The sequence below is a fragment of the Lampris incognitus genome, chromosome 8 (assembly GCF_029633865.1).
Source record: "Lampris incognitus isolate fLamInc1 chromosome 8, fLamInc1.hap2, whole genome shotgun sequence".
Lineage (NCBI taxonomy): Eukaryota > Metazoa > Chordata > Actinopteri > Lampriformes > Lampridae > Lampris > Lampris incognitus.
The window spans coordinates 16,682,833-16,754,921 of NC_079218.1; the positions used below are offsets into that span (position 1 = coordinate 16,682,833).

General features: G+C 42.0%; 2 protein-coding genes across 2 annotated transcripts in view; both read left to right on the top strand.

Moving 5' to 3' along the window:
• The first annotated feature begins 639 nt into the window (after positions 1-639).
• On the top strand, positions 640-45,864 carry kif4 (kinesin family member 4). Its single transcript, XM_056284973.1, has 30 exons — positions 640-762; positions 1,576-1,690; positions 1,865-2,055; positions 2,579-2,668; positions 11,588-11,754; positions 14,192-14,286; positions 17,680-17,799; positions 25,121-25,296; positions 25,667-25,728; positions 26,085-26,217; positions 26,881-26,939; positions 27,197-27,386; positions 32,137-32,295; positions 32,635-32,738; positions 32,853-32,997; positions 34,334-34,444; positions 34,644-34,727; positions 35,048-35,161; positions 35,335-35,490; positions 35,630-35,727; positions 36,047-36,176; positions 36,314-36,484; positions 36,576-36,701; positions 36,832-36,909; positions 38,940-39,044; positions 39,401-39,574; positions 40,774-40,899; positions 42,589-42,708; positions 44,348-44,597; positions 45,268-45,864. The coding sequence occupies exons 1-29, from the start codon at positions 640-642 to the stop codon at positions 44,549-44,551; spliced, it is 3,726 nt and encodes a 1,241-aa protein (XP_056140948.1). The 3' UTR covers positions 44,552-44,597; positions 45,268-45,864.
• Positions 45,865-70,039: 24,175 nt separating this feature from the next.
• adssl (adenylosuccinate synthase, like) overlaps positions 70,040-72,089 on the top strand; it is a 17,043-nt gene continuing 14,993 nt past the window's right edge. Inside the window, exons 1-5 of the mRNA XM_056284611.1 lie at positions 70,040-70,385; positions 70,759-70,861; positions 70,963-71,031; positions 71,864-71,914; positions 71,998-72,064. Of these exons, the coding sequence (XP_056140586.1) occupies positions 70,044-70,385; positions 70,759-70,861; positions 70,963-71,031; positions 71,864-71,914; positions 71,998-72,064 (632 nt within the window). The 5' untranslated portion in view covers positions 70,040-70,043. The remainder of the gene's footprint in view (positions 70,386-70,758; positions 70,862-70,962; positions 71,032-71,863; positions 71,915-71,997; positions 72,065-72,089) is intronic.

Below are 72,089 nucleotides of genomic sequence, written 5' to 3' on the forward strand. Positions count from 1 at the left end.
ATTTCTTTTATATATCTTATTGCTACCTATTCCTTCTATTTGCTGCCTCTTGTTTGTTATTCATTTGATTGCATGGTTTTCTCGTGCAGTATTAGCACTTGTTTGAATTTGCCCACTTTTATCTATTCTCTTGTTTCTTCACATTATTGTAAAGCACTGAGCTACACCCCCTGTATGAAAGGTGCTATATAAAGTTTGTTGTTGTTGTTGCATGCTCAAATAATTCAGGTATGGAAATCTCAGAAAATTAAATCAGTTCACCTGGACACAAGGTTTAGTGGTAGAAATGTTTCATCACTCATCTAAGTGACATTGTGAGACTGACGAAGTTACTTAGATGAGTGATGAAATGTTTCTACCACTAAACCTTGTGTCCAGGTGAACTGATTCAACTTTCTGGTGTGTGTGTGTGTGTGTGTGTGTGTGTGTGTGTGTGTGTGTGTGCGTGCACGCGCGCGCCCACCCGTTGTTGCTTCTGTTGCTGATAATGTTAGTGTGCTCACGTTTTAGCATTTTCTTTAAATTATGGACAACTGAATTTGAGTCTGAGCCACTCAAAATGCATCATGGGACCATAGCGAACATATCTAAATCTTTGATGTCTACTTAATCCACAGGTAGTCTACAGCAATTTGCGTCATGTCAAACGAAGATGATAAGGCAATCCCAGTGCGGGTTGCCTTGCGATGTCGTCCGTTGGTGACCAAGGAAATCAGTGAGGGGTGCCAGTGCTGTCTCACATTTGTGCCTGGAGAACCTCAGGTACACATCTAATAGCAGTTCAAGAAACATATTTGTAATTTATTTTTTATCAGGTTCAAAATATTTGTGCAAAACTTTTGCATAGCGATTCATTCCTTGTGCCTCTATTGCTCCCTGCACACCAACTATGTAATGTTGAGGGAAAAAATTATGAACCGTCTGGTTTATTGCAGTTTTGCAGATGAGATTGAGTGTTTGACAAATGATATTTGTGACCATCAGTTTTGTCACACAATGTAAAGCTATAGAGAACCGGCAAAATGGGAGAGCCACTCATCAATGTTGATCTTAAGCATCTCATCCTTCGTGACAAAAAACTGAAGGACTATCTAGGCACCAAGCTATAGGTGGCTATCTGGCTAAGAATAGCTTAAGATCTCTGCTACATTAATGATGAGCTCAAATTGTCTCAAAGACATCCTGAAATTTTTCCTGAAGTGATCATGGGAGTGCTTCAGTTCTTTAAGACAGTGAAACTTCCCATGCTCTCCTCGCCCTGTGAAAATAGGGTCTACTCTACTCAATATTTACTTTTTATATTTTCTAAAAGCAAAACCAAAAGATCACCATCATCGCTAATGGAATTTGGCGAATCTGTTTCTTACTACTGGCTCATAGAGAGAATTGAATAAAATAGGAAAAAGTGAATCTTTTTATTTTGTATTTGGTGTGCTATGGCCTTAATTCTAAAAGGTAAAATTCCCTAAATTTATTCATGTTGGGGTTTGTTTTTTTGTGGACAAATACATCTCATAGTGGTTGATGTTAAGTGGTTGCACATCTTCAACATTTTGTAATGCCTTGCCTGCTTAGGTGATTGTTGGCACAGAGAAGGCGTTCACCTATGATTATGTGTTTGATCCCACGGCTGAGCAAGAGGAAGTCTTTGGCACGGCAGTCTCACCCTTGCTGTGTGGACTTTTCAAAGGTAAGTCATGTTTTTTTATTACTTTTTGCATGCATTGTTTTTGATGTTGCTCCATAATGTAATTGCCAACTGTTTCATATATCATAAGTTAGTTAATGGATATTGTTATCACAAGGCGTGTTTTGTATGTACACTTAAGTTATTGCCAGTTTACAATGTGCAATTTCTCTTCAGGTTACCATGCTACAGTACTTGCGTATGGACAAACGGGATCAGGGAAGACCTTTTCCATGGGAGGGACTTACACATCAGTTCAAGAGAATGAACCTTCTGTTGGTGTCATTCCAAGAGTAATCAAAAGGATCTTCCTGGAAAGGGAGAGGAAAGCAGATTGTAAATTCTCTTTGGCAGTATCTTACTTAGAGGTTAGTGGTCACTGTTCAGCCCAATTGTTAAGCTTGTTGTCTGTGTGTATGCCAATTTGCTGTGACGACTAACATCCAGCAAATTGCATCTTATTATCAATGTGCATCTCATCTCAGTGCACCTTCATAAAGGGACCAACGTGGGGATCTCCGGTTCGAATCCCCATGTTACCTCTGGCTTGGTTGGGCGTCCCTACAGACACAATTGGCCCTGTCTGCGGGATGGAAGCCGGTGGGTATGTGTCTTGGTCGCTGCACTAGCGCCTCCTCTGGTCAGTCGGGGCACCTGTTTGGGGGGGGTGAAAAGAATCGGCTGGCAACGCCGGATGTATCGGAGGAAGCCAGTGGTAGTCCGCAGCCCTCCCCAGATCGGCAGAGGGGGTGGAGCAGTGATTGGGACGGCTTGGAAGAGTGGGGCAATTGGCCAAGTATAATTGGGGGAGAAAAAAAAAAGGGAGGGGGGGGGGAGAATCCAACCAAAAAAAAAAAAGTGATTGGTTATACTTGCCTTCCTTTTCCATAGATATATAATGAAGAGATCCTGGACTTGCTTTCTGTATCTAAAGATAAACCTGCACTCAATGTCCGGGAAGATCCTAAAGAAGGTATCAAGGTGAGTGATTGACTGGATGGCCCAGGAAAAAAAAACTGTCTTGATGCATGCTCAGTAATCCAGTAAGGAAATCAAAGACGGTTAGATTAGTTCATCTGGATACAACATTTATTGACAGATGCGTTTCATCACTCAGCGAAGTGACCTCTTCAGTCTAAACTGACTGCAGTCCAAAGGAGTTGAATCAAGTGCAACTGGACTTGGTATATATCCGTGAAGACGTTTCGCCTCTCATCCAAGAGGTTATCCTTTGGATAACCATGACCTGGATGAATGAGAACATTCACAGACAAACTGACTGCAGGTTTCCCCACCCCTTATAAACAATACAGTTGCATAACGACCAAAACTAATGACCAGTTTCATATGCAAATATGTGTGTGACCATTCACTAGAGTTTCAATGGCCATATGTATTATTCACAGAGGATTTGGGAGTGTTTGCAATCACAGCATTGTCAGATGGTGACAGATGTACTCTTATCCCCCCCCCCCCCCCCCGGCGGTTCAGAGATGGTCGTACCCTCTTAACATATAGGTGGCCTCTTTGACTCTGTTCAAACCAGCATTCCTCCCTATCAAGGATGTGCACATCAGTGGAGGCTGTTGACCAAAATTTTTGGTGAAGCAACCACCCAACCCCCTCCCCCATTATATTTTTAAAACATTCCTCACTGTATGGGTAAAAACAACAAATCATTAAGCAGATAAATCCCAGCCAGTGTTTCCCACACATAGACTTTACTTGGGCGAGCTGCCCAGGTGTATATTAACGGACGCCAAGGTATTATTTGGCGACCCGTTTTCGCATTTTTTATTTTTATTTTTTATTCCTCTGAGAGAACGATGCTATCCGCGATCGAGTAACTAGCGAACTATCTCTCCTCGCTCTACCCCTCCCTTACCTGTTCGTACTGCTACCGTGAAAAGGGTCTACTGACAATCGCACACACTAGAAGAGGTGGACACAGATATTTTACAAGCACGGACAGGTAAAGCAACTCCTTTTCTCCTTATTGTGTAATTGTTCTCTGACGTTGGTAGTAGCTTCGAATTCTATGAAAGAAAGCAGCAACTATGCATTGTTGGTAGCTACAAGACTCAAGAGTGTATTCAGCACACATAACTTTACCATTGCGCAACCTGCAGCAAAGTTGTCCTGGCTAAGATTATACCAGTGGTCCGTGGTTTCAGTTACTTGAGGTCAACCGCGGTTCGAAAATATTAAATGGAAACTTCCAGAAATAAACAATTCATAAGTTTTAAATTGCACATCGTTCTGAGTAGTGTGATGAAATCTCGTGCTGTCCCGCCCGGGATGTGAATCATCCCTTTGTCCAGCGTATCCACGATGTATGCGCTACCCGCCCGTTAGTCACTTAGTACTGTTAGTACTGTATATATAGGATCCGGTACTATTCGCGGTTCCAGGCATCCGCTGGGGGTCTTGGAACATATCCCCCGCGGAAAGGGGGGAACTACTCTTTTCTCTTCGGGCTATGGCAGTTAGAAAGACACAAACTAACTTTAGCTAAGGTTAGACTACTAATTTTTCATGCATTTGCTCAGCAGATATGAGTGTTGAGATAAATCAAAATATTGTGTTAAAGGTCACACGCATTTGTTGTTTGTCACATGTAGTAGACCATTCTTGTACCGGCAGGTAATGCCAGCCCTTTCTGCCGGCTACCACCACAAGTATATTTCATACCTGTGGGAAGCACTTTCAGCATATTATGTCAATTACCTTTTATTCAAAAGACATGACTGTCATGACAATCTCTGTCCTTTGATGTAGGCATTTCCATTTGATGCAATAATTCAAATGAATTTGAAACAATAATACTTACCAATGGTAAGAGCTATTGGTTCTCTGCTAGGATAATGCTGAGAGCAATGGGAGGGGACTGAGCTGGTCTGGACTGTGCAGCTGGACTGGACTATACTGCAAACAGAAGTGTAGCCTGAAAAACATAAACCCAGCATATGTTCATGACTTTTTATTCAACACATGTGACTAATATAACAATCTCTGTCCAAATAGGCATTTCTATTTGATGCAATAATTAAAATCACAAACAAATACGGACATTTCAGGTTAATGGACAAGGACTTGGACTTCTGACAGCAGTGAATTATCTGACAGGGAGTAGGGCAGAGGAAAGGGTCTGCTGGTTTTCTGGTGATTCTGTGCTGGAAATGGAGACTTAAAACAGATACTAATCTGTTTTACATTTTCACTTGAACTATCAAGTGAACAAATATCCAAGTTTGAATATTTAAAGCATAAAATGAATTTGAAAAAAACAATACTTACCAATGGTCTTGCTTTCCTGGACTTGAGAGAGCCTGGTATGACAGAGGAGGGCAGAGCTGGCTAGACATGAGAAAGCTGGGCATGACAGAGGAGGGCTGTTCTGGTTGGATATGAGAGAGCTGGGCATGACACAGGAGGGCTATGCTGGCTGGACATGAGAGAGTTGGGTGTGACAGTGTAGAGCTGTACTGGCTGGACATGAGAGAGCTGGGCATGACAGAGGAGGGCTGTTCTGGCTGGATATGAGAGAGCTGGGCACGACACAGGAGGGCTATGCTGGCTGGACATGAGAGAGTTGGGCATGACAATGAAGAACTGTACTGGCTGGACATGAGAGAGCTGGGCATGACAGAGGAGGGCTGACCTGGACCTGAGAGAGCTTGATATGACAGGAGGGCTGACTTGGATCTTACTGTGCTGCAGAACAAATCCATATACACTTTCTTCTTTCTCCCTCTATTCACTTTCCAATCCTGATGCTGTCTGATCTCCTAATGGCATCCTTTCTCACTGATGTTTTTCCTCGTCATCCTGATGATCAGTCTTATTTACTACAAAATGCAAAGTACAGAAAAATCTCATTAATACTGTAATAAAGGAAAGCTAGTCTCAACTGACCTGGAACACACCTATAGGAAAATGTTTTGGTCCTTAAACTTGTTTCAGCACTCATCAAACTTCAGGTAATTGTAGTTATATGTAATAACTGCAATGAATTTTAAATAGTCATACTTATCAACAAATATAAAATCAGAATAACATACAAGCAATTATACTAAATCTCACTCTCACCTTGTAAATTAATTCTATCCTCCTGCCACACCAGCAGGGATATTTTTTCCAATGACTTGATTGTTCTCCTCTCAATTGCTAGCACTGCCAAATTTCGAAGTCATTCCTGTCCCATGGTGTTCCATGTGTATGTCTTTAGCCGCTTCAGACATGAAAAGCTCCTCTCCATACCAGCTGATGTTACTCCAATTGTTGCAGTTAAGCACATGAGCTGATAAGGTTGTGGCATTGCCCTGTCCAGCTCAGTAGTTTTTAAGAAAGCTATGAAGTCACACAGCTTGCCTTTGTTGGTATGAAGCCCCTTGTCTGAGTACAGAACTTGTAACTGCCTTCAACCTGTCTGAATGAAAGAAATGCCCATAGCCTTTCTTTAGACACTCAAATGCCTCAAAGAGGAAATCTCTCCCCATGTCGTCAAACTTCACTGGATCGAGCAGCTGAAGGAAGCATGTGTTATCCATGTTAACATAACGCTGGGTGATCTGGTCAATCAAGTTGTTCAAGACAGCCATATACTTATACTCATCCCTGTAATGCTGCTTGGGATCTTGAGCATTCCCTCTGCATCATCTTTTCCTGGAATGATGCTCTGGCTCCTCTGTCATGCCAGCAGCTTTTGCATCAATAGCTTGGAATTATGCCTCAGATGTCTTCTCCTTTGCAAAGGACAGAGGAGACTCAATCCTTGATTTGCAAAAGACGACATCTGCTGCACTCTGTTGCGCAATATAAAAAATCTGCTCATATGTCAACAGCATGAAAACAAAATCAAAATCCTCCAAGGTTCCGATGAACCCATGTGCAGCACTGATTGTTTCCTCATCTGTCACACTGTCCGATTCAAGCATGTTCTCAAAAAATTGTAAGTAGCGTCTCATGATTGTTTACTACTGTGCTGACAATGCGCGACGAGAAGCTCCAGCGTGTGGGGGCATTTTTTGGAAGCCTGGAGCAATCACTTTCCTCCAAAAAAGTCATTCTCTTTGTTCACTTGATGAAAAAATGTTGCAAACCCTGACAAAGTTGCAAAAAAAAAAAATCTTTGCCTCTGGTATGCATTTTGCTCCTTGACTCAGCATGAGATTGGGCTGATGAGCACAGCAATGAACAAACTCGGTGTAGGGTGCAACTTCTTTCACTTTGGCCTGAAGTCTGTTCAACGAAGATGCCATCACAGCCGCGCCATCATATGTTTGACTAACAAGTTTCTGTTTGTAATTGTAACTAGCCATCTCTCTCTGTCAATGAAATTAAAGACTGACTCAGCATCCCTGCCTCCTGACACATCAAAGAACCCAATGAAACGTTCCTGTATTATTCCCGCAGCATCGACATAGCGGACAGTTATGGACAACTGAGCTTTGCATGATATATCGGTCATCTCATCTGTCTGCCATGCAAAAAAAAAAGGCGTAGTGGCAATCTCCTCTTGAATAGTAGCAGCAATGGGTTCAATCAGATCATTTTGTATGGTCTTAGACATCCCAGCAAACACAGTGGACGACTTCAAATGAGCAGCCAGAACATCATCATAGCGGGTAAACACTTTTACTGTCTCTGTAGTTTCCTTTATGATTGGACTTTTCACTCTCATCATGCCCCCTAAATGCCTGCTCCTGGTGACCCAATAATGACACCGAATCAATCAACCTTTTCAGAATTTCACGGTTTTTCCCTTTGCCAACTGGAGACGCTTGCCTTCATCAATCAGAGTATCAATCCTCACATTTCCCTACAGACTGAATTGCACGGCTGCACTGACATGCTCCGTTGATTTTTCGTGACGCTTAACAGATCTGTCTAAATTTCGTAGATCCTCAAATCCATCTCTTGCAAACTTTGAAGAACACCCATCTCCTGCAGCAGCACACTTAAACATCACGCAAGGCCAGCAATACAAGCGGTTTGTTGGCACACTCCCCGTTAGCCACTCCACCTAGTCCTTCCCGAGAACACTTAAAACTCCGACTTACCGAGCCCACTCTTTGCACCAGCTTGATGGGGGGCTTTGGTCTCCTCTGTGCCTTCACTCCAAGTTTTTCCTCATAAAAGAAAGTGTGAAAAGATTTCTGTAGGATCCGGTCCACAATGTTTGTATCCATCATAATTCTTCTTTGCAAAAATTGCGAAAGACGGGACAGGAGCTAGCTAAGCTAGTCGCTAGCTAGCTAAGCTAGTTAGAACAACTAACATTAGCTTACAGTACAGGGCTACTACACGAGGTCAAGATCAAAAATTCAAATATAAAGATGAGCAATAAACATCTGAACAGATTAATTAATTATAATATTTATAATATAGATACAAGAACCACCAAAAACGACTATAGTAATCACTAATTTATCTTAGGCTAATCTCTTTTTCTTATCCTTCTTATCTTATCTTTCACCGCGCTTTGAATACCAAACGGTATGATGAAGATTGGAGAATAAGTCAAGCAAGGGATCGGAAAGGCTGAACTGGTGTTCTCTGATTGATTAAATGGGTGTCAGTCATTTTCAGGTTGAGGAAAGACTAGGTGAAGCACTGCTTCACTGGGTGGGCATTAAAACGCGTCATAAACCATAACTGTCCAATCAACAATGTGTAAGGTACTATTTCAACTTAAATTCACTTACATTGTGTGTCATCTGAAGAGGATGCTGTGTTGCACAATGCCCAGGACAATTTTGTTTTTAACTGTGACACTTTTTTTTTCCACAGAGGAAATAGTCATTCTAATTAAATGTTAGCATCTAAAAAAGATGTTTTATGTGATATGTGTGTTTTGTTTTTTGGTGAAACTGCTTCACCTGTTGTCTTATAGAAACCTCCTCTGGTGCACATCCTCCTCCTTGAAAGAGTGGCCACTGGCCTGTAGATGGGTGTAGACTGCAGCGTCCTGGCCTGACGTGTTAGCTCTCCTGTGTTGTGCCATTCTCTTGGCCAGCGTCTGTTTAGTTTCCCCAAAGTATAAGTCATGACAATCCTCCTGGCACTTAACCGCGTACACTGTATTGCTCTGTTTGTACCGGGGGACGCGATCCTTGGGGTGGACTAACTTCTGGCGCAGCATGTTTTGGGGTTTGAAAGCAACTGAGATGTGGTGTTTGGAAAATACGTGTTTCAGCTTTTACAATTGTAATTTCATTTAGCAAACGCTTTTATCCAAAGCGACATACGTACATCTGAAAGTTAATACAACACAAGCAAGGATCTAGTGAGGAGGCGACAATGCAAGTAAGTGTAAAAAAAAAAAAACTAGGTTCAAGTCTGATAAGACATATAGGTGTCAACAGGCAGTGCACAAAGGCAAAGGTGCATAGAAGTGATTGTATTTTTTTTTTTTTTTAAATAACATCACCTTTTCTGACACTCCCGCCACATACAGAATCACCACTAGTTTATGCTTAGGCAGCTGGTATCCTTCTCTCTTCTATCGGCTGGTGCACTGTCTGGGCGTCTTCTTGGCTTTGACAAATGCCCAGTTAGGATAACCACACTTGACCAGGGCCTGTTTAATGCGGGGTTTCTCCCCTTCCCCAGCTGCTGTGTCGGTGGGGTAGTTTGTGCTGCAGTGGATGATGAGAGTCAAACCTTAAGTACTGATCAGTATGTGTTGGTTTACAGTAGGAGTTGACTGATATGGTTTTTTCAAGGCCGATGCCAATATCGATTGTTGGTAAGTTATGATGGCCGATAACCGATATTTGGGGCCGATATCCAGTTGCAGTAAATGTAAAAAGAAAGAAAATTCTGCCAAAATTTACAGCAACAAAAACCCCAACACAAGGCTGCCCTTAAATGTTTGATTGAATTTTGTGTAAAACAGAAAATATGTGGAAAAAAAAGTACATGATGTTCAAGGCACTAGATAACAATCTGAGTGGAATTATTTTTTAATTAAAAATAAATAACTTCCAAAACATGAAAATGGAATGAATTAAACAGCATGGACAGCAGGAAGTAAACTTTGATCAAACTGAATAATTATAATATTAAAATAATTCCACGTAAATTGGTTAAAGTGCTCCCAGCAGGCTTTGACTGAACCGAATGGAAAAATGTACATTAGTGTCATTATGTTCCCTTTCTCTTATCTTTAAAGTGATCGTTCGGGTTTTTTGAAGTGGGGTTGCATGAGGTACTTATCAATAGTGTATTACCTACAGTAGATGGGAGTCTGTGTGCTCCCAGTTTGGAGATTCCGCAGGAGTAGCTGGCATGGAAGTTGAGGAATGAGACACAGACAAAACCCTGCCATGTTTATTTTTATTTTTTTATTTATTATTTCACGATTCAGTTATGTACGAATTTGAAACATTCATTGACAGCTCTACCAGTGTACCAAAGAGTTGGCCTTTGCTCGCTCCCTTTATGAAAGTTATGACAGTTTTTAAAAGCAACTGTCAGTAATGTATTTTGAAGGAATGATGTTGCCAATGCTGAGAAGGTTTAAAGACTTTTGCAAAATTTAGAAATGCCTTGAAAAATGTTCAGGTGAGTTCCAGCTGTATAAAGGTTGTAGCTTCATTTTGAAGTTTATTTTTATAACCTTGCTCCTGTGCAGCAAAATTTGATTGCTGCATTTATTGGAGTGTGTAATAGATTTTACTCCTGATAATGCTGTAGTTATGCTTTTGAATACACACCCTGACCATTCTTGCTTGCCGTTTTTCTACAAATTTCCCCTTTCTCCTCTTTTCACATCTCTCCTCTTCATGTGATTGTTTCAAAACCATTTTTCTGTATGTAAGGAAATAATAAATATTTTCAATATGTGATTTAAAAAAAAATATCGGCTTGACCGATAAAAATATGCCGATAACAATAATAAGAAAAATGACAAATATCTAAGCCGATAATTGGCCAGACCGATAATTGGTCGATCCCTAGTTTACAGTAAACATCAACAATCAAATGTCCCCCATCACCAATTGCAATTTCAGTCAATGAAGGCTAATCTGTCATTTTTGACATCCTCCCTGGGAGGATGTGAAAGTACATTTGTTGCCACCATACAATGCTATGATTGCAATCATTCCCAAATCCTCTGTGAATAGTATATGTGGCCAATGAAACTAGTTAATTGGTCACACCCATATTTGCATATGAAACTGGTTGTTGGTTTCGGTCGTTATTGCCCTTTTTCCACTACATGGTACCGACTTGACTCAACTCGCCCTTTTTTCGTTTTCCATTACTGGAAAGTACCGGCATTTTGGTAACTGTTAACATTTTTCTGGTACCACCTTGTTGAGGTTCCAAAAAACTGGAGCGGGTACCAAAATCAATGCAGACCTCTGATTGGTCAGAGAAATGCATCACTGCATCATTTTGCATCACTGCGTCATCAATGCGTGCATGGGATATCATCCGGCATTTTTAAATACTGAAGCGGACTTATCTTAAAAGTAAATTTTTAAATTGGACAAAAAAAACAGCTGAAAATCCATTACGGTAATGGAAAATGACACGGAAGGGAGTTGAGTCGAGTTGAGCCGGTACCATGTAGTGGAAAAGGGGCATATGCAACTGTATTGTTTATAAGGGGTGGGAATACCTGCAGTCAGTTTAGACTGAAGAGGTCACTTAGTTGAGTGATGAAACGTATGTCAATATATGTATCCAGATGAACTGATTCAGCCTTCTTTGAGAAAAAAATCAACTACTTGTGTATAATAAATGATTATGTAATCCCAAATAATTGTTCATCCCCAGTGAACTGCTTTCATCACTAGTTCTGTACCAAGGTAGCAAGCACCATTCTGTGTAGTTATGTACATCACTTTTGTCAACTTATGTTGCTGTATTGATAATATCCTCTCATAGATTGTGGGCTTGACTGAGAAGGAAGTGTTTTCTGCCAATGAGATGGTTGGCTGTCTGGAGCGTGGAAACTCAGCTCGCACTGTTGGTTCCACAGCAATGAATGCTGCTTCGTCACGTTCACATGCCATCTTCACCATCACCCTGGAGCAGCACAGGGGAAAAGACAAGTTAGTCAAATTATGTTCCCTACCTTTATCTCTGCGCTTATCAGTATTTTTTAATAGGATAATTGTTGCGATTGAGCTGCACATTCAAATGCACAAAATCAAGCAGAATACACAAACAGTCGTCCTTAACCTTTCCTGATTTTGTCCATTTTTGTCCTTAGAATATTGTGTTGATTGCTCTACTTCTGTAGTCAAAATCATAATGAAATATGTTGCTAGAAATTTACTTTTTTGTTTCCCAAATATTCCTTCCCCCCAGTAGTATTGAATGGGTGAAAAAGTACCTCTCCTCTCAAAAATGTGTCTTTCTTATGTTTATGGTCCTAAAATATCTGGCCTTGACTATCCTGACTTGTATCTGTGCAAAGTTTGTCACTGTAGCAATGTTTTCACATTCTTCTATTGGAGGAGGAGCTGTCTATGCATTTCCCTAAAATCTGAGATTCAAATGTACCCAGGGTAAACTAGATTTGGTACATCACAAATCCGAAAGCCAATTGCTGTCTAGTAGGCAAATGCAGGGCGGGCAAATAAACCTGAAACGTCCTGTGCATAGTGGACTTGTCAGTACAAAGACTGAGTTTATATTAGCATAGTGAAAGGTTTGACAGCAAACATGGTACAGTGTGCAGTTTTTGGATGTAAACCGGACCCTGGCGCCGGACCCTGGCGCTTCCTTCCACTATTTACAAAAAAAAAGAAAAAAATCCCATTATACTGCTGAAATGGTTGGACTTTAGACATCAGGCTCACATGCCGACAAACCTGGGGGGACTATGTATCTGCAGTGTTCATTTCAGTGAGGAGTGTTTCCATAACCCAATGCAGAAGTCACTGGGTTTTCACAAGAAATTAGTTTTGAAGTCTGATGCTGTGCAGGCTATTTATCCTGGGACCCTGACAGCGAGCGGGAGTCTATGTAAATTATATGTTTCGGTCACTCAATCAACAGTAAAATGAAAGCTTTCTGCATGTAACATTTACTTTCGTTGAACGTTTCAAAGTTCAGCCATATGAAATGATGAAGGCAGCCTGAGGTACGTTGTTTTTCAAGATTCAAGATTTAGTTTATTGTCATTTTCATTATGTACCTGCGCAAATAAATAAAAACAAAATGCCTTTTCTCCCAGCCCACAGCAGTGCAACAGAGAAGATAAAAAAAAAATACACATCCAAAAAATTCCCTAAAAATGATACCACTAAAAACAGAGAACGAAACAAAAAAGCCCAAACAATTAACAACACAGTCCATTAAAGTGCCATTACCGTTTAAATGTTGACAGGCACCGCCTGTCAACGAGTGACCAGCACTGATGGGGGGGGTTAGAGAGTAGGTGAATGGGCATTAACGTGGGGGGGGGCACAGTTTATTAATAATCCTGACTGCCTGTGGGTAGAAGCTATTTAGCACAGATGCTCCTGTACCTCTTCCCAGACGGCAGGAGGAAAAACAGGTTGTGAGAAGGATGGTGGAGATCCTTAATGATGCTGGAGGCTCTGTGAACACAGTGTTGATGGTAAATCTCCAACAGGAAGGGGAGAGGGGCACAAATGATCTTGCTAGATCATTTGTGCCCCTCTCCCCTTCCTGTTGTTCTTTCTGTCCTTCCCTTGTTTTTCACCTGAAAAACAGCGTTATGTGCAATGTAAACCTCTTTTCTAGTCTGGACTTCAATCCTAATAGGGCTCACGCGGGTCCCCCCTGCTCTGGCAGTGCCACTTAAGGCATCCATTGTCGTGCGTTTCGTGGGCTGACAGAGTGGCAGTAGCGGCATTGGGAGCCTTCAGTGGCAGGGGTTTCCCCCCTCCGGTGTGGGTCGCCTCACCCTAACGTGCCGGCGGTTTTGAATTTTAGACTACTGCTGCCAATGAGCCAGTTCTCGGGCAAACTTAGTTGGCTCTCAAGATAAACAGATTTTTTTTTTTAAAGTAGTTTGGAGTGTGGCTCATTTGTCAACGCTGATTGTTTTGTCATGTACTTGCATACATGAAATGAAATGACAAAGAGCTCCTGATTCTTGAATTGACAGGATTATTGACAGAAGTACTGTCCACTTCCATCTGTATTGAACAGTGAGGCCTGAAAGAATCCAAATTTAGAATTAAAGATTCATACATTTTAATTCAGATTTGGATTCATGGAGATTAGCAGCTCAACAGTTAGCGCTGTTGACTGAAAAACGGGGGATCCCCTCATGGTGGCTCTCAGGCAGAAATTAATTTTCTATTCAACAAGCTGGTAAAAATATTAACGGTTGATCTTAGCTCTTTGTGGAACTGTTCTTTTTAATTTAGTGATTCATACCCAGAGCGCATGAATTGAATGCTGTTACCTTCTAAACCAAACAAAACAGGAATGTTTTCTACTTATTTGATTTCTGTGTTGTCTTCAATGAAAATATACAAGTTGAATGTTGTATGTAATCTTAAATTGTAGAACTGACTCGGTTGTGTCAAAATTACACCTTGTGGATCTGGCTGGTTCTGAGAGGCAGAAGAAAACCAAAGCAGAGGGAGACCGTTTAAAAGAAGGTAAGCTGCCAACTGTGAACAACTATGATGTTTCATTTCTTTATTTTGTTTTGTTTTGTTTTTTGTTTTTGTTTATTTGATGTTGTTAATAGATTATTTTCTAATTAATTATTTTCTTTAAAATATTCTTTTTCTTTACAACCTGCGTCTTATTTTATTTTATTTTTTTCCATTGTGCATATTGATTTTGATATTTTACTCATCGGCTTCAATGTCGAGATTTTGGATTGCAAACTGCCTACTCAAAGCAACTTCCATAGAAAGACAATGGCGCACGAGCATCGGATGCTGTGGATGTGCATGTATCAACTGTCAACAGAAGGCAGCAGCCAATCAATTTGCTAGTCACAGTACAGTGCAAGCCCAGACCATCGGTCTGTGACCTGCTGTGTGGAAAAAGCCGATACAAAGTTGCCACAGTGGCACATGCCAGCCACAAAACTACAGAGAAGGCGTCAACTGAAAACCAAAAAATACCTACCACTCGGAAAGCCTGAGGTAAGAGATCAAATTGGAAGGAGGAAACAAGAAATGTTAGCTAGCTAGCGAACACTGTTAAAGGAGGATGTCAGGTATGGGGAGGTGGACCGCACACTGTAAGAACGTCTGGTCAGCAGGAACTACTGACAAACGTTAACAGCAGTGGAGTCTGCTAGAAAAGCAACAGAGCAAGTATGGCTGCCACCCATCTGGCAGGGCTCAGGAGAGCAAAAGGCTCAAGAGGAGAAGAGGGCAAAGCTGATGCATATGACAAAACAGCGAAAGTAGGCCCTTGAGACACTGGTCCAGCCTAAGAAGAAAAAATAAGGACAGACCCCTCTAGCCCTGCATCCCCCCACCAGTCCAGAAGCATAGGATGCATTTTCATATTCACATTTGTAATTTTTCTTCTCACACTTTACCATGGATTCTGGCACATAGCGGATATGGAGTAATAATTTTGAAAATAATTGTTATTAGTTGTGTACCTGGTGGGGCTGCACTTTGTTAATTTTCTTTCTTTATTTTTTTTGTAAATGTGAGCATATCATATGTAAAGGTACATTTGCACTTATATTTTGTACCATATTTTGCTCAATCTTGTAATTCTGTTAGCTTTTGACCAATACCAGAATAATCCTAAAAAACATCAGAAATTAGCAGATTATTTAAAAGAAAAATCTCTAGCGAAGCATACCCCCGGACTCCCCTAGCGTTTTTTTCTCTGCTCACACATCCTTCTATCCATTTTCCACCCCTAACCAGTTTGCATGGCTGTTTTTAACATTGCCTGGGTCTAGACCTTTGAATCCACCGACTCCACTGAGTTGACTGATTCTTCTGGACTGGCATCATGACTTGAAAAAGCGGTTTCATGGTGGAAAAAGTGATTATCCAGTGAGCGCCATGGGACGGGGGGTTATGATTAGCCAATCACCACCACGGGCGGGACTAACGCTGTTGTCAAGTGTTAGACAGCATTTCTTCTCAATATCACCCGACATCATAGTTTGTTTTTACTTAGCTCCGCTCCACTTTTAAAACCCCGGCAAAACAAGTATGTCGGCATGGCTACGCATCAGTGTTGACTTAAAAAGACATTAGATTCGGTTGGATACCTTTGTCTCTAGTGATTGATTAGCGAAATTTAATCCCCCCTCTCCCATGGAAATCGGTTAGAGTGGAAGCAGTGTTGTCAGACTGAAGATGGAAATGTAGTTTAACGGGCTGACAGTTCTGTCTGATATCAAACAATTTATAACATGGAACCAAACAAATGGAGTACATGTGAAAAGAGCACTTTAAAAGTAAACAGAAATCAAATGTTATAGCATTGAATATGAGTGGGCAAAGTCAGCACTCTACCATCTATTGTTTCTAAAATTAAAAGATCTCACTGTATATTCTTAGTTAAAACCACCTTCTTAAACCCAACATAGGTCATTGAACCATCAACTCTTAATAATCCGTTATAGCGTGGATGCAAAAGTTTGCAAAAGAGATGCAAACTCAGTGGAGAGATAAAATGAGGACGAGAACTTTATAAACCCTCAGACCAAGCTGGTTCAAACAGTCTGAACTAAACATTTGCATTGATATACTGATGTAGATTGTTTTAAGGGGGGCTTTGTGGTTAGCACTGTTGCCTCATAGCAAGATGGTCCTGGAGTCTTCCAGGTTTGCATGTGTTCTTTGCATGGGTTTCATCCGGTTTCCTCCCTCAGTCAAAAGACATGTATATTAAGCCGGGAATTCCTAACTGACTGGGAAAAGACTCGGTATCACACATTTACCAACTGACTTTCACAGATTACAGTCCTAGAGAAGAACACTGGTTACGACTGCGCACACTTCACAGTGAGCTCAGACTTGTCCAGATTCCAGTTGTGAAAATTAAACATGTTTGATATTATTGTGATGCTCCAAATGGTCAGAGGATCAATTGGTAGGCGAGTAATGTGAATTTTAAGACCCCACAGACTACAAGATAGTGTGCAAACTGTCTATGGTGACCTGCCTTATTTTACACAGATCAGTACAGACTCTCCACAATCTTAAGAATCAGTCTTAATGGCTGAATCAGGGTCATAATCAGCCTTAAAATCATCTAGTGTGATAATAGTTTTAGTTTAATTGGATGTGAGTAACTGTCTGGGCTTTGCCATGGACTGATGACCTGTTGAGGGCGTTTTTCTGCCTTCCCCCCACTGCACACTTGGATAGACTCATGCCCCTCACAATCCAGAGTGGATGAAACGGGTATTGATAGATGAATTATATTGGGTTTTTTTTGTTGTTGCTGTTTTTTTTTGTTTGTGATTAATCCTTTACTTTATGACTTTACTCTATGATTTATAACACTGAGCAGCACAACACATTAGCTGTCATTTCACTTACAAATACTCAATTCCAATATGGGAGAGAAGTGAATTTAAGAAAGAGATGGTTTAGAATAAAGAAGTTACAGCAGCAAAGAAAATGCCAGGTAGCATTTTTATCTAAATATTAATTAGCGAGCTGTCTAGAATGGCATTGTTAGTGAATTATTTGATGGCTCTATATTCTACTTTTCTCAGTGCCTCCTATTTATACTGGTGACATTTTATGTATGACAATGTTTATTTTCAGGCCCATGAAATAAAATTGGTGCTTGCATCTATTTCTCTACCTTTTTATTTTAGTATTCAGAGTATGCAACGTATGCAAATCAGTTGTGCTCATACATAAGTGCTCTCATACACAAGTTTTCAAGGGGTTTTTGGAAAAACTTTTTAGAAGCATTAACATCCTTCAAACATCTGTAATTCAAATTGTGATGAACTGTTTTACATGTAAGGGTTGGATTCTGTGTGCCATCTGTTTGGATTATAATAATTCTCGCATATGTATGCTAATCACTTCTGTCTTCTGTAGGAATCAGCATCAACCGAGGCCTTCTGTCTTTGGGTAACGTGATCAGTGCCTTGGGGGATGAAAGCAAGAAAGGCACATTTGTTCCCTACAGAGACTCCAAGCTTACTCGCCTGTTGCAAGGTACGCTTTTGAGAAAAACAAGAAGGGTAGTGTGGAGTTATCATATGATTTCTTCAGGTCAAAGGTCAACCTCATTATGTAGAACCCAAACTAGAACAGCAACAAATGTTTGAAAAGCATATACCAGATTTTGGATCTGTTTAACTTTTTAGATACAAGCCTTACGCATTCCGATGAGTTTTATTCCTCAAGAGGATTAAAATCTTCATTAATGAGGACTTTTCAACAAATGTGCATCAGAAAACTGTGTTTCTCATAAGTGGTGGCTTGGTAGCAAAGCTGTTCCCAGCTGGATATATTTTTAACGGCTGTGATTTTTATGGTGGCTGCTTTTCCTGACTAATTAGAGGTCCTGCCTATCTCCTACATCTGTTTAATTCCTTACTATTGGCACTCCTCTTTTGCATCTGTGTCTGTGTATTGTTAAGTGTTTGCACTATGCAAAAGTTGTGTGCCCTACTCTTTGCGATAAGTGCCATGGGATCTTTAATGACCACAGTGAGTCAGGACCTCGGTTTAACATCTCATCCAAACGACAGCATGTCCTACAGCAGTGTCCCTGTCACTGCATTGGGATTTGTCTATTAGAACCATAGGGAAGACTGCCCCCTCCTGGCCCACCAATGCCACTTCCAGCAGCAACTTGGTTTTTCCTGGAGGTCTCCCATCCAAGTACTAGCCAATCTCATGCCTGCTTAGCTTCTGTCATTCAGCAGAACCAGGTAGCATGTTGATATGGCTGCTGGCATTGAGCAGTAGTCATGGAAAATAACATTAGTTTTACATTAGTGACATCAGTTTTGCTTTACTGTGGCCATGTTGACAAGTCTGGGAATTGATGTGACTATGCAGAATATCGATAACGCCTACCCTTAAACCTGAGTGTGCCCTTTGCTAATCTCTTAACATGAGGAAGAGAGAGAGAGGGGATTCATTGATTGATTATAGGGAGAGAGGATTGATTGATTATAGGGATACCCCCAGAGGAGCCCGAGGGGGGGGGGGATGAGCACCCCAATAGGATGGCCCTAATGATGGTGACCTTGGCAAACAGATTATCAACAATGACAACTCGAAGATGCATTTGCGGCAAGGTCTGCAAGAACGAGCATGGCCTTAAAATTCATCAGGCCCGAATGAAATGCTTGGCACGGAGGGGAGCAGCACACAGGATCCTTTCCTGGTGAGACGCAGGAGGAGCCCGGCCTGGAGACACCCCACAGAGCCCAGAACTTCCATGTACCAAGCTCTCTGGCTCCCAGCAGAGTAGTTCAGCAGCAGAGTAGTTCAGCAGAGTTGAATCAAGTGGCCTCCAGCAAGCTAGCACAGAGAGTGGTGCCAATTTGAGGAGGACATGGCCAGCATCATCATGTCAACAGCAAAGGGAGACGCAGACAGACAACTTTTGACGATGACAACCATCATTGTCAGTTTTGCAGCAGAGAGGTTTGGTGTTGTAGAGGGCAAGACCACCAGACCCAACTACACCATGAACTGAAGGGCAGACAAGATCCACCAACTGCGGCAAGAGCTTCGGACTCTGGCAAGGCAGTTCAAGGTAGCAACCGAGGAGGAGAGACCGCTGCTGGCTGAGCTCTGTTACATCATCAAGAAGAAGCTCATGACCCTGCGCAGAGCAGAATGGCACAGGAGACAGAGGAGAGAGCCAGGAAGCGTACTGTGTTTATAGTTGATCCATTTGGATTCACAAGGCAGCTGTTAGGGCAGAAGCGCAGCGTCGTCTTGCTTGCTGTAAAGAAGAGGTTGACCACTTCCTGCACAACACCCTGATAGAGAGCAAGAGCCTCACAGAGCCCGTTTGGACATACCACCGCCCATGGTGAAGTTCAGCACCAGAGAGCCCACCTGGAAGGAAGTCCAGGAGGTGAATACTATAGACAGAGCCAGCTCTGCTCCAGGACCCAGTGCAGGGCTCCAGATAGCGACTAAAATGGTTGCCAATGTGACTTAACTTTTTAATTTTGCGACCATATTTTTTTCTGCCAGTGGCCACCATTTCCCACAAGCAAAATCACAGCCGTTAAAAATATATCCAGCACCACTTACGACATGATGGAGAATCAATCTTACCCCTAAGATGGAGATTTGCTGGGCTAGGCAGAACATCGTACACAGCTTGTACCATGAACTTGATCCGCTGCAGTTCTGCCTGCCAGATATCTGCCCAGGATATCTTTCTCTCCAGCACACCCTCCCACCCTGTCCATGCTCCCTGCTGCTGCATGTCCACCATTCTGCTGGTCCTTTCCTCCTCAACACCTACCCACAACTCCTCCAGGACTAGATGATGTTTGTCCTTGCCATGGGCCTTATCATAGCAAGGTTGTGGGATGGCTCCCAGCCCTGCCTGTCCAGTTGTCACTGTGCCCACCAAAGCCCTGTGTCTCAGCTGAGTCTCTGCTATCTCCAAGGCCTTCCTGGGCTCTCCACTTCCTGCCTGTCTGCACCATAATGCCTGCTGATGCCACTCTAGAGTCCTTGGAGTCCCGATAGAGCAGTGCCTCTCTTGTGCGAAAAACCCTGAACTCCGCATCGAGGCTGCTGTATAAAGCCATATTCTGATATATACCTTTTCGATATCATCTACATGTGCAAATAACAAGATAAATGAAACAAGTTGGTATCAGCATACATATTCCAGAACAAGTTCAGAATCTTGTTTATTGGCCATGTAGGTTTGTACTACATGGAATTTGTCTCCGATTTCATTGCTCTGTGTACTTAACATAGAATAACAACACTACAACCTAACAATGTTCAGATATATACACAAGGATCTACTCATATATTTTGGTAACGTTTGTGTGTGTGGTGTTAGTGTGTGTGTGTGTGTGTGTTAGTTAGTGTAGATAGCGAGACCGAAAACTAAAGCACTTATGATCCTAATTCTTTTTGGAGGTGGTAGGTATTGTCTCAGAGAGTAAGGGAAAAATCCCAGAAAATTAAAATTATGCATAATTATGCATAAATATGCAAAATATGCATTTTTCTAAAAATGGCTAAAACCACTTTTCTCGGCATTTCAGATGATTCTGAGCATCTTTGATTTTTTTCACCTATATAAAATGTTTTTTTTTCTGGGACAAATGTTTTGGCATTATGCAAAATATATGCAGTTTTGCAAAAATGCACTTATGATCCTCATTTTTTTGGAGGTGGTAGGTATTGTTCCAGAGAGGAGCAGAACATTAAAATATAATTATAATAATTATGCATAATTATGCAAAATATGCATTTTCTAAAAATGGCTAAAAACCACTTCTCGGCATTTCAGATGATTCTGAGCATTTGGGGGGAGGGAGTTGGAGTGGGGTGGGTAAACCACTTTTTTCGGCATTTCAGATGATTCTGAGCATTTTGGGGGAGGGAGTTGGAGGTGGGGGGGGGTTTAGGGGCAGGGGGAAGGCGGTTAGCTGGCAGGATGAAGAGGAGGGAGATTTAGATGGGTGGATAACCAAACCGCTACATTGTAGCGGGGTTCTTCTAGTTGACTATATACAGGTGAAATAAGAGGTGATAAAGTGCAGTGGTGCAGTGAATACACCAGAGATGCCGAAACAAATGCCAGCAGGCCACCCACATACATGCCTGAGGTAGATGGACATGACAGAGCACATCAGCACACGAACAATGCACAGTACAGTATATACAAAATGGTTGGATCCACCTGACAATGCCAAGCATCGACCCGAATGACAGCCCGTGGAAAGAAACTGCCCTTACATCTGTCATGGTCTACAGTGCTCTGCAGCGCCCACAATAGTGATGGGTCAGCACTGATGTTGCCTGCCCGTTTTCTGACTCTGGAGATGTGTAAGTCCTGAATGGAGGGCAGGTTGGCACCAAAGATTTTCTTTGCAGATTTAACTGTCCGGTATAGTCTGTCCTTGTACTGTTTGGTGGCTGATCCAAACCAGACAGTGATGGATGTGCTGAGAAAGCCTGGATTATTGCTGTCTAGAACTGAATCAGCCGTTCCTGAGGCAGGTCAAAACTCCCGAGCCGGCGGAGAAAGCACATCCCCTGCCGGGCCCTTTTGATGATTGTGTCTGTGTTGAATGCCCACCTGGGAAACTGTGGAACCTGGAAATCTGCAGGCCTTTACCGCAGACACCGTGCTGCTGAGCATGGTGAGGGGGGCAGTGTTGGGGTGCTCCTCCTGAAGTCCACTGTCATCTCCACTGTTTTGAGGGTGTTCAGCTCCAGGTTGTTATGGCTTCACCAGAGAGCCAGCTGTTCAACCTCCCATCTCTATGCAGACTCATCACATCCCAGATAAGGCCAATGATCGTTGTGTTGTCTGCAAACTTAAGGAGGTTTAACAGGGGTCACCTGAGATGCAGTCATTTGCGTAGAGGGGAGAGCACACATCCCTGGGGGACGCCAGTGCTGATTGTCCAGGTGCTGGATGTTGTTTTTTTCCCCCCCAGCCTCACCAGCTGCCTCCTGTCTGTCAGGACGTTTTTAATCCACTGGCAGATGGGAGTTGGTACTGTGAGCCAGGTGAATTTGGAGTGGAGGATATCTGGGACGATGGTGTTGAACGCTAAGCTGAAGTTCACAAAAACAGGATCCTTGCGTATGTCCCTGGGGAGTCGAAGTGTTGGAAGATGTATTGCAATCCCATGTTGACTGCATCCTCCACTGACCTGTTTGCTCAGTAAGCAAACTGCAGGGGTTCGAGCAGGGGGCCTGTAATTTCCTTCAGGTGGGCCAACACCAGTCTCTCGAAGGATTTCATGACCACAGACGTTAGGGCAATGGGCCTATTGTCATTTAATCCTGTGTTAATGGGGTGCCCCGATGGCTCACCTGGTAGAGTGTGTACCACATAAGGTTGAGTCCTCATCACAGCGGCCTGAGTTCGAATCCAGCCTGGGCCCTTTGCTATACATCGTCCCCTTGCTCTCTCCCCTGGCTTTCCTTTCTCTCTCTCCCTCTACTATAGCTATCAAATAAAGACAGAAATTGCTAAAAAATAATCTTTAAAAAAAGATCCTGTGATATGGGGTTTCTTGGGGACTGGGATGATAGTAGAGCTCTTGAAGCAGGAGGGGACTTCACGCAGCTCCAGTGATCTATTGAAAATCAATGTGAAAATGGGGGGCAGCTGGTCAGCACAGACTTTCAGACAGGAAGGTGACACGCCATCCGGGCCTGGTGCCTTCCTGGTCTTATGTCTCTGGAAGAGCTGGCGCATGTCCTCAACACACATTCGAATGTGGATGGGGGTTCGTGGGGAGAGGAGAATGGCTGGCAGGGAATGCAGTTGGTTGTGGCCAGAGAAGGTGAGGGATGTGAAAGTTTGCTTTTCAAACCTGCAGTAAAACCATTTAGATCGTCAGCCAGTTGATGGTTCCCTGCAGTGTGGGGGGATGGTCTCCTGTAGTTGGTTATGTCTTTTAAACCTCTTCAGACTGATGCTGGGTTGTTGGCAGAAAACCTGTTTTTCAACTTTTCAGAGTAGCATCTTTTTGCCACTCTGATCTCCTTTGTGAGTGTATGTCTGGCTTTTATGTTGTACCGGATCCTATCTCCACCCCTGTAGACTTCCTCTTTGGCCTGATGAAGCTGCCTGAGTTTTGCTGTGAACCAGGGCTTATTGTTGTTGAAGGTACAGAAAGTTTTGGTTGGCACATATGTCCTCAAAAGCTGACGTAAGATGTCAGTGTCAGTAAGTCCGTCCAGGTCTGTAGATGCAGCCTCAAAACACTCCAGTCAGTGCAGTCAAGGCAGGCCTGTAGCTCCAGTTTTGACTCATTGGTCCATTTCCTCATAGTTTTAACCAAAGGCTTTGCAGATTTTAGTTTCTGCCTGTTGGTTGGGATAAGATGAAGCAGACAGTGATCAGAGTCACAGGGCTGCAAGGGGACAGAGTGATAGGCGTCTTAATATGATGTAGCAATTATCCAGTGTTTTTGTCCCTTGTGGGACTTTTAACATGTCGTCTGTATTTTGGTAGATTATGGCTGAGGTTTGCTCTGTTAAAATCCCCAAGGATAAGGAGTAGGGAGTCTGAATTTACGCTCCATGTTTGTAATTTGATCAGCCAGGTGTTTTATCTCCTCCTTAACACAGGGTGGGATATAGACACCGACCAGAATCCATCCATCCATTTTCCAAACCACTTATCCTGCTCTCAGGGTCACAGGGATGCTGGAGCCTATCCCAGCAATCATTGGGCGGCAGGCGGGGAGACACCCTGGACAGGCCACCACAGGGCCGACACACATTCACACCGAGGGACAATTTAGTATGGCCGATTCACCTGACCTACATGTCTTTGGACTGTGGGAGGAAACCGGAGCGCCCGGAGGAAACCCACCTAAACACGGGGAGAACATGCAAACGCCACACAGAGGATGACCCCCAAGGTTGGACTACCCCGGGGCTTGAATCCAGGACCTTCTTGCTGTGAGGCGACCGCACTAACCACTGCGCCACTATGCCGCCCTTGACCAGATTAAATGATGAAAATTCCTGCGGTGAATACAATGGTTTACAGTCAATGAAAAAGGTCTCTGAGAGCTGTATTTCTTCAACACTGTGACATCCATACATCAACCTTTGTTGATGCAGAAGCATATGCCACCACCCGATATTTTTCCGGTAGCTCCTTTTCATGGTCCGCCTGAAGGAGTTGGAACTGCGGCAGATGAAGTGTTCTTTCTGTTATATGCTCACTAAGCCAGGTTTCAGTGAGACACAGGGCAGCAGATCTGGAAAAGTACTGAGTTTTTCCTTTTTTTGGACCCCCCCCCCCCTTTTCTCCCCAATTGTGTTGGTAAGCAACGGAATAGACCGCTACACTACCCGGACGCCCCGAGTTTTTTTCCATTTATGAGTAGGAGTTAATCCGTCTTGTTGGCCAGAGAGCGGAAGTTCACCAGGTGGATTGACGGGAGCGTGGTTCTAAATCCCTGTTGAAGTTTAACGAGTGCTCCGGCTCGCTTACCCCTTCGGTGTCCTTGTTGTAGTCTGCACAGGGCTGTACCAGTCAAGAGTTCGGCAAGACTTTTGTTAAAAACATGCAGTTAGGGTGGTAAAAAAGTCCGTTCAGTTTGTCCAATGGACAGTTGGAGGCTTTTATAGTTCTTCCCTGCTGTGTGTGATCAGTGAGTGGGCGCTGGAAACTAAATAAACAAAAACAGAAAAAGCACAAGAGAGTGCAAAACCGAGGCTACCGTCCGTGGTGCCATCTTGATATGATCCTATGTAATGTACCTGATGTAATGAGTTCATCACCTAGGCTGATCATTTGACCATGGAATCTCCACTAATGCTTGCCTTTTGACCTCAGATTCACTGGGAGGCAATAGCCACACTTTGATGATTGCATGCGTCAGCCCTGCAGACTCAAACATCGAGGAGACCATGAACACACTGCGGTACGCTGATAGAGCTCGCAAGATCAAAAACAAGCCTATAGTCAACATTGACCCCAGAGCTGCAGAAATGAAGCTCTTGAAACAGCAGGTATAGTAATTAAGCCTTGTGATCAATAAGAGTTAATTGTCTATCTTCTTGGTCTTAGGAACTGAGTTGCTATTTTGTTTAAAACTCTTTAATTCTACAGCTGTTCACAAGTTGTTGTTAGTTTTTGCAGCAACACATGAAGTTTAATTTATACAAATGACATGTCAGGAGGAAATTTGCCATTTGAATCTGATTTTGGTAGTAGATAGTGGGGGATAGAAAAAAAAGTTACTTTACATCACACTGCTTCGTAATTTTCTTTTCACCATTGCGCTGTTCATGTCATGGTCCTTTTTTTTCCAGCGTTGTCGTCTTTCTATTCTCTAGTGTCATTTGATTTAATAACCCGTGTCTCCATGTGGGTTTGCAGGTCCAAGATTTGCAGGTGATGCTGCTGCATGCCCGTGGAGGTGTGGCACCAGTGCTCTCTGGGTAAGGTGTCAGAATGCTATGCAAATTGGAACTCCTCTGTGCCTTGTTCTCATACTAGATTGGTGTCATATTGAAGTGTGATATATCAAAAAGACATGCATATTAGGGTCAATACCTGTGCCCCTGACCAAGGCAATAGAAAAAAGAAGTGGAGTTGGTCTCCGGGCGCTGCGCAACTGCCCACTACTCCTATACAATAGGATAGGTTAAATGCAGAAACCAAATTTCGTTGTAACCGTATAATGACAAAATAAAGCGGCTTTCTCTTTCTGTCCTTATATGCATCCTGGACATTAACGTATTCCTCACAAGTAGAATCTAGAGGCCATTGCCTTTTCTTGTCACTTCCAATATAGATTAGGGTCAGCTGAGAATGTGACAGACATCCTGGAGAGGAACCGCACCCTGCAGGATGCGAACAACAAGCTGAGCAGGGAGCTCAGCGAGGCAGTCGGACAAACCGCTTTCATGTTTGAGAAGATCATTATGGTGAGCTGGACCTGGGGTGGTATAGTTATGCAGAGTATAACTCGTATTGGTATAGCAAGTCTTTTGCAGCTTCTGTCTATGCCTCCTTCAGATTAATTTGTCAGGTTTAGGTCCATTTTTCACACAATCTGTCAATGTTTGAAGACTGTCCCCATCGCAAGGGAGAAAAAGTATATTCTCCCAAAACACAAATCCACCTCAATTGTAGTTAGACATACACTTATTGTCTTATAAAGCATCAAAATTATTTGTATTTTAACTGCAGAGTCAAAATGACTCCCAGCCACTATACTACAGCATTCCATACAGTTCTATAGATCATTGTATTAATTCCTATTTAGATATGTCTGTTATTTTACTATGGTGGATCTTAGCTATCACAAATCATGCTGAACATGGCGTGATTGCATATATAGAGATTGAATAACATAACATTAGCATTTATTTCTGCGATGTACCTTTCACCTAAAAATAAAAAAAGGTTAACTGTATTGTTGAAACTGTGGAAAGACCTTTGACTTTTAGCCTACAGCTTATTTTGGTTGAAGCAAATCAACGTTCCGGAAGTTTTGCTGCCTCAAACCATCATAAAATGCATGCATTTTTTTCATTCACAGAACTGTATGTGACTCACACATGTTGTTTATTTTTGTTTCCTTATAGACGGAGCAAACAAATGAAAAACTGCAAAGCAAACTTGAGCAACTGAGGCAACATGCAGCGTAGGTTTACAAGGGCTTGCAGGGGATATTGTCAAGTTTTGATTAATCTTATAGGAGAGAGAGATTACTTATATTCTCACTCTACTCATCATTTGAAGTTAAATCGTGAGTACATTCATTATTTCAGTTGCAAAGCTATGAAGATCTGTTCATTTAAGATGAAAAAACTAAAACCTAGAACTAGTTTAAATATTAAATATAACGTGAAAAGTCAACGGCTCATAATAATACATGATATACACAACTCTTTATTTCAGATGTACAGTCGATCTCAAGAAAGTGTTGGAGAACCTGGAGGACCAGGAGTTGAAGGGCAAGGTGGAGGTGATGAGGAACCTACAAGACATCATCTTGGAGCTCCAGGTACCCTCGCTGTGCCGGCAATGCGCTGTCAAACATTTAGACATAGCAGTTTCATATCACAATACAACGGTTCCTTGGACATGTGTAATAGTCTTGTATTTCTGATGTTTGTGGTAACCCCACCGGATCAAAACAGGATCAGTGCTGACGTTAAATGCCCACTTTTCAACAAAAACTTCAACTGTTATAATATTCATTTTATATTTGACTAACTGTTTGGTCCAGTTGGACATTTTTCATGTAGTGCTGGTCTAGGCACAATGTAAACAAGATACTGTATCACTCTTAATTGAGGAGAAGGGTTTGTTTTTCTGTTTACTCTGATTAGCTTTCAAACAACTACTGATTAGACTACCAAACCTTACTTAATGTGCTGGCGAATCGACCAAGAGCCAATCAGTTTTCATCTTAAGCCTGGAATACACCAGACTCTTATTAAGTCCTAATGATCTTTGCAAAGACTCGTCAGCATACATTTAATCTATGATCTTCATAGATTTATAGTCGTAGAAAAGTGTACTAGTTACAACTGAAGTCATAGAGATGCACACACTTGCCAACGAGCTCAGACTTGTCTAAATTCAAGTTGTAAAAGTCAAACCTGTTTTATATTATCGTGAAAGCTGCGGCTGGTCAAAAGCTCGATTGGGAGGCAACCGATTTGAGTCTGAAACCTCTGCATACTTTAAGATAACGTGTGCTTGAGTGTCCATGGTGACCAGCCCTAATTTGCGTGCTCTGGTGCAGACTAATAATAAAAAGTGATAATAATGATAATGCATGTCAATTAAGCTCGTTGTGTGTGTGTGTTGGCCCTGTGATGGTCTGGCGGCCTGTCCAGGGTGTCTCCCTGTCTGCCGCCCAATGACTGCTGGGATAAGCTCCAGCATCCCGCGACCCTGAGTAAGGATAAGCGGTTTGGATAATGAATGGTGCAGACTCTCCACGATCTTGAAAATGAGTTGTCATGGCCACATCAGGGTTATAATCAGCCTTACAATCATCTACAGTCGAAGCTGCTTAAGTCGATCCCACTGAGGGAGGGGAAAACTCAAGATCACGGGTGTTGAAAGGTTTAGTTTGGTACTCACGATGATAGGCTGCGAGTTAACTGATTGGTTGTTTATACTCAAGGAATGGCAACTGCACATTTATATAGTTGAAAAAAATATTTTGTATTAAATAAAAGATTCAACATAATTTTATTATCATTCATAGAATTACACATATTGTTATTGTTTGAAAACAAAAAAGATGTGATGTTGTGTGTCAGTGGCCATTTATCATCACCAAAGCTGTTCTTTTTTTTTTTTTTCTTCTCCCCAGTACCACTGGTGATTCCCTAACACACAGCTTCTTTCTATAAGATTTTTGGATAATGTTTATTCACACGAAATGACAGTGCCTTCTGTCTGATTCCCCACTCATGTAGGATGCCTTCTTAAACCATAAACTATGGCACCTGTAACATTTTTATTTTATTTTTGCACACTCGATTTTTGGTATAACTGCCACACAGTTCCCCATTTAGTTCATCCTCTGCGTGGATTGAACGAAGCTCTCTTATTTCTAGGCCGGTTCATTTCCCAGACATTTGTAAATGTGCTATCACTTTTACTGGTTTGCATATAAATCTCTAGCTTCATACAAATGCCTGCCGTGAAAGAGTTGCTGATACAGTCCTTATTATTGATTATAAACTTCGAATCAACCTCCACATCACTAAATCGCGATAAACAGTATTAAAATACAGCTATGGACTAACAGGACTTAAAAAAGTTCTCAGCTTAACTGACCTCAATTTAGCCAATTTGCACAAGTTTTGTCTGAACTTTGAAAAACCCTCGAGTTGTCAGAGTTGGGTTTGAGTGTATTGTGTAACCGGATTTAGCTGATATTTGTTGGTTTAGCTTTTCTTCCTGTGTTTATAGCACATAATCAGTTAATGGATATAAAAAGTGATTTTAACATCTGATTTGCTCACAATAGATCGGTCCTTTCTCTGTTGAAATCCATTGGTATATTTGCACCAGTCAAAGGGGAAAAAAAGAACAAAATTGCACTTGGAGATTTGATTTAATTTTTCTACCTCTTAGGCTATATTTGCTAATTCATGGCTTTTTGAACAAATTATTCCCACTCATTTTTAGTGGAGAGTTTTTGTTTTTCCTGGCTCTTGATATGATAAAAAGGACTCTTCTAGACATTTGGGAGATTATCTTGCACAACTGCCATACAATTGAGAGTACTATGAAAAGACAATGTTGTCTTATTTGTAAACAGTGCTTTGGACCTTACAAAGTTGACAACAGTCAGTGTTTAATAAAGACAGGTTTAGAACAGTAACACATCAGCCCAGACTGAAACAGGAAACCACCAACCTATTGATTTGAATGACAATATAGAAATTCCTATAGCAACTTTTTTGACAAAATGGTCAAATGATCATTCAAGAAGGCTGATTTGAATTTGTCCATGTAACTTCTATGTTTTATGTGACGATTTGCTTTGTCAGATTGAGAGCGCGGGTATTGTTGCCTCCATTGATGCTATGGCCCCAGGAGAAGATGTGCCTGCGGGATTAGCAGACGGCAGCAGAAATCCCACAGATGACTCCCCATCAGTACGTCATTAATTTTTTGTTTTTCCCATGTTAATGTAACTTGACTGTTTTAACTACAATCCTGGGATTTACAACAACTATCATTTTTGATATTTTGTGTCCCTGGTGTATTTAAAACAGTGGCTAACACATGAATATCCAACTTTAGCAGTAGCAGATATTAATTGTCACTCTTGGATAGAAATTCCCTTTGAAAAATGATATGGTGTATAGCATTTTAGGTCTTTGCCATAGCAGCCAAATGCTGAGGAATAAGGCAGATAGCAGTGACTTTGAAGAAAACCAAAGTTGTGGCGTAAAAGCTGATATGGCAGAGCAATCTCTTCGAAGACCTTTACTCACAAATATTAAACATTCAATCCCTAAAATGTCGATTCACTTATGTTACTTCTTTGGCTGAGGGGAAGACGCTGATGATACAAGTAGAGGAGTGCACTCAGTAGAGTGCAGATCTCCGCCAGGCGTACATATCTCCACTTCTCCTGTGCTCGGACTTGGTGACAAACCACCCCTTTTTATGCCCACCGGGAGAAGGGAAATGCACGGACGGAAAAACCAGTGTTTTTCCTGTCATAAGACCACTTTTGTGCAGCGCCCAAGTGGATTGAATGGGAAATATGGGGAAAAAAAGTTGTCAATATGCAGCTCTCAAGCTAAAAAAAATCTACCTTATAAAAATGTTTTGCCTGTCAGTCTGTGGATGCACAGCCTCCTAGGCGGACCCTCGCACAAAAGTGAACAAGTCTAATATAAATGACAGAGATCAGGCTATCATAATTTCAAAGCCCTTATTAAAAGATGTCAAATGTGTTTAACTGTCGCAATTCTCATTATATAAAATGAATGAAGGCAAATGGCTGCTCTGCTGATTGAATTTTATTCATAAGACAACAGCAAGAAACCATAACTCAGCCATGGGAAATATTTTATTGTAGCTACTGAGATGATTTCCAGGTGTGATTGTAATTAAGCCTACTCTTGAAATTGCATTTTTATAGCAGCATTTTAACATAGGTGACATTTCCATGTGGCGGCGAGGTGAATATGGTGAATTATTTTTGGTTCATCCAGTGTTCCTCCAGTTCTCCTTTGCTGAGATTGGCAGTGAATGATTTGCTGGCTTGTAAAATACGGTTGACTTACTTTCAAGACTCATACCCTAATACACAGTGTTTTGGTCTTGACACTATCGCCGCCTGATCTGACACAACTGTAGGTGTGAATCACACATGCACACGGTTGACTCGGAGCAGGCAGCGACGGAAAGCAGTGTTGGTCGGACGAGCTAGAGAGTGAATGAAGAGAGCGAGCGGTGGCAAGAACATTTTTCGAAAGTTTTTAATCACTACAACCACGAGAGGTTCTTCATCATACAGTCAGTCATAACTGTACACAAAAAATTCTACGCTGATAGATCCAGCAGTTTGTGAGATTACCTGCAGACAGACAGACACACACACACACACGCGTGCGACCAAATGCATAATCCCCTCCAGGCTGCCGCCTGGCAGAGAAAAGAACATAAGGCTGCACACTTGATCAGAAATAATCAGGTATTGAGATTTTGTGTTTCCATTTTCTAGCAACCATGTAATTTGGTGATACTGAAGTGTTTACATTTGTATGCATCTGAAAGTCTGTGTATTAAATCTTGAGCTTCCGTCACACATGACCAATTACAACCACAGAGTGCGCAATATGCCCCCATGTGACCAAAATGAAAGAAGTCTGCAATAAGTGGTTGAGAAGTGTTTTTGGAAAAAGAGGACAAAAAGTAAAGTGAAAAAGAACAGATAGGAGTAACTATTGATTTATGATTCTGGTCACATTAAGCAAAATAATCAGAATTATTTTTGCCATAATCATGCAGCCCACAACACGTGTGATTGTTTTATTTCGAATGGATCCCTGGGACCTGCGGTATTCAAACACCAATACAGTTACCAGTGTCACAGTAGGTGTGAGTTAAACAAAAACAACACAATCTTCAGGATTGTCACTATAAACAGTTTCAGTGGTTCTTAGGTCAAATTTAAAACTAGGCAAGAATTAAAACCTTGCCCTGCACGACCCTCAATTGTTTCATCATGTGCATTAAACGTGAATTTTGAAAGTTATTTTCAGGAATTTATTTTTTACTGTATATATAGATGTATTTATTTTTCCCCTCTCCATCACAATAAAAAGGATCCCACTGCCATTGCTGACAAGGACTCTCCTGAGGGCTTTACAACACACCATGCTCTGCGCCAGGCCCAGATGTCTAAAGAGCTGATTGAGCTAAATAAAGTGTTGGCTCTGAAGGAGGCCTTTATCAAAAAAATGTGCCAGAATGATAACCAGCTGAAACCGATGCAATCGGAGAACCAGGTAGGGGCTTATTTTTGATTTTATTTGTGCACAAAATCACACTTTAAATCAGTGTAGTCGTTTATGGATCTGTTAGCTGCCATTTCTACAGAACTTGCATTCCCTGTGGTGTAGAACCAATATTGTTGCACGAAGATGGTCATTGATACTAAAATGAAAGTATTGTTTCAACTGGTTATAAAGCATGATTTTGAACATGCCATAAGCTCTCTATCTTAGGAGGTACACCTTGCAGTTGTAAACCCATCTGTATGTTTACTAAGGCCATCTTCCAAGTTTATGAATGATAAAATGATAAATATGAGTTTCAAGCTCATGAGTTTTTGATGCCTTCCATAGAAAAATGTACAAACTCTAGAGTCTTCAGTGGATTCCCTGCAGAAAGAGAAGGAAGAGCTTATCTTGGCACTACAATCTGCAAAGAAAGACTCCAATCAGGCTAAGTAAGGACAGTTAGAGTTTTTGGCTAAATCAACAACGTGCCTCTTGTAAGTCTTTTAATATACCCCTCTAACCCTTTTCTGTGTTGATCCCATTTTCCACAATCCTTTTTTTAGGCTAAGTGAACAGCGTAGGAAGAGGTTACAGGAGCTTGAAGGCCAACTTGTAGACATGAAGAAGAAGCTAACTGACCAGTCCAAACTTCTGAAACTCAAGGAATCGTCTGTTCGTAATATGGACAAGCTAATGCAGGAGATACAGGTAATACAGTTGGTACACTGCCTTTTTTTTCCACAGGTTTCTTCTGACTTATGAAGTTCATACACTTCAGCCCCCCCCCCTTTTATCCCCAATTATACATGGCCAATTACCCCACTCTCTGAGCCGACCCGGTCGCTGCTCCACCTCCTCTGCCGATCCAGGGAGGGCTGCAGACTACCACATGCCTCCTCCGATACACGTGGAGTTGCCAGCCGTTTCTTTTCACCTGACAGTGAGGAGTTTCGCCTGGGGACGTAGCACATGGGAGTATCATGCTATTCCCCCCCAGTTCCCCCCTCACACCCGAACAGGCGCCCCGACCGATCAGAGGAGGCACTATTGCAGCAACCAGGACACAAACCCACATCCAGCTTCCCACCCGCAGACACGGCCAATTGTGTCTGTAAGGACGCCTGACCAATGGAGGTAACACGGGGATTCAAATCAATGATCCCCCGTGTTGGTAGGCAACGGAATAGACCGCCACGCCACCCGGACGCCCATACACTTCAGTTCTTAAGGATTAACACACATTTGCCATTATTGCAGACAAAGTTGAAGAAGTGTGAATACAAAAATTTAATTCCTTTTTTGGTTTGATTCAGGGGGATTCTCTTGCTTGAGAGTAGTCTAACGACACAAATTTTACTGTATTGTTCAAACAGGAAATGTCTTCCCCACTGCTGAATGATTTGAAGTCAAATGGGTTCCTCCAGTGTGGTTTATTATTCTTCGTCAAGTTAAACTAAGCACTGTTGTTGACTAAATGGAGGTTGGAAGTTCATTTATTTTTTATGGCTTTCTTTCTAAAGCAAATAATTGATAAAAGCCATTATTGCTACTTGATTACAATGGTACAGTGCTATGAACTTTGTTCTTCAAAACTATAAACTGATTTTTATCAGCAAAAACATAGTACACCTGGAACTAATGACAGTTTATAGTTACCCAACCTTAACGTCATTGTGATACTATCTTATGATAAGATTAGATCACTTACAGGTCAAAGAAAGCTTTTAATATCAAACATGAACATGCTCATTAAGCGTCTTTATGTATGCTCAATAATCCAGGTAAGGAAATCACATAAAGTTGAATCAGTTCATGCTCATTATGTGTTCATCCTTTCATTTCTCATACTTTTTGATAAAAGTTACCATTATGAATACTCGTTGAATATATTGGTCAGTTACCTCATTCATAAATCGCTGCAGGGATATAAAATCCTTTGAATACATACCATAGCATTATGCGAGCACTCGGTTCTTAATGTCAGTGCAAGCCACAGGTAAAAAAACAAAACAAAACATGTTCATTTGCATGGCTTTTCCCATAGGCGATGAAAGGCCAACGTGTGCAGCTGATGAGGCAAATGAAGGAGGACTCTGAGAAATTCAGACTTTGGAAGACTAAGAAGGACAAGGAGGTGCTCCAGCTCAAAGAGAAGGTGTGCTTTTGAGAAAATACTTATCCAATTTTTTTTTTACCTGCATTCTACTCACTTATCAGAAAATCCTCTAAAAAAACATCTCAGTCCTATGATTCTGCATGTTTTTAAAAAGTAATATAAGCTCATACATTAACATTAACTCCATGGAATGCTCTAACTTGTATTCAAATTAAATATTTTCCCACCTATTTTACAGGATCGTAAACGTCAGTATGAATTGTTGAAACTTGAGAGGGATTACCAGAAACAAGCCAATGTCTTGCGTCGCAAAACTGAAGAGGTCTGGTCATTTTGCCATGTTATTGCAGCTCTTTGTAACTTGATTTTACATTTGCAGCTCGTTGCAAGATTTTATCAGTTTAGCTTACTGGATAAACTGTCTGTAGTGTAGGCCTTTTTATTTCTTACATTTTCTGGCAGAATAAAAAACAGCTAGCGAGCTGGAGGTTAAGATATTTTCTTTATAGATACTTAATCGTTTTATTAATTTTTTTCTGGAGTCAGCTCAGAGAATTTTGTTGCAATGTGTGTGAAAATCTGTGATTAAAAGGAAAGTACAGTTACTAAGGTTTTCCCTTCTTTCTTTTTTTTTTGGGTCAGGCTGCAGCCGCAAACAAGCGTCTGAAAGATGCCTTGCAGAAGAGAATTGAGGTGGCAGAGAAACGAAAGGATCCCCAGAACAGAGGAGTGGAAGGACCAGCCGCTAGAGTTAAGGTGGTAAAGCATTTTTCAGGAACTTGTATGATGGCCTAGAAATTGATTTTCAATCTGTCTTCAAGAACAAAGGGGAATTTATGTAAAATTCAAAGTGGTATTTTCATCTCTAAACCACTTATTCACACAGTTTATTCACGCCCTAACCTGCAAATTTTAACTTTTGTTGACAGGCGTGGCTTCTAAATGAGGTAGAGCTGCTCGTGAGTACAGAGGAGGCTCGGCGCCACCTGAAGGACCTGCTGGATGACAGGAAGATGCTGGCTCAGGAGATCAACCAACTGAAAGAGCAAATGGAGGCAGGGGAGCGACCAGCTGCCAAAATCAGAGTGAGATTGGAGCTTTTTCTATCAAACGCATTAGAATTTTTTGACTTTTTACAAATCAAGGGACATCTAAGACATTGCTAGGCCCAAATAATAAAAAAGGATCATTCAATTTCCTTGTATCCGGTTTCTTTCCATGCAGCGTCGCACCCTGATCATCTCTGAGCTGGAGAGCCAGGGGGGGGTGGGAACACCTCTGAATAAACAGGTGGAGAACCTGGAGACAGAAATGGGCCTCAGGTGGGTACAACAGAGCTGCTTGTTCATTCCTTAAGTTGTTAGTCAGTCTTGACCTTAAAATTCGATTAGCTGTGAGGAAAACAAAACTTTTCCACAGAGCATTTCCAACAACGTATATTCTGGTCATTTCATCATTCTATATCCCTTTAAAACTTGTCCAAAGCATATATATCCCTGTAGTTCACTGGGTGATTGTCTTCATAGTTAGCTTTTCTGGTTGCAAGTCTTCCAAAACCTGGGTCACTTTAATGAGAACATTTCTTTAACATCATTGCAGTGGAGAAAAAAAATTAATGCAGAGTTATTTGTAATTTTCTAGGAGTGCCCAGATAGCGGATCTTCAGCAGAAAGTTCTTGTTGCAGACAATGAGGGCCGCTTGAAGCAACGCTGGGACAGCATTACAAGCATCGTGGATGCCAAAAATGCTCTTAAGGTCCTGATGTCTGAAGTAAGCAAATTAGCCACGTTCAGCAGTTCCTGTGATAAAACTTTACACTGTATATTGCAGTTCACTTTGTTGTACTTGCTAGTACTATGTTGCTTGCCTATTACATAAATTTCCAAAGAACTACATTTCTGTTCTAGTTGGTGTCTGCTAAAACTGCAAATGCCAGGCTGGAGAGTGACCTCAAACAAGAGAGCGGGAATGTGCAGGATTTAACAAAGATGCTAGCTGATGAGAGGAATGTCATGTCAACCATGGACATGGAACACCAGCAGCAGTTAGTGGAGCTGGAGCAGAGGCATCAGGAAAAGGTATAATACTCACAATCTTTATTTATTGGGGACATTATATGTTATTTTTTGCTGAAGATTTGCTTTAATGCCAGATGTATTTCTCCTTCAGGTCCTTTACCTCCTTAACCAAATACAGAACAAGCCTGTTTGTGGAGAGCCCATTGACGAAACAAAGCAGAAAGATGAAAAGACATCAAAAAGGGAGAAGGAGCTGTTACAACGCCTCAAATTTCAGGTTTGTTTTTCATTGTTTGGAAAAACGGTATGTTCCATCATTGACTTCACCTTTTACCATTAACTGTGGAGATTTGGACCAGAAACCTTGAAATTTTGATGAATTATTTGAGTTATATGACCATTTTTAGGAAGAAGAGCTTGAGAAGATGCGGAACTTGAGTGAGCAAAACCAGAAACTCATGGATGAGAATGAACAACATAAACAAGTAAAGGATATTTTATCATTAAGTTCTTTGGTTCTCCCCACGTTAATTCATAGGTCTGTATTTTAGAAAACAATTTGCCTAGTCTTATTATTGAAATGATATTTGCTGAGGAAATCATGAAATCGGTGTTAATCCCATTGTCCCTGGTCTTGTATCAAGAAGAAAAACAAGCCAGTCGCAATTTGTCCCAGTTCTCCTGTCACACCCAGGTCTCTGTGAAATCAGCAAATCATTTTTGACTCAGTATTTTGTATGAATCCATCACTGGTCAGCTTCTTTTGTGAGCACGGAAACAGCCACCATATTGCAATCATCTTCAATTGTTTGGCCTAGCGAAGAGTGACGAGTGACTTGCAACATGTCAAGTAAAACTGGCCATGTCAAATTTTCCTTTTCTGGCTGTCAGTCAGCCAACAAGTCTTTGCATGGCTTTCCAAAGGATGAAGAGAGCCAGAAGACGTGGTTAAGATTAATTTACATCTAACACTAAGCAGATGTTGGTCGGATTCAATTAGTTAAATTCAGATTGTAGAAAACGACAACATATGTTGATGTTGTGCAAATGCAGTAGTAGAACTGGTCGACGTGGGAGTGTCTAGGTAGCATAGCAGTATATTCCATTGCCTACCAACACAGAGATCACCAGTTCTGCCGGCTTGATCGGGTGTCTCGACAGACACGATTGGCCATGTCTGCGGGTGGGAAGCCGGATGTGGGTATGTGTCCTGGATGCTGCACTAGCGCCTCCTCTGGTTGGTCGAGGCGCCTGTTCAGGGGGGAGGGGGAACTGGGGGGGGGGGGTAGCGTGATCTTCCCACGTGCTACGTCCCCCTGTCCTCACTGTCAGGTGAAAAGAAGCAGCTGGTGACTCCACATGTATCGGAGAAGGCATGTGGTGGTTTGCAGCCCTCCCTGGCTTGGCAGAGGGGGTGGAGCAGTGACTGGGACAGCTCGGAAGAGTGGGGTAATTGGACGAGTACAACTGGGGCAAAAAAGGGGGGAAAAGAAAAAACTGGTTGACGTTATACATGTTGACCAATCTATGCTTCGCTGACTGGATGGAAAATATTTCATAGATGTACAAAATTACAGCACATCTGATGGGTGTGAAAAGCAGCTGTTAACACCAGAGCTTAAGAAAAAATATATATATAAAAATAAAGAAATGTAAGAAGATTTGTATAATAAATGCAATTGTGTACATTTAGATAGTGGAGCTTAAAGGAGCTTTCAGACAAAATGCGACAATGGCATGGCTACGCTCTGAAATCCATTAATTCCAATGGCTTGCACCGCGCCACAGTGGCTTTTTGCTGCCCAACTTTGGGCGCAGCACACTGACAAATACCCATGCAGCCAATAGAAACGAGGCGGCCAGCCAGGCACGGAAGGCAAAATGGAAGAAAAGTTAATGTTGTTAATGTTGAATTGTACAACACAGGTTGTTTAGAGACCTTGGGAAGAAAGCCTTCACTTGGAAACACGTTTCCAACCAAGTAGGCATATCAGGTGTGTTTTAACAGTCAGGTAGCTTGTAGGTAGGCAATATGTGTAACCTATATGATGAAAATAGCTTAGATTTGTTATATGGTTTATAAAGTGTTCCCCCTCAATAGCTCTACAGACCTATTTTAAGTTTCTTAATTGAGAATTGGTTTAGTTTATTTATTTATTGGTAACAACAAGATGACGAAATTGTCCAGCTAGAAGTGTTGAAAACTCTGCCTATTTTACACTGTCCTCCGCTGAACCCAGCGGCGAGCGCAGCTCAGATCACATTGTGTCTGAAGGATGTGCACTGAACCTAGCGCCGAGCACAGCCAAATTAGGTTGTCTACCCCTCAACCTAACACGATATACAGAAGGGCAAAAATTGTGCAGTTTAAGCCTATGTATGAGTAATGAAATGTTCATCTTGCACCAGAAAGGACAAATGTTTTTATCAATATTTAGTAATATGTTGACATCCTTGATGATACATTTATTTTAGTTAGGTTGACTGAAAGCTAAACATTGTTTATTCTCCACAGAAGCTAACACTTATCCAGCTAGCAAGAGCGAAAAAAACACTGCCATCCCCCAGCACTGAACAGATTCTAGACGACTCATTCGAGTATGAGTGTGCTCCCCTAAAGGTGAGTGGTTGTAGATATTATGACATATAGTATGTCCGCAGTAGGAACTTCTTTTGTGCAGAGTCGATGTGTCATTCTCTTAATGTGTGGCTTGAGTTCGCAAACCATTACTATAATTGTTGTTATCAGTGTTTATAGCCTCTCATCATTTGATAAATACAATGTAAGTGATGATTAAAATAGTTTTTTGAAGACTGCTGTGATTGAAAATAGAGTAATTTTCACAAAAATATGAATCCTGCATATGTATGGGCTTACTGCTCCATCCACATCCTATAGAAGTAATTCTGATAAGAGCTGTCATAGAGCTGTCATTACAACTTGGAAGTTAAACTGGTTTTCTCCTTCCACTAAAGCCGAAAGGGAGGCGCTTCACGACAGCCAAAGCGCCATTTAAGATGGCCATCAATGTGGAAGAGCTGATCTCTGCGTCTGAGGAGGATGAGAATCAGGAAGAAGAGGATGAATGGCGTCCTCCTGAAAAAAACGACAAATGCCGCAAGACTTCAAAGAAGTCAAAGACAACCGGGGTAAGGCTGGGTTACACGTGGAAGACCTAGGCTGATGTCACAGTGCACATTTCCTGTACATTTAAGAGTCATTGTAAACCAGATTTAGAAAAAGATTTGAACAAGCAAGTTTTGGTTGGAAATGCAGAACCAGAAGAAAAATGTTAACAATTCTTTAGTCAGATTTCCCGATTGCAACCTTGTGAGACACTACCCCTCGTTGACCGTCTTAGTTGTATTTAAATTTAACAAATCAATAACTGGCTTTTAAACTCCCTAGTTAATATTAAACATGCATTTTTCATTTATTTTAAAGCTGGAGAAGATTTTGTTTACACTGATTCTAAACATAAATACAACAGATTTTGAGTCAAGATGGGTTTTTAAAGACAATTCTAAGACAGAGCGTATCTTGCCTCCATAATGGGACCTATTTCCAAGTAAAAAATGATATTGGGTGGGACAGAATGAAGGAAAAGATGTAGTAGGATTCTTTTAAGATTTAATTAGGTCGTGCAAATTTGCCCGTTACGGGTTTTATATGGTGCTGAAGGGGGGGGTGGTCTTATAAGATTATTGGATTGAATGTGGGTCGCCCACCCACTCAAACTTGGTGACATAATCACAAAAACTTGAAGTTAAGGTGGTTAGATGTTGATATAAAAGAAGTACAAATCTGAATTTTTTATTTTGGGGACAATGGAAATGAGCTCACAAATTAAGTCAGTTTTATTTGTATAGCCCAATATCACAAATTACAAATGTTCCTCAGTGGGCTTTACAGCAACATAACATCCTGTCCTTAGACCCTCGCATCGGATAAGGAACAGCTCCCTAAAAAAAAAAAAAAAAAAAAACCTTTAACAGGGAGAAAAAATAGGAAGAAGGCTCAGGGAGCACAACAGAGGAGGGATCTCTCTCCCAAGATGGATAACGTGCAATGGATGTTGTGTTTACACAATTTACACAATACAACATTGAAAGAGGATAACACAATTATAATGGAATTATAACATTTATGAAGAATATGACTACAAAGAAAGAACTACAAAGAAAATATGAGCCAACTGTCGTAACTTTAGGACTGGCTTCATCAAAAGCATGTCAATGGCTGTAATTTTACTCCATTAAAATAGGTTTTATGCGCGTTAAATTGTACATTTTTATCAAAATAAGGGCACAGTATCTCCTGATGTTAATTCCTTTTCTCCTGTCTTCAGTGTGCCTGTAAGGGCCGCTGTAGCAACAAGCTGTGTAGGTGCCGTAAAGGGAAGATGACATGTGGGGAGAACTGCCAGTGTGATCACGAGAAATGTCGTAACTTGGAGACCGACATGTCCATTGAGGTAAGTTGGGGTTTACCTCCATTCACCTGTCTGCTGTCCCGCAGACAGGTGAATGGAGAAACAGGAAAAAGCGAAAACTTCCAACTCTGCTTATCCTGTGGCTCTATTTCACATAGCTCCTATTCAATGTATTCTTAGTATGTGCAAGTATGGTTGTACAGTAGCCAAAATGTCATGAAATATGTACTCATCCATCACGTCCTCCACTGTTATGTTTCGGCCGGCCATTGCTGCTTTGTATGTTTTACTTTTTAACGTTACCACAATGGCGGCACGGTGGCACAGTGGTTAACACAGTCGCCTCACAGCAAGAAGGTTCTGGGTTCGAGCCCCGGGGTAGTCCAACCTTGGTGGGTCATCCCGGGTCGTCCTCTGTGTAGAGTTTACATGTTCTCCCCGTGTCTGCGTGGGTTGCCTTCGGGGGCTCTGGTTTCCTCCCACAGTCCAAAGACATGTAGGTCAGGTGAATCGGCTGTACTAAATTGTCCCAAGGTATGAATGGGTGTGTTTGTTGGCCCCGTGATGGCCTGGCGGCCTGTCCGGGGTGTCTCCCTGCCTGCCGCCCAATGACTGCTGGAATAGGCTCCAGCATCCCAGTGACCCTGAGAGCAGGATAAGCGGTTCAGATAATGGTTGGATGGATGGACATTACCACAATCTAAATGAAGGCATCTGTAAAAGGCGAATGTGTATCGCTTTCTACTCTCCCTGGTTAAAAGACAAATGTGTATCATTATCTACTCTCCCTGGTTAAAATTGAATGTCTATCTACTGTGCCTTGTGCCCTCCCTCTGGAGGCACAAATGAGAGTCAAGCAGCAAAAAGGCCTGTATTTATCATCAGTCTGGAATCCTGCCAATGATGTCATCAGCGGGTCCATTTTCAACCTATCCACAGCGCTCTCCAATGACTAGACAGAAATGGTACCATTCTATAGTGAGCATTACTGAGGACAGATAGATGGAGATAAAGTGGAAGAAAAATCGCTGTTTCCTTTTAACATTCCCTACATCACCCTAATTCTCATTAACTTCTGCCTATGATATATGACAGCATGTGACTTTCTCTAGTTTTATCTTTGTTAACATTTGCTGACCGTTCCATCTAGCTGGCTCAGTTTGCCTGGATGACAAAACACAATATACTGAAAATTATGATGGGTCCAGTTAGGAAGGAGGGTTAAGAGGCCCAGAATAAACTGATCCATAAACAAATTAAAGGTTAATTTAGGTGTCTTGGACTCTTACTTCAGCTTCCTTGTCAAGAGTACATCCAAGTTTTGTTCTCAGTTTGGACTTGTCAGGGTTCCCACGCATCCTGGAACACCTGGAAATGTATAGACTAGTTTCCAGTCATGGAAGACACCTGGAAAATTATCAAATTGATCATGTCCTGGAAATATTATTGATTTCAAAATTGTATTTTACCCATTGAGATTGTATATTTTTGGCCTGTGAGATTGCACATCATTGCTTCAAGTATTGTGAATATTTTCTGGGATAGCTAAAAGTTACACAGTCCATTAAGAGACTGCTACGGCTTTGAATGCTTGTTAATACTTTCTTTGAGCAACTGCTGTCATGTATATCAAGGCAAAACTCCTGGGAAATGTCCTTTCCAAAGAAAAAGTCCTGGAAAATGTTTTCATAAAAAGACTGGGAACCCTGCTTGTATCTCTTCTCATTTCAGAACTTGAATAAGGTAGACAATGGACCCAGAGATTTGACATCTTTACCACAAGACCCCACAGCCATCAGCCCTGGCAACACCACGTTCTTTAAACCACCATCTTGTACGCCCACTAACAAGGTAAGCTATCGATGCACTTGGGAGGACTGACGTTACCATTATGTGCTTTTTAAAAAAAAATTAATTCTTTCATGTGAATGTAGGAACCAGCAAAATACACATTAAAACGAAATGCTCACTTTTAACAGTGTATTGAAAATGAAAAATGAAAACATCTTGCTATGCACAAAGCGTGCACACACCAATTTGATGTCACCTGAAACCAACTGAGGTGAATCTGCTGAATGTGTCTTTATTGCATTGTGTCTGGTAGCATGAAGAGATGAGCACAGCAACAAGGAGCCTAACAAAAATAATCTGAGATCTCATCGATAAAACATTTAGATCTGGAGAGGGATATAGATAAACATGAATAGTTTGATGTATAATCTTTCAGCCTTCCTGAAGTGTAAAATGAAGAAGGTGCTGGGCCAGTTGAGTCCTTTTTGTTTCATGCCCTGCCGCCAAAAAGATGCAGCTCGGATTAGCAGTCATTGGTAAACTGCTGTGATCTCAACAAAGGATACCTACAAAATGAAAATATGGCAGATGACGACAAATGTACTGTGCATGAGCTACTTTTCTATTGAGTTCATTAGTCATAATTGCTGTGATTCATTTTATTCACATTTCTGAACGACAGAGGTCAGGATAAAAATAAAATCACACATGGTGCCCTTAGAAGCAGTAAATCAATATAAAGACCATAATCCAAAGTGCGAAACCACTAGGACCTTGATCAAGCTGCACCTTCTTTATGGAAACCTACTAAGAAGTCATCTACATGGATTAAACAACTGCAGGAATATATGGTTAAGTCTTCTTGCTCCCTGGCATATAACAACCAGCCCCCGCCCCAATTCTGCACTTTGTGGTAAAGTTATTGTAAAGAGGCAACTTCTTACTAAAAAAAGAAAAAGAAACAACACCCAGTCCTGTTTGCTCTTTAACAAGACCGTCTCCCAAAACCCTGTGAGGGAAAAAAAGTCATATAATCTGATTAACCAAATATAAACCTTTTGGTATTAATTATAGAAGATATATTACATTTGGAGCCAAACAGCCCCTTGTTATCCTAAAAAATCCTCCGTCACCTGAAATGCACAGTACCTATAGGACTGCTTTTCCTCAGTGCGATCTGGAGCTTAAGTCAAAGGTGAAAATGGCTAGCTCTGGCTGTCAAGATACTTTGGCAAAAAAAAAAAACCTGCTGCAATGCAAAAGGAAAAGCTTTTATATTAAGATAATTTGACTGCTGGGATAGGCTCCAGCATCCTCGCGACCCTGAGTAAGGATAAGCGGTTTGGATAATGAGTGAGTGAATGAATAATTTCTTTCTATCAACCTGACAAAGATCCAAAGCTCACAGCCAAGTAATTATGATTAAGGTCCTTCCTGCAAATGTCCAGTAAGAGCTTAAACTACAATCTCATAGAAAATCTATGGACAGAAGAGACCTTAAGAGCAGACCTAAAGAAGTACCTTTGCAATTTGCAAGAGTTTAAACTTGGGATTGGGAAACATTTTAAATCCAGGTGGCTTAAACTGGTAGAGACTCAGCTAAAACATATTTACTGTGTTTAATAGACCAAAAGGATTCTCTTTTTGTTTGAAAGGTTGATATCATCTAACACTAGTACACTGATGCATGTCATTTTAGGTGCTCAAGGAAATTGGCGACATGGGACACACCTCAGCAGACCTAAAGCTAGACAGGAAACCTGTCTTCACAGAAGAGAGTGATGAGGAGGAGAATGAGGAAGACATAAGCACAGTCAGCTTGTTAAGGAAGAAGAAAAGAATTCTCACAAGTTTTCAAAACAGTTTCTTCTCTGGGTGCACACCAATCCGTGAAGAATCTTGAAGCTGGACAAAGACCAGGCTAACTGATTGAGGTTTCTGTTTATATGGTGAATTTAATGTTTTTTCAGTGTATAATCAGACAGTTTTGAGTTTTATGGAAATGCAGAGTACTGTACCTAAAATTATGTTTAGATTTTGATTTAAAAGCACTTTTGTTGGGGCGTCCGAGTGGCGTGGCGGTCTATTCTGTTGCCTACCAACACGGGGGATCTCCAGTTCGAATCCCCGTGTTACTCCGGCTTGGTCGGGCATCCCTACAGACACAATTGGCCCTGTCTGCAGGTGGGAGGCCAGATGTGGGTATGTGTCCCGGTCGCTGCACTAGTGCCTCCTCTGGTTGATCGGGGCACCTGTTCAGGGAGGAGGGGGAACTGGAGGGAACAGCGTCATCCTCCCACGCGCTACACCCCGCCTGGTGAAACTCCTCACTGTCAGGTGAAAAGAAGCGGCTGGCGACTCCACATATATCGGAGGAGGCATGTGGTAGTCTGCAGCCCTCCCCAGATCGGCAGAGGGGGTGGAGCAGTGACCGGGACGGCTCGGAAGAGTGGGGTAATTGGCCAGGTACAAAAGGGGAGAAAATGGGGGGGGGGGGACGCTTTCGTCGGCTGTAGGGATAAAGGGTAATAAACAATGAATTGCATTCAGTGATATAGTATATAGTAGATGAGTTCATCAACAAATCCAATGTAATTTTTTTCATTGTGTTTGTTACAGGTGATAGGATCATCGCCAAAGAGCATAACACTGTTGAATTTCCACCAACAAAATGAAACAGTTTTAGCCAGCAAATCAACTGTTGAACACTTACAAAACTATTTAATAAACGTCATTAACAATGGTCTGTCATCACCATTAGGAAAGATCCCAGGGGGGCATACCCTTTTGGCGTTACCACGAATGTTATTATTTTAGACATTAATAAATTCTTACTTACCGTTCTTGTTTTTAAATGATAAAGAAATTAGTTTGTTTAACCCTGCACAACTTTTCTTCGCACCGTAAATTTTGCAGGGTATAATTTATTGATTAATCTCTGATTCACATCTACCCCCCGTTTGCTGTTGCTGAGAGGCAATGGGTCTGTCAAGCAATTTCCCACTGAATTAAAATCAAATCTGGAAGTGTCACTGTTAATTTGATAATGAATTAAAGATGTAGTCTGAGAAGATTCAGAGTTTAGTACTGAGTAACAATGAGATGAGTGTCTTGTATAGTATTTTAGTAATATGCCACCAATGCTTTTTTGTAAATCCCCAGAACTGAGAACAGGAATGGGGTAGTGGTCAAAACATCATTTAATAAATAAATGAATGTAGGAAAAAAACCACACAAACGTTCAATAAGTGTGCTTCTTTCCCTGTGCATTCTGAACTGCTGGCTGTCAACTCTACTATGTAGGGAACCGGGATGGCAGTTCATGCTCTTGATTCCACTTGCACTGGGTGTCCATAGAAGTCTTGGTTTTCTCCACGATGTATTTGCAGCCTTTAACATGCTTATAAATGTGAAGCTTAGAGAACGAAAATTGATCTAGTGGACTGAAACTTCATTCGGAGGGTCAGGGTTGTCCGTTGAAGATGAACCTATTCTCGTTATAAGAGGTTAGGCCCGCTCACATGAGGTTATTATACTTGTGCGTGTGTGTGCACGCGTGTGTGCCTGTCTGTGGTTGCCCGTGGCTAATCTCGCATATTACTGGGCCTATCAACCGAAGCCCCCCCCCCAACAGTTATGGCTGTATGACCAAGAAACTCTCGTGGTTGCGGTATTTCAAAACATTTGGAAAACGTTTGTTCTCGCTACTGCCTCTCCCTCTCTTCATTCACTCTAGCTCGCTCGACCAACGCTGTGCTCTGGTGCTGCCCGATCTGAGTCAACTCACATATAGGTTGACTTACATCGGGCAGCGACGGTGTCAAAGCATCGTGTATTCTCAGTGGTGGGCTATCGTTCTTCTCCGCTGGCTCTTTCAAAATCATACTTTGTTTTTCATATTTACATTGAAGTATGCCTGAAATGTGTGTTTTCTCATGGGGCTGAGCAGGAATTTCTACATCATCTAAATGCTTCACAGCTCCTTGGACCGGCACTAGTTAATTTTTGTGAACAGTTATGACTGATTAAGAACCTCTTGTGGTTGCTGTGATTCAAAATCTTTGGAGAAACCCCCCCCCCCCTGTTTTATACCCTAATTGAGTGCCAACTCCTCAGCTGGATTTTCGCCTAAGTCCGAGCACCAGAGAAGGGTAGATATGCCTGACGGAGACCTGCACTCTTAATTTTATTGGTATAGCCCAATATCACAAATTACAAATTTGCCTTAAGGGGCTTTACAGCAACGCAACATCCTCTGTTACTGAGAGGTGCAACTGGATCGAGGAGACTAGAGAGGGCCACATTTAAGTCACTAGTGAAATTTTCAAGAGTCGGTCAATACAATGAAAGAAGCCAAGACATCAGTCAGCTGCTGGCCAAATGCAGCTACAGTGGAGGGACCAATGTGGTAAGTGGCAATTATATCTGTGCCGACATTAACTGGACAGGCCAATTATGCTTCAAATTTGATGAGAAAATGATCTGACAACAGATGTGGTTGGCAAGACATTCACATCAGAAACAGCTATCCCTTTAGATAAAACCAAATCAAGGGTGTTACCACTGCAATGAGTCGACTCAAACAAACTAAGCGAACCCAAAAGTATCAGCTAGCGCCAGAAAGGTTTCACTTAGAGGATCAGCAGCCTTATTCCGGTGAATATTGAAATCACGAAGAATTTGAGTATGAATAACACGGCCTCCAGGAATAGTAACAGCCAGGAGGCCGGTAGAGTATCACAATTTGGACTGAGTCGAGTCTATTCATGGCTGAGGGACATGGACCAAGAACAAGAGCCTCAAAAGACGAATTTAGATTCAAGTGTACGAGTCAGATTGAAAATAGATTTATATATTAAGGCAACACCCCCACCTTGTTTATTTGCCCGAGCTACATGGGCATAAGTATAGTTGGGTGGGGAAGCTTCATTTAAGGGAAGGAAAACATTTGGTTTCAGCCATGTTTCACATAATCATTGAAACTATGTTCAAGAATCAGATCATTTATCACTAAGGCTTTGGTGGACAACGATCTGATATTTCTGAAACCAAATTTAAGCATCTTGTGGAAGTGATCAGTAGTAGGCAGAACTTTAGAGCTACCAATAGGTGAAAGATTAATTGGAATTAGACACCTTGTTGACAATTTTGACAACCAAACACGTCGGACGATATGTGGTCACATTCTTGATAACATTAGATGTTTGGTTCTGTAGATTATTAGGTACCTTGTTGCACATGTCACCACTACCAGTGGTAGGAATAATTATTAGATTATCGTGAGTCACACATTTAGGAGAGGAGAGCTTGGGAGCAATACAGCAGGGTAGGGAGACAGTCTCGATGTTATAGACCAAGCTATCAGGCTGATAATCTACACTATGATAAATTTCCTGACTAATATTAATTAAGCTACTTGACTCCACATCCGCACTAGGTTTAAACCCAGCAGGCTCTCTAATCACCTGCACCCTGCTGAGTGATAAGTCCCTAGTGTCAAACTAAACATAAGCAGCTATCTATATTGCTAGACAAGAGAGCGGCGCCGTCCCCTGTAGGGTGAATGCCGGCCGCTTTCAGCAGGTAAGGGCGGCCCCGGAAAGAAGGCCAGTTCTCTACAAAGCCGAATCCCTGCTCATTACAGTAACGAGCCAGCCAGCGGGTCATAGAAGTGAGCCTACTGTACATCTCATCAACATGTGCTTCTCCTTTGGCCTGTGCTAAGCGGTTCAAGATGTTGCTATCGTGTGCAGATCAGATGTTACAGAACTGAAATGGAAAATTTATTGATCATACTAATTACAAAATCAAAACCACCGTCCATTATCCAAACCGCTTATCCTGGTCTCAGGGTGGCGGGGATGCTGGAGCCTATCCCAGCAGGCATTGGGCGGCAGGCGGGGAGACACCCTGGACAGGCCGCCAGGCCATCACAGGACACACACACACACACACACCCCTAGGGACAACTTAGTACGGCCGAGTCAGCTGACACCACGTGTCTGGACTGTGGGAGGAAACCAGACCCCCGGAGGAAGCCCATTATCAAAACCACTAGCGTATTGGCATGTGAGTCAGAATAGCAAAGTGCAAAAAAGAAATATATATATATAAAGACTGAACATGCGCACCCAAAGCACAAATGATTTCTAAATATGAATACATGTATTTTTATTTTATTTTATTTTTTACAAAAGGGTCTACGAATGATTAATGCTCCGTTTATGTTGACACGCCTGCTGATTCGCTGCCCTCCGCCGGGGGACGTCAGAGCTGCTGCGGGGCCGTCGAGGTTGGTGACGTCATGGGCGGGAGTTACGCAAACCCGACGCTAGGAGGTCGTATTTCTGATTTGTTCATTTTCCTTCTTCTTCTTTTTTAGACAAGAGAATAAATGCTCACGAGAATGTGCACAACTAGGAGGAATGAAAGCAAGAGACCGCGAATCTCCCGCCGAAATCCTCTTGGCCGTTTAATATTTAGACGGCCACCGAAATCCCCGTTCACCACGTCCGCAGCAGCGCTGCTTAACTTAAAGAGCTCTGTTGAACCGCGTGGCTGCCATCACTGGCGTCAGACCGGCAGACGCGCATAGGGAACAGGCCAGCAGAGGAAAGGAAAACCTTTCATACCAAAGAATTAAAGTAAAAAACGTTTGTGACTCTCCCCTTATCAACAGTTCAAACGTTAAATTATATATATAGATATAGATATAGATATACATAGATATATAGATATGTATGTATGTATTTTCAAGATTCTTTATTTGTTACGTCTCAATATACAAGTACAAGAGAGTAAAATTCTTGTGTTTCGGCTCCTCAACACTGCAATAGTAATAAAATAACAAAACAGAACAAAAAAGTAGTAATAAAACAATAAATAGTGTGGTGTCTGTGTGTGTGTGTGTGTAGGCCCAGCTTTAATAAATGTGCCTATGTGTATGTAGTTGTTTGTGTATGCCAAGCTACGTGTGTGTGTGTTTGTGTGTACACTGACGATCCGCTGATGTATGTATATATATATATATATATAGAGAGAGAGAGAGAGAGACAGAGACAGAGAGAGACAGAGAGAGAGACAGAGAGAGAGAGAGAGAGAGAGAGAGAGAGAGACAGAGAGAGAGAGACAGAGAGAGAGAGAGACAGAGAGAGAGAGAGAGAGAGAGAGAGAGAGCATCCCCCCCCCCAAAAAAACTTTCAATGGTGTTGTTATAAGTGCTCGATCAATAAGAGTGGAATATCAATACAGATACAGGGGGGGAAAAACAACTTTTCCCCCCCTGTATCTGTATTGTGTGTGTGTGTGTGTGTGTGTAATCAAGTGATGCAAAACAGAGCAAAAGAGAAACTTTGAGAAGCAAGATGTTTGGTCAAGGTTGGCTGTTTTTATTGAACTAGATGGCCGATCTCAGAAATATGTAATTGCTCATTTATCACAGAGAGATTTCACGTTGTGCATTTCCTGGTAGATAATGGATATGTCATTGCAATATAAAATTATGGCAACAAAAAGATTAGCCAGCATGTAAGGTTCCCATATGACCTTGTGGGCGATTTCATAGCAAATTAGATTATTTAAAAAAAAACCTCTTCATCTAAAATGATTATATCGCCTCAGATTTACATTTATTGAAATGTATGCGAAACGAGTGATCTGAAATCCAAATTAATTCCTTTCATTATGGTATATTCTTTTTTTATGTCCCTCTCTAAGACACTGGACTCTGTACTCAAGCATGCCAATCCCTTGGATGCCTAAGATAAGATACCAGCACGAATAAAAGCAAAGACAGTGTGAACAAAATTTAACTCTTCGCAGCAAATAAGTTGCTATTTGTTCAAAACCGAAATGGAAAAAAAAACTTTTGTTTTGCAAGTTGCAAATCCTCAAATTTGAAGTGGTGGAAAGGATCGGCCTGAGGGGAGGGCGGATCATATTGCTGCATCATGGCACGCGAGCTCGCCTTTCTCTCTACTGCCATACCTTGTGTTTCATGTTGGAACGGTCAAGTCCCCAAAATACATTACACTCACTCTGCTGCCTGTCCCCCCGGCTTTGGGGACTAGGGACGCCATTTTCCGCTTTGGATCTACACAGCAGAGAAGGCCAAACAATGCAAACTACACAAAAGAAGAAAAAAGGGAGGGTAAAACAGTCCAATTTACAGGGACTGACATGATCATAGGAGATTATACCACACACGTGTAGTTCGTTCATGTCATGCCAATTTGCACAGAAGTTCAAAACTTAAGGTGTGGAGCGAGTGCCTTGCTCATGGTTATCATTCGGGCTGATCATTTACTGCGAAACTGCCAACCTATTCCACGAGATGCGGCGTTTACTCCCAAGTGATGGGCCAACATCTTTGTTCACCCTTGACGTTGTTTGTGTTGTTGTTGAAGTGTCTTCACGGGATTACTTTACACACCCATAACTGCTCTGTAACCCTCTGGCCACCAGTCTTGGGCACATTTTTCAAAAGGCCTTTTATTGTGCTGTTGTTTCTGCTCGGCGTCTAGAGTCCATAGTCTCACAGTCTTTTGCTTCCTCCTGTGCTATTGCTTCACACCACTCAACTTCATATCTGCCTATTCTACAGACTTAGTGTGTGTCTGTGTGTGTGTGTGTGTGTGTGTGTGTGTGTGTGTGTGTGTGTGTGAGTGTCAGTGAGAGGCAAAGATGAATGTAATTGTAATTGGCAAGGCGTGTTCGCCGCACATGGCGGCTGTTTTCCTGCAGGTGAAAGTTTAATCACGTACACGTTTAACCGAAGCATTTCACACTAAATAAATAAATAAATAAACCCTCTAATTTGAGTACAGCATACGCACACAAAACACATTATTTGTACCGCCTGTGACTCAAACAGAAGTGAAAAGACAGTACCTACTACTTCAACGCACTGTGCCATACTACAGCAGTAGGCTAGGTAGCTGCAGCGGACCCCTACTCTTTCAAATGACCTTATTTCACACTAAGTTATCTTAATCGAAATAAAATGTTGACAATGCCGCTGATATGAGAAGAATTAAGTGAGCTTAACTTCTTCAAGTAACAGGTAAAGACGGGAAAAGGCCATTTTAAAGTGGTAGTATGCCTTTTTGTGTGTGTGTGGATATGATGTTAAAATGTAGGGTAGGTTTTGTGCATTGGGACAAAGGAGAGATGTGTTTCACTTTGGCCCTACCTTCTCTGTCAGTCACTGTGGAATCAGGATGTTGGATTGAGGGGCAGGGCGTCGAGCCTGTTAAATATTGACTGGGAGAGTAATGATTAACTTCTCCCCAGCTCCCAAATCTTTTAAACTGGCTGCCCTGCCTCCCTGCCATAGCTTCCCCGCCGTAGCCAGCTAGCTCACCGACGTGCTTTTCTTCCTCTCATACCTCCTGTTGCTATGCCAGTGTTGCTGTCTTGGGTCTATGGTTGCCTTTCTTCTTCTTCTTCTTCCTCCATGTTTCCACCTTCCTGTCATTCACCTCACGCGGCCGCTCCTCTCACTGTGTCACGGTGACCCCGCTGCTCTCGAACCTTTGGCCCCCTCCTGCGAAACGGCACACGGCATCTGAAGGTGAGTGCAACTCTTAGCTGAGCTTAATGACTGTACATATCTATGTGAGATGTAGCTGCCTCGTTTCGTGGATTTAGTCGGTCCTCCTGATTAAAAAAAAAAAACTCCCAAGTTCTGCTCTTCGGCGAAGAGAATATCCGATACAAACTCGATGCAAGCTGTGGCTTAAGCTCTAAACTGTTGACACACATACAAACGTCATTTTGTTAAGGTAAGCATTATTGATCATGAGGAAGAATGCTTTTCCTGTTTCCATCATCTAAATGACCAAATTTTATTCACGACTTCTTGGTTTTTGTCCCTTTTTATTTATTTGTTTATTTTTTTGCATTTGTTGTATGAACGAGTCGAATCTAGGGCCGACAACGTGCAGCAACAACAGGTGTAACCCCAAAGACAACGTCAGATTACTCTAGTTTTCTCTTACAAATATAAAGTCAAGACAGAACAAGAGAGTGAAATGGGTGGGAGGGGGAGAAAGAGATGGGGTCTGATGTAAGATTCAAAACTGTCTTTTCTGCTGAATAAAACTCACAGCCAATTAAAAAGAAAAGTAAATGTAACAGGTAGACAGCCTGGCGGGCACTCATCTAATTGCTTTATCGTTTGTTTTTCTGAAACTACAGAGGAGGTGGATAGGGTTTACTGCAAGGCAAAGTCTACCGAGATAGCACATGGAAAGCTTGAAGAGAGGATGAAAACGAAAAACAAGATTTGAGAGTTGACAGCCTTGCCTCAAGTTGAAATAGGTAGCGTAATCGCCAATTATAATTACAGATTTCAAGTATGAAGAAAATAAGTGCATTCTTAGCAGGAAATGGAGAACCTAATGGTTAACCGGCCAGACACACCCATTGTATGTTCACAAACTGAAAAGCGCCCTCATGTTGACAGCTACCATAAAATCTGTGTTATCTACACAGGCCTTGGCCCTTTGGCCATTCTGCTGGAGGAGTGTGAGCAATGATGATGCCATCTATTTCAGGTCATAAAACTAGAAGAAGGAAATTGCCGGGTCAAAGTCGGCTGCAAGTGAAACTAAAATTGCAACTTAAAGTTAAGGTTACTAAGTCCACGTCTAAACCTTGGCGGCTTCTTTCAGTCATGTTCTCCTCTTTCTTCTCTGCCTTTTTTTTTTTCCCCCAGGAAACTCACTGTAACCCGGAGAACCAGCGGCGCTCTGGCAGTACTCGATGGAGGACACCGGTGCTTGCTGGATGTAACAGCAACTCCATGTGGAAGCCGTCTCTCTTCCAGTGGAGGTGCTGTTACTTGCAGCGGGTCGCCACACACAACGTTGACCTTATGTATAATGTCACGTGTTAGCAAGATCATTTTCTGCAAAAACAGTTTACACTCTTGGACTATAAATCAGTTTGGCTCAGTGATGGTCTCAAATCTTTCCATCCTGTGCAGCTTGGCATTTTTGTACAAAGACCTTGAGCAGCTAATTGTTATTTCATACAACTGTTAAACGTGTTGAATGGATTTCAAATTTAGAGCCGCGGATGCTGAAGAGAGATGGGACGCAAGGGGATGACCTATGAATTGACAGCCAGTGCTTGTTACACCTGCCTGTCAGTTTTGTAGGCCACTGCTGTGTTGGTCCTACTAAACATGTCCAGCCATAAATAAAGTTTTGGTGTGACGGCTGTGTTTAGATAGCTGCTATTATCAGCAAGCCAATGAAAATCGGGTAATTTTTTTTGGGGGGGCCCTCTGGCACTACATTAGAGTCCCTTGATATAGATAAGCATGTATGTAGCCAGCATACAGCTACCTTAGATGTGCTTACTTGAGCAAAAATCTCTCAACACACAACAATCCAGAAATTACAAAGAAAATATAGACAACTATAGTATCTTTTGCAAAACATTCACATCCAAACATTTAAAAAAAAACTATTTTTTTCCTATGACATTTCATATTTGTATCATGCACACAACCTTGGGTTGGAGGGTTCAAGCTCGGAGGTATCAGTATCATGGATTTATTCATCCCCACTGTGTTTAGGTTGATTAACTTTTACATTAAACAATTTATTTCTATGATTGTGTCTTGCACTCAAACAACTCTTCAAGCTATGAATAATCACCAAATGGTTGTACGGTGTTGGAATTGGTGAAATGCTGATTTTTTTTTTTTTATCTAAAATATAATCCACAATCCAAACTCCCAGTACAGGACAATAAAGATTTTAATGACATTTACCCATGTGTGTATGTGAGCAAAAGTGATATGTACAATGAGGGGAAATAAACCTGACAAAACTTACTTGTATATTTCTTCCTGTCTGTATTTATGATTCACCTGCATGATGAAAAGCGTCACGTTCTCAATTAAATCCAGTTGAAATTTACATCAGCCCCAATCCCAGGTCTCGTGTCAGTTGTCTAGGACTCTGGTATATGAAATTATGCAAGTTTACAAACCAAGAATTGGCTCGTTGCTATCAATTATTTTGCTAATTAAATATACATCTTCCTGATGATTTAATGAGTAATCATATTTCAAATGCTTTGGCTGACAAAGATGAACTAGATTTCTACACTAACAACGTAGTGCCACAATTTCCCATCCTCTTCTCCTCTGCCCCTAAACATCTTATTTCCCATAATGTATAAATAAACTGGTCTGGAAAGTGTAGACCCCATGGAAAAGCATTGTGTATTTTACCCCTGCTGGATCTATATTAAACAGATACATACTCATCATTATCTGTGATACTGGGGTCATTGGCCAGTGGAGCGGCAAGCAAGGACATAAAATAGAAACAGGTTTTGTGAGTGCCTGAAAGAAAACAGAGAAGCTTTTGGGCAAAAGTCTTTTCACTGGACAGATGACATATACCTGCAAAAGCTACAGAATTATTAATACACATCCAGAACTTCTCCTGCTGATAATAAATATCCAGGACAATAAGATTTTTTTGGGCCCAGGGGAGTTAAAACTTTGTGTTCAAACTTTACCTTGTGCCTCACTGTCAAATCCATTGGATGTCATGGAAAGCTGGTGTACAACAACTGCAAGTCAGGGGTAAACTAGCCAAGCGCTACAAAAGAGAAGCTGTCATTTAAATGCCACCTGTACTGCGAGTTTTCTCTTCCACCAGGTAGTTCAATGCATACGCCTGTTGTGTACGTGTGAAGGACAGGGTGGCGCCTCTGAAAATGGCCACCTCAGGCGTTAGAAGTGCACTGTGTGTAAAATGAATGAGGGTCAAAGGGTGAGTTTCACAGTGTAAAACGAATGGGGGTCAAAGGGTGAGTTTCACAAAATCACAAACCATCTCAATTTTAGGGAATTATCTTTCTATAGTTGCTCATTTCTATGGAAATTTACCAATTGCAACTGAAATGACATATTTAGATAACTGATTTTTTTCCTCTTTATTGTACAACTCACATGTACATTATATTATGAACGACACAAACTGTTATGCCAGGGGTGCATACACAAAACAAAAGGAGAAGAATTTAAAAAAGAAAGAAGAAAAAATAATACTCCTTCCTTCAAAATAAAGTGGTATCAGTCTATAAGAACTTTATCCAAAACACAACTAGTTCTAAGTGCCTTCTTTTTTTTAAGTCCTCTTATCGTAGTGTCATAATGGTGCAGTTCTTGATGAAAATGTCCAAAATTTGGTTTGGAGTCCGTCCATCTCTTCTTATGAATGTGGAATTTTCTCAATAATAAAATTAACTGTGTAAAGAAAACAATGTCTTTTTCCATCTCATTATCGTCAAGACAAATAAAAATGTCTTTATCCTGAAAGTGGATTGTTTGTCCAGTTTTCCTTCTTATATGCTGAACATCCACCCAAAATATTCTGGTATACATACAGAAATAAAAAAAATAACAGATTGTTTCTTCTTCTAGTTGATAAAAATTACAAGAATATTCAATATCAATTTTAAATCTCTCTAATGTCTTCTTTGCTGGATACTATATACGATGCATAATTTTAAAGGAGACCTCCTTAATTTTATTATTAAGTCAACATTTGTCCCCAGCTAGCCAAATCTTCTGCCAATTAAATTCTCCATAAAGGGAGGCCCAAAAGAATTTTCCTGGGGGTAGAGCTACAGCTTTTAGTCATATCAACCTCTCCAAGAAATATACCAGTACTGAATGGATCAATCATTGAGCTCTTGTTTACTGAACCTGAGAAGCTGCAGCACACCCCTTGGCACAGCATCAAAAACTACTGCATATTCTTTTAGCGTAACTGGTAGCCGGAATTTAGAGCGAAATTCACTGTACATTAATGACTGTCCATCAGCATTAAGAAGTTGTTTAACTATGTTGTCTTCACTACAGCGTAGAAGTTGAAGCTATCCAACTAGCTAAACTCTTTCTTGCAAAATTATGACTTGAGTCATAGCAAGCTTTACTGAGTCATAGCAAGCTTTACTGAGTCATAGCAAGCTTTACTCACTGTTTACTGTGGCTGTTCACACCATCTCACACAGACAGAGTGAAAACTGAAACGAAAACAATATAAACAATCACCATTTTGTTGGTAGCATGCGTTTTTTCAAATGTAAATATATGTAAATAAAACCCTTTTAATTACAAACAAATCAAATGCTTTTTCATGTAAATAACTTTTTAACATTAACTTATAAGTATAAAAATTAAATTATTTACTCACGACATTGCCTCTGTGGCATTTGCAGTGTGAGTTGTCTCCTATTTCTTTGGGTTTGTAACTAAACGAACGCACATGTTAAACAACTTCAGCCGGCTTCCTCAACATGACTGAGAGGACGTGATGACTAACACTTACCAAAATAAAGGTCTTGTCAAAATAAGTCCACCCATCATTATGCCTTAAAGGCAACACACTCCCCGCCTGGCCTCTGTGAGGTCACCACTCAGCCTGTGAACTAAGTGGGTTTCTGAACATCACTCTTTAGTCAGAAGTAAGACGACTTCTGAGATGAGGAACTTCTTTGAACGTCCTTGATCCAAGGTCTTTAATTCCTCCTTTCTCACTCTTCCTTCTTCTCAAGGGAAGGTCTTTGTGATTATGGCCATTGGCCGGTTGTTGCAGGCAGCTTGATTGTCTTTGAGAAGGACAACGTCTCCTCCTTGCAGGTTTTGGGGGAACTTGGTCCATTTCTTCCAGCCTTGCATGGTGGACAAGTACTCTCGACTCCAACGGTTCCAGAATTTGTTGGCCAGAGCCTGTACTTGTCTCCCTCCACTGTTTGAAGGAGGTCTTTGTCTGTAAAGTCTCCTGTTTGACCACTTGTTCTCAGTTGTTAAGCAAGCATCGTCTCGGCTGTCTGAATGGAAGTGGGGCTACCCAACTATGTGACTCATTCCTGTAGACTTCTTCATCCATCAGATTCAAGAAAATCTAATTTTAAACTGAAGATCCCAGCTTGTTGTCATGTTCGGTGTGATTAAATATGGTTTGTCTCAACATCTCTTCTGTGGCCCTACTGGACTCTGACATCATTTTTTGCACCTCCCTGCCATTATGAATCTTTTCTTTGATATGTAAAAGGCTTGTGCAGGGTTGGAGAGAGGGACGGCCATAGTCCAGCACAGTTGTCTTAAAGGTGTTGACTGTCTGCTTGTGTGTGTTCCTCATTGGACATTGAACAGCTCAAAAAAATTGGACCTTGCTAGCGACCAGTTACTTTCGTCATCCAGGATGACATAGGCCTTGATAGCTTTATTCGGTTGACCGTTGCGATATGCTTTCACAGGGTAAATCTTAGAACAAGACCGGCTGACTTGTCCTGTCCAACAAACTTCAGTGCAGTTTGAGTCGACAACAGCTGTGATGTTGTTGCTTTCTTCTCCCTCCCCGCCGCTGTGTGGTGCAGTTGAGGGAGCTTTGGTTTGAGGTGCAAGGCCCAAATGCATAGCAGAGTCATGATAGGTGCTATCACACTCTGTACACTTAACTGCAGTAGCACAGTTCTTCGCTAAGTGAGTGGTTGAGCCACAACACTTAAAGCAGATTCCTCTTTCTTTGAGAAAAGTCTTTCTGGCCTCCAGATTTTTGGCTCTGAAGGCTTTACACAGCTTGAGGGCGTGTGGCTTGCCATGTATTGGGCAGTGTTTGTTTGGGTCATTGACACTTTTCACAAGACTGTTTGTGCTCGAACCCGTTGAGGAAACATTTGTCTTGTGAACCAAAATAGGGTTCCTTGTGGCTTTATAGACAGGGTGTTCAGGCAAGCCATTAGCACTTGGAAGAGTGAAATTGAGGTCATTCCTCTTCCGTGCCTCATAGCATATGAACCTGGTGAAGAATTCAAATGGTGGAAATCCTCCTTAATTTTCTTCTTTGAACCTTGAACCAGCAGAGATCCATTTTTCTTGAAGCCCATAGGGCAGTTTTGCTACTATGGGTTCAATGCTGCGTGCAGTGTCCAGGTAGGACAGGGCTGGGAGGTAGCCATCCTCCTTGGCTCACTGTCAGGGACGTGCAGTCAGGGGAGGCAGGTGAGGCAGAGCCTCACCTTTCATCATAAAAAGAAAAAGCAAATGATGATAAAATAACATAAATATTAATATTTGTCTACTGATCTGTGCTATAAATGTAATTTATATACAATTCCAATAATTTAAATCAATTTGATTATCAAAATCGCTGAATTTGCATATTTCCTGTTCAATTAGAGGGGAGATACGCGAGTTGAGGCAGCGAGGAGTGGAGCCTCACCTCGGATTGCGCAATCCCTCACAAACTGGGTTGAGCCCATGCCTTTTGCTTTCTCACTGTTTGTCACCAATGTAATGTTTGTAGACACTTTTTATTATATGTCCTCACTTTCCTTAAAATAGTTAATGTATTTCATGTATGTGTATAACATATTTAGTCTCGCTGATCTTACATAAAACCGCACTGAAAAAGCGTGAGATGAGGCAGCCAGTACCTCTGCTTCACTGAAGGGGGCGTATGCGTGAGCCCACGGGTTTACAGGATGCTTTCTTCTTTTGCTGTTGCTCTTCTTTAACGCAGAGTCAAGTTCACTACAGCAGTTCGTTCATTTTGAAAAAAAATTCTGACTGCAAAAATGGTAGATTCTCTATCTAAGCTCAAAAGTTTCTCAAAACTGGACTTTCAATCAAAAAGCGAAGTGATAGATGATGGAGGACCAATGCCGGAGCTAAAAGGTTTGCTTCAAACAACGGGACAGAAGATAACTCGCTCTTTTCAAACGGAGTGGTGGTGCACCCGAAAAGACTGGCTGTGCTACAAGAAACCGCCTTTTCTGCTTTCCCTGTCTTTTGTCCTCAACATGCGATAATGTCTGGACTAACTAACACAGGATTTTGTGACTTGAAAAATCTACCAAGAAGCCTCAGCAAACATGAAAGATCAACTACTCATGTTCAAAGCCAAATTGCTTTGAAAACTTTTGGATCTTCAAGAATAGATTTGGCTTTGGATGAACAACGGAGACTAAATATTTCCGTCCACAATGCTAAGGTAAAGGAAACCCGAGAGGTTTTAAAAGACCTCATTAATGCAACAGCCTGCTTCCTAGCCAAACAGGAATTGGCATTTCGTGGTAACGGGGAGAGTACAAGCTCTTCTAATCGTGGCAACTATGTAGAACTATTACAGGCTTTTGCTGAGAAAGATGAAAGGTTAGCTAGACATCTGGAGACATCCACTGTGTTTTCTGGCTTGTCAAACAGAATTCAGAACGATATAATGGAAGCAACCGGTGATGTGATAAGAAATTACATCAAAAAGGAGATTAATGCAGCCCCATGTGTTGCTGTAGAAGTAGACGAGACAACGGATGTCACAAACAAAGCCCAGATCTCTGTCATTTTGTGTTATGTGGCTAAAAGTGAGTTGGCACGTGAAGTGAGGGAGGCTTTTTTTGGGCTTTGATGATGTTAATGATGACAGACGGGCCCCTGCACCAAATGAATGGTGAATTGAAGCTACTATATTGAGTTCATATATTTGTAAATCTGACTCAGAAAAAGTCAGTGCCTCACCAGCCACGAACCTCACCGCACGTCACTGCTCACTGTAGTTCCATTAGCAAGTCCCGCTCCTGTAGCTTCGTGTGTTCTTTTCCTGAAATTCTTGGGAAATTGTCAAGCCGGTTGAAAAGAGCCTTCTTGATCATTTCAGGTGCTGCATAACATTCCTGGAGACGTTCCCAGGCCCTTTTGATCGCTGTGACTGGATTTGTTACGTGCGCTGACCATACATGTTTGACGTGGTCGCTAGATTCCCTACTGAGCCATTTAGTCATCGAGTCCAATTCCTCAGTGGCTGTGAGGCTTAGCCCTCGAGTGGTGCTGCTGTATAATGACTTCCAAGCGTGGTAGTTTTCAGGCTTATCATCAAATCGATATAAACTCAAACTCACCAAGTCGAAGTGAGCTAAGTGCTGTGCCAGGTGTTCATTTGCAAGTGCACCGTGGTTAGCCGTCAGCATACATTGGGGCTGGAAAGGCTGTGCGGGCTCGTTTAAGTCAGTGTAACACATTTTTTTAATTTCTCCTGTGGTCACATTTTCCATGTGGAGCCTGATTTTCCACTTTGATTGCTGGTGGCACATACACATAGCCAAAATCATCACTGGCTAATGCAGGGTGGCTACTATTATTTGCATGTAGTGGCTCATTTGGAAAGACAGAGGGCCGCCGTCTTGTGGTGAAAGGATTGTTAGGGCTTACTTGAAAGGTGCCATTGGTAGGGGGCTGAAATGTTGAAGGGCTAGCATCACTGACTGCTTGCGCTGGGGAGTTGGCAGGCGGATGGGTTTTTTTGTACTTGTGGGTAAAAATGAGACTGGAAGTATTCACTTGTTCGCTCCATTTTGTCTTCCTCTGATGGGCCCGCTTCATCCAATACAGCACACATTTCCATTGCATCCGCTGCTTCCCACACAGCCACTTCAGCTTCGGCAGCCGCTGTCTCTCGTTGGACAGTGAGCGCTTCTAGCTCAGCATCCACTTTTGCCCTTTCTAGCTGCGCTTCTAGGTTTTTAGCTTCTTTCTCTATCTGGTATTCAGCTTCTCTGTCGGCTTTCCGTAACTTAGCCTCCTTAGCAGCTCTGTTTTAGCCAAATGCTAGGTGTACTTTAGCTGCCTCCGCTTTAACGCGAGCGCGTATTAACGAGCTAGTTGACGAAGTGGATGACCGTGAACTTCTACTCGCCACTGGAATCTTCTCCCTTTGTTTTTCTTCCATGTTACCACGATGCACAACACCAGCTTTTCTTTGTCTTTTCACTATGTTGTCTTCACTACAGCGTAGAAGCTGCGGCTATCCAACTAGCTAAACTCTGTCTTGCAAAATGACGACTTGAGTCGTAGCGAGCTTCACTCACTGTTTACTGTGGCTCTTTACACCATCTCACGCAGACAGAGCGAAAACAAACGGAAAACAATATAAACAATCACCATTTTGTTGGTAGCGTGCGTTTTTTCAAATGTAAATACATGTAAATAAAACCCTTGTAATTACAAACAAATCAAATGCTTTTTCGTGTAAATAACCTTTTTAACATTAACTTTAAACATTAAGTATAAAAAGGAAATGACTTACTCACGTCATTGCCTCTGTGGCGTTTCCAATGCGGGTTGTCTCGCATTTCCTCGGCTTTTGTAACTAAACGAACGCACGTTAACCAAATTCAGCCGGCTCCCTCAACATGACCGGGAGGACGTGACGACTAACACTTATCAAAATAAAGGTCTTGTCAAAAATAAAAGTCCACCCATCATTATGCCTTAAAGGCAACACGTTAACCAATACAAGACCATTGTCAACCCATTTCTTAAAACAGAGTGAGCTGTTTTTATAATGAATATTCTTGTTATTTCAGATGTAGTAATTAGTTGGTGGAAAATTATGTTTATAAATCAGTTTCCACGCCAGCAGAGCTTGTTTGTGAAAATTTGATAACTTAACAGGTATCTTGTCAATTTTATAATCACATTTAAAAAGAAATTTAAGTCCATCCATCCATCCATTATCCAAACCGCTTATCTTGCTCTCAGAGTCGCGGGGATGCTGGAGCCTATCCCGGCAGTCATTGGGCGGCAGGCAGGGAGACACCCTGGACAGGCTGTCACCACCCAATACAATTAAATACATATTTAGGGACGGTGTCCCAAATTTTGTCTTTTTCTTTCATCAAATTAGTCAACCATTTCACTTTAAAAGTATTATTTAATGTCTCAAAATTTAGTACCTCCAGACCAGCGTTTCTTTTTGAGTTGCTCAAGATATCTTTTCTTAAGTACAGACATTTGTTCCTCCAAATGAAATTAAGTAAAATCTTATCCAGTTTTTTTGTATATTCCAGTAGGCATTTCCAGTGATAAGGACACATAAACGGATCTGGATATTCTCTCAGCTTTAGACAACAAAATTCTACCATTCAATGAAAGATCTCTCATCAACCACATGTTAATTTTTTTTTCATCATTTGTTCAGCTATAGGGTGGAAGTTTAAGTTACTGCAAGTTTTTCATTCTTATCTACGACAACATCCAGGTATGTAACTGTGTTCTTCACAGGGATACCATTAACTTCTGATAGGTCACATTCCTTGAGCGGTAATAGAACAGATTTGCTCAAGTTCATTTTCAAACCTGACACAGCAGAAAACTCCTCAATACATCTAACTGCTTTGGTAACCTCATGTCTATTGGATAGAAATATTGTTGTATCATCAGACAGTTGGGGATGATCTAAATTCTCTATTTAAGGTCATAATACCTTGGAACTGACCTTTTTTAAATATGTACAGTCATAATTTGTGTGACAAGAAAGAATAAAAACGGGCTAATTGGACATCCTTGTCTTATCACACGACAAATATCAAACCTAGGAGTCGTACCATGTGCTAGCTTAACTGAGCTGTTGCATCCTTCATATGTTTTGACAGCTCTCAAAAATTGGTTCCCAAATCCAAAACACTTAATAACTTTAAACATAAATTGGTGGCTTATTGTATCAAATGCTTTGTAAAAAATCAACAAATAAAATAATACTATTTTCCAATTCATTATAATCAATCATTCATTCATTCATTCATTCATTCATTCATTCATTCATTCATCAGCCACTTTTCCGGGGTCGGGTCGCGGTGGCAGCAAGCTAAGTAGGGCCCTCCAGACGTCCCTCTCCCCAGCAACGCCCTCCAGCTCCTCCTGGGATATCCCAAGGCGTTCCCAGGCCAGATTGGACATGTAGTCCCTGCAGCGAGTTTTGGGTCTACCCCGGGGTCTCCTCCCAGTTGGCCGTGCCTGGTAAACTTCCAAAGGAATGCGCCCAGGAGGCATCCTAATCAGATGCCCAAACCATCTCAACTGGCTCCTTTCGATGCGAAGGAGCAACGGCTCTACTCCAAGCTCCCTCCGGATGTTCGAGCTCCTCACCCTATCTCTAAGGCTGAGCCCAGACACCCTACGGAGGAAACTAATTTCAGCCGCTTGTATCCGCGAACTCACCCTTCCGGTCACTACCCACAGCTCATGACCATAGGTGAGGGTTGGAACAACGACTGACTGGTAAATTGAGAGCTTTGCCTTCCGGCTCAGCTCCTTCTTCACCACAACGGTCCGGTACAACGTAAGCATTACAGCTGATGCTGCACCAGTCCGCCTGTCAATCTCCCGCTCCATCCTACCCTCACTCGTGAACAAGACTCCGAGATACTTGAACTCCTTCACTTGAGGCAACAACTCATCCCCAACCCGGAGTGAGCAATCCGCCATTTTCTGGTAGAGAACCATGACCTCAGACATGGAGGTGCTAACTCTCATCTCAGCCATTTCACACTCAGCTGCAGACCGCCCCAGTGCACACTGGAGGTCGCGCTCTGATGAAGCCAACAAAACCACATCATATGCGAAGAACAGAGATGCAATTCTGAGGTTCCCAAAACAGACACACTCCTCACCTTGGCTGTGCCTTGAGATCCTCTCCATGAATATCACAAACAGAATCGGAGACAAGGGACAACTTTGGTGGAGTCCGACACCCACCAAAAACGTGTTTGGCTTTGTGCCAAGAATGCTGACGCAGCTCTCGCTTTGGTTATACAAGGACTGGATGGCTTGTAGCAACTGCCCCGGTACCCCATACCCCCGCAGTACCCCCTACAGAGTGCCCCGGGGTACGCGATCGTAAGACTTCTCCAAGTCCACAAAACACATCTAGACTGGCTGATTATAATGGGACTGGTCATTATAATCAGTCATGTCCAATATTAATCATATGTTATTAGATATATATTTCGTCCTGGCATAAATCCAGATTGTTCCTCGTCAATAATTTCCTCCAATCTTAATTTTAATCTTTTAGCAAAGACCAATGCAAATAACTTGGCATCATTATTTAAAAGACTAATTGGTCTCCAATTCTCAATACTTAATTTATATATATATATATATATATATATATACATAAACTAAGTATATATTTGGGGGGGGTTTAGGGATCAATTTGATAAGACCTTGTCGAAGAGTTGGCGGTAATTCTTCTTTTACTATGGCTTCTTCCAACACAGCAACTAAAAATGGGGCTAATGTCTTTATAATAAAGACTTAATAAAATTGACTTATCAACCCATCATTTCCAGGAGATTTGTTGCTTTTAAGTGAGTCAATACATTTTTGTACCTCTATTAAACTAACTTTCTGATCACAAACTGATTTAAATTGTCATCAATGCCTTTAATGTCCTTTTCTATGTCTTTAAGAAACATGTCCATATTATCTTCATTTTCATAATCAGTAGCATATAACTTCTGATAAAAGTTAGCTACATACTGCGAAATGACTTTTTCATCTGCACATGTCAGATTATTAATTTTAAATTTACATAGGGAAGATGACTCATAGTTCCTTCTTTTCTAAATTAAAGAAGCATTTGGTGCATTTTCCCCCCTTGTTCTAGTCACTTCCCCCTAAACCTGACAAAGGCATCGCTTGCTTTATCCTCATAAATGTTGTCCAAATCGAGTTGAAAAGATGACAGTTCTCTCAGTTCTTCTCCAGATAAGCTTACTTTCTCTGATAGTCTAACTATTTTAGTAATTATTTGGGATTATCTTTCTCTGTTTGCTTTAGCAATCCTTTCCCAACTGATAAAGCTACATTTCTAATGTCATATGTCATTAATTCCCTACATTTTCCAAACTTGTTAGTTAAATTTGCCTGTCTCCAATATTTGCCAATATTTGACTTTGTCAATATTTGTTTCGGTTTCATTGTTAAATTGGTTATTTTGTAATAATGTTTTGTTTAGTTTTCAGTAATCTCTGTTAGAATTATGTCTAATCGATCCCATATTGACCTTAATTGTAACAGCCTTGTGAAAACTGTGGGCTCTATTAGCACTGAATCCACCTTATCCTCTATGTCTCAGGAGACCAACCAGAAATCTATACGGGATTGCTGAGAATGTAAAGCGCTTTGAGTGGCTGTTGCAGCTAGAAAAGTGCTGTATAAAATGCAACTTGATTGATTGATCTGTCCTTATTACTACCGGTGTATATTCTTTGGTTTAAATGTCTGTCTCCAGATGTCAATGGGGTCCATCCTACCACATATATTCTCTAATTCAGCGTTTCCCAACCCAGTCCTCAAGGAACCCCTATCCTGCAGATTTTCATTGTAACCCTGCATAGGTAGCCCTGCTTGTACTTACTCAACCAATCATCTCACAGCACTTAATTATGCAAGGTGTGCAACGTCTGACATAATTCATTGCTGATTGGTTGAATAACTACAAACAGGTACCTATCCAGGGTTGCAAAGAAAATCTGCAGGACAGGGGTTCCTTGAGGACTGGGTTGGGAAACACTGCTCTAATTCATTCGTTATTCTGTCCTTGGGAGGCCATTTATCCATGTTTCCATCCATCGCTGTATTAAAGTCTCCTCCCCATAAAACTTTGGCTGAAGGGAATGTTAATAACAACTGGTTAATTTTACTTTCTACTGTTAAAATGTAACTGCATTATTTTGCTTATTATTGGAGGCATAGATGCATATAATAATAAACAGAGTGGTTAATATCTACAAGAAGAATTATCCATCTACCATTTGTATCTGCCAGGTGATTGACAACAATACCGTTAAACTTTCCCTGTCGTATAGCGACCTCTGCTGACCTGTTACTACCGAAGGAAAACCACACATTTCCCCCCACTGACTCCACCAAAATGACACATGTTTCTGAAGCATGAGTTTCTCGGACAAAATAAAAGTCAGCACATTTTCTTTTAACTGGTTTCTAATACCCCTGGCATTTGCAGAGAGAACAGAAATTGACATGAAAGAACACAAACAGACCAAAAAAGATAACCTAGTTAAAGAGAGACTGACATGTCCTTTCTGAAAACCTTTTTTTTTTACATTGGGAGTTTGAATCATAACCGAAAATAGGTGTGATTTTATGACTTCAAAGCTGTTGGCTACTGTCTTCCTGGGTGGTCGTTTAGAAAAAAATGAGAAATTCAGCGGCGCCAGGATTTGAATCACTGAGCTAACTAGCTAGCTAGCTAATTAGTTTTTTGCGACCACGGCATGGTGGTAAACCTACGGCACGGCAGTGCAAAACAACTTGGCGAATAATATTGTAACGTACACGAATAAATAGATACGTTAGCCCTTGGCTAACGGGTCGGACCCTTTAGTCGGCTGGTTAGCGTTGTCGCCCACAGTGCGGGAAATCCGGGTTCGCGTCCTGGCTGCGGCAGTTCCTGTGGTTACCCGATTTCGCTACATTGAATTCTTAAAGATCTAAAATCTGCAAAGCCTGTGGTTAAAACAGTGAGGAAATGGACCAGTGAAGCAAAACAGGAACTTCAAGACTGTTTTGAGTGCACCGATTGCAGTGTATTTGAAGCTGTAACTGGCAACCTGGTTGAACTAACTGACGCTGTGACATCTTACATCAGCTTTTGTGAAGACAAGTGTGTGCCTACCAAGACCTTCTGCACATACAACATTACAAACCATGGTCCACAGCCAGACTAAGATGACTTCAGCAGGCCAAGCAGGATGCCTACAGTAGTGGGGATAGAGCCCTGTACAAGCAGGCCAGAAATTCACTGGCAAAGGAGATCAGAGTGGCTAAAAGAAGTTACACTGAAAAGCTGAAAAACAGGTTTTCAGCCAATGCATCTGTGTCGGTGTGGAGGGGCCTGCAAGACATCACAAACTACAGAAGACCATCCCCCCATGCTGAGGCAAACAAAGACCTGGCTGATGACCTGAATGTCTTCTACTGCAGGTTTGAGAGGGACAAATTCACACCCCATACCCACTCCAGTCCAATGACAACAGCCCCCATCACACCTCTGGCAACCCCCTACTCTCCCCCCAATACTCGGACTGCACTCAAGATACGTGATGTGAGCCGTATTTCCAGAGACAAAAGACCAGGAAAGCAATAGGTCCAGATGGTGTCTCCTCATCCTTTCTTAAAGCCTGTGCTGACTAGCTGGCTCCAATCTTCAACAGATCCCTGGAGCTATGTGAAGACCCCTCCTGCCTCAAACGCTCCACCATCGTCCTGATCCCCAAAAAGCCCTCCATCACAGGACTGAATGACTACAGGCCTGTTGCTCTGATGTCTGTGGTCATGACGTCTTTCAAATGACTGGTGTTAGCCCACCTTTAGATCATCACAAGACACCTGCTGGACCCCCTGCAGTTTGCCTACTGGGCAAACAGGTCGGTAGATGATGCAGTCAACATGGGACTGCACTACATCCTGCAACACCTTGACTGCCCAGGGACATATGCAAGGATCTTGTTTGTGAACTTCAGTTCAGTGTTCAACACCATCATCCCAGAAATCCTCTCCTCCAAACTCTCCCAGCTCACTGTATCCACCATCTGTCAGTGGATCACCAGCTTCCTGACAGCCAGGAGACAGCAGCTGAGGCTGGGGGAAGTCACTTCTGGTATACAGAGAGTCAGCACTGGTGCTCCTCAGGGTTGTGTCCTCTCTCCATTGCTCTTCTCCCTCTCATCATCATCATCATCATTATCTTGTATTTCTTCTCCCTCGACACAAATGACTGCACCTCCAAGGACCCAGCCATTAAATCATTGAAGTTTGCAGATGAGACTACGGTCATCAGACTCATCCAGCCAGGATGGTGATGAGTCTGCATATTGGCAAGAGGTTGAGCGGCTGGTGCTCTGGTGCAGTCAGAACAACTTGGAGCTGAACATGCTCAATACTGTGGGGATGACAGTCGACTTAAGGAGATACCCCTCAGCACTGCTCCTCCTCACAATATCCATCAGCCCTTTGTCAACTGTGGAGACCTTCACATTTCTGGGAACTAACAATTTCCAAAGACATGAAGTGGGAGACTAACATCAACCCCATCCTCAAAGAGGCTCAACAGAGGATGTTGTTTCTGTGGCAATTTAGGAAATTTGGTCTGCTACAGGAGCTGTTGAGCCAGTTTTACACCACAGTTGTTGAATCTGCCATGTGCAAATCCATCACAGTCTGTTTGAACTCCTACCCACTGGCAAGCGCTACAGAGCAATGTGCTCCAAAACCACCAGACATAGGAACAGTTTTTTTCCACAGGCCATCTCTCTCATGAACACTTAACAGCATGGTGCAAGAACAGACATTTATTACGTAAATATGACGCATTGTAAGTAGCCCCCCTCTGGTCAAGATGTCTCACATACATATCTACGATGTGCACCGCCTCTTTTTAAATCAGATGTGCAATAAAATGTTTGTGCAATACAAATGTACAATTGTAAATACACATACAAAAGCTGTATACTGGTTACAACCACAACAATACAATTGCTGGTATTGTTGTGGTTGTAACATATGTATATAATATAGTATGTAGTTGTGCGGTGGATGGTAGGTGAATATATAGTGTATATTTTTGGTATATAAAATCCCAGTGTTATATAGTGTGAGTATATAGCATTATATATGGGCATGATGGGTTTAGTGTGTGGGCAATATAGTATATAAGGAATATGGTATAATATATGGACATGGTTTATATTCAACCATAACAAAACTCTGTATAGTGACATACCTGTTATGTGTACATGCTTGCCTCCAATGTCCCGTTGTTCCATTTATTTCTTCTGTTTGTGTGTGTGTGTGTGTGTGTGTGTGTGTGTGTGTGTGTGTGTGTGTGTGTGTGTGTGTGTGTGTGTGTGTGTGTGTGTGTGTGTGCGTGCGTGTGTACGTGTGTGACGTATGTAAGTGCTAGATGCTGCTGTGAACCGGTGCTGCTGTGAATTCCTCATGTGCACAGGCACATTTGGTCAATAACGTTGATTCTGATTCTGATAGAGTCAACAGTGTCCAAAAGAATTAAGGAAGAGAAAGTGAATAAGATGGGAGCAGAAAAGGTATCGTCGTACGCTGAAGCTGCTAGAATTGAGAGAAACAATGAGAATGATATGAGACAAGAAGCTAAGGAGGACAAGTCGGTCAGGACACATGGTGAGTTTTACTTTTGCAAGGATCAGATGAAGGGTTTGGCCTTTTTGGCAATGGTAATTAACTGTACTGCTGGAGTAGAAAGGGAACCTGAGAGAATTGACATAATTGCAGATGCAGCAAAGACAATTCTGGGTGTTGTGGGAGTTTCTGGAGAAGGTGTGCAGCAGCTGCTGAGAGAGGCTTTTAATTCCTCTCAGAAATCTGTAAAATAACTAGTTTAATTGAGAAGATAGTTTTTTTCCCCCCAGACATTCTGGTCCACTCTCCATTCCAGTTGGTGGCGGTAGTGCACCAAATCATTGCCAGCAGACGACGACGACGAAGAAGAATAAGACCCCGCCTCCACCCCGCCAAAAGCAGCATGGCATTCAAGATGTCTAAAGCTAACGGGCTAGAAACCGCTTCTCTGAACGGGGAGCCGGCGGCGAAGCGGCCGCGGGAGCACGACAACCTGCGCAGCCTGAAGGAGCCGCAGGATAAAGTCACCGTGGTCCCTGGCGCGCAGTGTGCAGATGAGGGCAAAGGAAAAGCGGTGGACTTGGTTGCAATGGATGCGGGGCCGCGCAAGTACGAAAACCTGCGCAGCCCGAAGGAGCCTCAGAATAAAGTCACCGTGGTCCTTGGCGCGCAATGGGGCGACGAGGGCAAGGGAAAAGTGGTGGATTTGCTTGCAATGGATGCGGATATCATATGCCGGTGTCAGGTAACGGCGACATTTTAGTATAAATGTCGAAACATTGTGTGATGTCGAAACATAGTGTAAATGTCGACATTCAGTGTAAATGTCGTTAGCTAAGTTATCAACCCGATAACTTAGCTAACCTAGCCTGGTTTGTTTAGCACTGTGATTTAAATGTGGCCTGGTAGAGCAATACTTTAAAGTTAGTGTATATTCGTGACGCAGTCAACCTTGTCTGTCTGTTGCCCCCCCCCCCCCATACGAAGGTGGCTAATGATAGCTAGGCCATTGCTTGCTCTGTGTTGTTGATCACCCCTGTTCTTCTTCTTGGCGTCAGTGTTGTTGGTGATGGTAAAAAAAGAAGTTAACACCGAGGTTAAATTGATTGTCATTCCAGGGAGGAAACAATGCAGGTCACACAGTGGTGGTCGACTCAGTGGAGTATGACTTTCATCTGCTGCCCAGTGGTGTGCTGAACAAGAAGGCTGTCTCCTTCATCGGTATGTAGACCTCCTTCCTTCATCACATATAGACATTGATTTCATGTTCAATACAAATCATGTTAGATTAGCCTCTAATTTGATTGATCTCTTCATAACAGGCAATGGAGTTGTGATACACTTGCCTGGTCTTTTTGATGAAGCTGAGAAGAATCTACAGAAAGGCAAAGGTAGGATAAAGAGTTTGTTAAACAGGTGTAATGGCAATTAAATGTAGCAAATGCTGGTCCTGATCAACATATACGTGGTTAACAGACTGTACGCAGATTGCTTGCTTGCTGGTTGTCCATCGTGCCCGATGATGACCATCTTCTTCTATTTGTGGGTCCTTTGAGGGCTCAGATAGCAGAAGATACCTGCGCAGACATGGTTTTTAAAGTGGCATGGGGGGTGCGCTTCTCCCAACGCCACATGACTTGATTGTAGAGGAGATGGCAAGGGGGATCCCTAGACGACCGGCACCTCCACACAACTGAAGGGGGCTGCCGGAAATCCAGTTTTTCGGAAACCGCCTCAAAGCGTACCGCCACAGCTTGCTTTTCTGTTGGGGTGAGCTCCCTTATAGCCTTATGTCTTCCCAGACTCACCCACAAGGCGGCGGTTGATAGGTGCCAGGGCATGTCCACCAGGGTGGGCCTGCACACCATATCTCTGGGGCCCACTGCTGCTCCGAGATCCCCTGCCAAATTAGCCTGGGGCCGCAAGACTCCAGTTACCACGTGTGGCCACGGGGAGGCCTGGCAGGAGTCTTGGTGAAGGAGAGGCTATGTACTGGCAAGGGAAGGCGTACACGCTAGGATACTTCCCTATTCGCCACAAAGGCTAGCCAGCGGCAGCAAGCTAAGGGCAGGAAGGACACAAGCGGGTTGGAAGAACACATGCACCTTCCCTCCAACTACACACTGCTGCACTAGACGCATCACAACACCCTGTGTGTATGTACACACACACACACACACTGTACGCAGATACTTGAAGTTTGACGTGTTTTACTTGTTCCAGGACTGCAAGGATGGGAGGAGAGGTTAAAGATATCTGATCGTGCCCACATTGGTGAGTCCGCATGTCACCCTGAGTAACATCTTTCCACATTTAAATAGCACTTTTTTGATGTTCGCTACAATCTGCTTGTGTAGTGTTCAACTTCTATCAAGCTGTTGATCGGATCCAGGAACAGCAACGGCAGCAACAGGCAGGGAAAAAGTAAGTCTGGTACACTATTTCAGCT

Excerpts from the sequence above, each read along its gene's own strand:
- kif4 (XM_056284973.1), top strand. The coding sequence starts at position 640 with ATGTCAAACGAAGATGATAAGGCAATCCCAGTGCGGGTTGCCTTGCGA. Across the intron at positions 25,729-26,084 it reads GTGGCACCAGTGCTCTCTGG|ATTAGGGTCAGCTGAGAATG; the intron begins GTAAGGTGTCAG and ends CTTCCAATATAG. Across the intron at positions 40,900-42,588 it reads AGACCGACATGTCCATTGAG|AACTTGAATAAGGTAGACAA; the intron begins GTAAGTTGGGGT and ends TTCTCATTTCAG.